This window comes from Natrix helvetica (assembly GCF_964273705.1).
Source record: "Natrix helvetica genome assembly, chromosome: 3".
NCBI lineage: Eukaryota > Metazoa > Chordata > Lepidosauria > Squamata > Natricidae > Natrix > Natrix helvetica.
The window spans coordinates 176863120-176924067 of NC_138549.1; the positions used below are offsets into that span (position 1 = coordinate 176863120).

At 44.1% G+C, this 60948-nt stretch overlaps 2 protein-coding genes across 2 annotated transcripts; both read left to right on the top strand.

The window, feature by feature from the left end:
* Positions 1-3585: 3585 nt before the first annotated feature.
* Positions 3586-23240, top strand: LOC309390114 (BPI fold-containing family B member 6-like). Its single transcript, XM_081949194.1, has 16 exons — positions 3586-3689; positions 4794-4983; positions 6356-6443; positions 10030-10134; positions 10319-10465; positions 12306-12369; positions 13438-13498; positions 13753-13844; positions 16118-16291; positions 16595-16639; positions 17684-17839; positions 18806-18879; positions 19563-19593; positions 21214-21274; positions 22337-22422; positions 23047-23240. Exons 2-16 carry the CDS (start codon positions 4857-4859, stop codon positions 23140-23142), a joined length of 1407 nt encoding a protein of 468 aa, XP_081805320.1. The 5' UTR covers positions 3586-3689; positions 4794-4856; the 3' UTR covers positions 23143-23240.
* Positions 23241-32200: 8960 nt separating this feature from the next.
* Positions 32201-57625, top strand: LOC309389569 (BPI fold-containing family B member 3-like; the record flags this gene model as incomplete). The annotated part of the gene is given in 16 exon segments (XM_081948108.1): positions 32201-32312; positions 34696-35109; positions 36556-36557; positions 36560-36657; positions 39117-39257; positions 40551-40614; positions 42843-42903; positions 44212-44303; positions 46876-47058; positions 48519-48572; positions 51460-51627; positions 52744-52811; positions 54395-54431; positions 55471-55534; positions 56119-56195; positions 57416-57625. Coding segments are annotated over 16 exon segments (1665 nt in total). The 3' UTR covers positions 57446-57625.
* Positions 57626-60948: the final 3323 nt, after the last annotated feature.

Genomic DNA, 60948 nt, shown 5'->3' on the forward strand with positions numbered 1-60948 from the left:
CAGGAAGAGGGAAGAGGCAGAGGGGCTGGAAGTGTGTGTTCCTATAGTATCTTCCAGCCCCTCTGCCTCTTCCCTCTTCCTGCATTCACTCAGACGTTTTTTAAAACCCACAGCCTGTGCACATGCAGACGCTCTTCCAGCAGCCCCTCTGCCTCTTCCCTCTTCCCCAACATCCTCCTCCCCCACCCCAGCTACTCACCAATTCTTTCTTCTTCTGGTTCTTCTTCTGAGAACTTTTCAGCAGCGTGGTGTGGATAGGCGGGGCGAATGAAAGAGCGAACGAGGGGAGGGTGCATTCCGGTACGGAAAGCCATGCTAAATTTCACCATCTGGTATGGTCATACCAGTCCGTACCGGTTGAAACCCACCCCTGCTACCTACCTACCTACCTATATCTATATCTATATCTATATCTATATCTATATCTATATCTATATCTATATCTATATCTATATCTATATCTATATCTATATCTATTCCTATACCTATACCTATACCTCTATCTATCTATCATCTATCTATCTATCTATCTATCTATCTATCTATCTATCATCTATCTATCTATCTATCTATCTATCTATCTATCTATCTATCTATCATCTATCTATCAATCATATATCTATCTATCTATCTACCTATCTACCTATCTACCTATCTACCTATCTACCTATCTACCTATCTACCTATCTACCTATCTACCTATCTACCTATCTACCTATCTACCTATCTACCTATCTACCTATCATCTATCTATCTATCTATCTATCTATCTATCTATCTATCTATCTATCTATCTATCTATCTACAAATTTGGGTACAACAAATTTTAAGAAATAATAATCATAATAGTAACGATAATATTAATAACATTTTAATGATCACATAATAAAATATTTTTGCTCATCCATTTTAGTGCTAAGAAACTAAACAGGAATGCAGGTTTTGTACCCATTCAGAAAGGCTGGGCTGATTGATTCATAAACAAAATGCCTTTGCCACAGCTCCCACCGAAGGCTGGAGCTGATGGGATTAAGAATTTACACCCCACACCCAAATCCTAAAGGCAGGACGTGACCTTTAGGACATAAGAGGATTAACCCACCACCATTGAAGCAGTAGAAGATACAAGTATTTAAGTATGAAATAGTAAAAGACAAAGTATTCCAAGTGTGGTAAGGCCACACCTAGAATCTTGCATCCAGTTTTGGTCGCCGCAATGTAAAAAAAAATGTGGAGACTCTAGAAAGAGGGCAGAGAAGAGCAACAAAGAAGGTTAGGGGACCAAAACATATAAAAAACAGTTGCTGGAACTGGGTATGCCTATTTTGATGAAAAGAAGGACCAGGGGAGACATGACAGCAGTGTTCCGATATCTCAGAAGAGGGAGTCAGATCTATTGTACAAAGCACCAGAAGGCAAGAAGCAACAGAGGGAGACTAATCAAGGAGAGAAGCAACCTGGAAATAAGAAGAAACTTCCTAAGTTCCCAGAAGTTGTGGGTGCTCCATCACTGTAGGTTTTAAAGAAGAGATTGGACAACCATTTGTCTGAAATGGAATAGGGTTTGCTGCCTAAGCAGGGGGTTGGACTAGAAGACCTCTAAGGTCCCTTCCAATTCTGTTATTCTGTATTCTATTCTGGAGAGAGAGTATCTGGTAGAAGACCATTCAAGATCCTAGAGTTAACAAGAAATTCTATTCTATTCTATTCCATTCCATATTTTCTATTCTATTCTATTCTGTTCTGTTCTGTTCTGTCCTATCGTATCCTATCCTATCCTATCCTATCCTATCCTATCCTATGCTAGTCCTGGTCCTGGTCCTGGTCCCAGTCCCATCCCATCCCTTCCCTTGCCTTCCTTTCCCTTTCATTCCTATTATTTCTATTTCTATCACTTCTATTTCCATTATTACGCTATTCTTTGAAACTGGACATTTTTAAGAAGATGCTGGATAACCATTTGTCTGAAATGGAATAGGGTTTCTACCTGTGCAGGAGGTTGGACTAGAAGACCTCCAAGGTCTCTTCCAACTGTTATTCTATATTGCACAAGGCTCACTACATTGCACAACCCCCTGGAGCATTTCAATCTGAAGCCTATCAAGATCCATCCACTCACTCAGCTCTCACAATTGGCTGGGGAATTCTGGGAGTTGAAGTCCACACTTCTTCAAGATGCCAAGGTTCAGACACACTGGGGTAGCATGTTGAATAGCCTTCTCTTCCTCCTCGTCCTTTTCTCCCTCATTCTGGGTGGAAAGCCAACTTTCTCCAAGCCAAGATATTGGTTCAGTAGATCTTTGGAAGAGTCACATGAACTTGGCACTGAAGAGAGTCTCTAAGCTTCAAGATGTCTGTGAAAAATATTTATCTTGGAAGATCTCCTTGGGAGTTTGTATCACATCTCTGTGGTTATCAAAGCCCTGAATTGGTTCTTTCATTCACGGGCAACTATATAACTGGCAGCCCAAGAGAAGATTAGTGGGCAAAGATCTGAACACACTGAGGAAGCCCATCCATCCATCCATCCAGACATGTAAGTCAACTGTGTGATGGCCCAAAGTACCCCAGGTGGTGGGAGAGGCCCCTTCTGAGAAAGTTGATGGATACGTAAGATTGGGGTTGAGTCTCCCATCCAGCCATTCCTGCATCTGTAGCTCCAGAGTTTGGGGTGCAACTGTGAAGTTTTCCAGCAGGCTTAGAAGGGGCCACCCATATGTCTTCTTCTGCAGAGTTGTAAACTGAGGTTCTCACTCTATTTAAAATGGTTCGGTCAGTTTCCTCTAGTTGCCTTTTCAATGGACAGTCATCCGATACTTCTGGGCTCTGTCCCTTGAATTGGGCTGCCCATTAGGTCTTTGGCTCTGTCCTTCTTCTAGAAGATGAACAGTTGCAGGAATTGGACATGTCCAGTCTAGTGAAGAGAAGAGATGTTGAGACTCTAGAAAGAGTTCAGAGAAGAGCAACCAGGATGATGAGGGGACTGGAAGCTAAAACATATGAAGAACGGTTGCAGGAACTGGGTATGTCTAGTTTAATGAAAAGAAGGACCAGGGGAGACATGATAGCAGTCTTCCAATATTGGAGCGGCTGTTACGGAGAGGAGGGGGGGTCAAGCTATTTTCCAAAGCACCCGACGGCCAGGCAAGGAATAATGGATGGAAACTGACCAAGGAGAGATTCAACCTAGAAATAAGGAGGAATTTTGTCTGACAGTGAGGACAATCAACCGATGGAAGAGAAGTTGCCTTCGGAAGTTGTGGGAGCTTCATCCCTGGAAGCTTTCAAGAAGAGACTGGACTGCCGTCTGTCAGAAATGGTGTAGGGTCTCCTGTTGGGCAGGGGATTGGACTAGATGACCTACAAGGTCCCTTCCAACTCTGTTAATCTGTAGCCCACGATCTGTTTATTGGCATATTTAATAAAGCATGACAAAGGCAAACATTAGCGTAATATTTGAATCAGAGCTATATCTCAATACATGGTCAACATCCTAAAGATGAGGTGGTCAATATCGGCAGAAGATCAGAAGGGACTGGGTGGTATAAGGGGAATCCATTTTCTCCAGGGCTACCACAGCTCAGTGTCAGGCATTTTGAGCCTTTGAGACTCTGCCACAACGGGAAATGATTAGAGTAGAACAAAATTAGAGCTCTTCCTCCTCGCTCTCCCCAAAAGCAGGAAGTAAGGTGATTATTTATTTGAGGAAAGCTTTAGTTTGAGGCCAAATGGCTCCTTTTCCCTTGGATTCCTCCAGATGTTTTCATCTAGATCACTCTTTCCCACTTGAAGACATCCAGACTTCAACTCCCAGAATTCCCCAGCCAGCTGGCTGGAGAATTCTGGCAGATGAAGTCCAGACATCCTCAAGTGGCCAAGGTTGAGAAACAGCGATCTAGAGAGAAGGGGTGTGAGGTAGTCAAATAAAAAAAATGGCTGCAAAAGGTGATGGAGTTAGCAGAGATGTCTAAATTGACTACTTTGACAAGAGAAAGAAAACACAATGACTTTCATTTCTACTTGGAAACCAATTCTGGACTTTGTGCTTGAGGAGGGGAAAAACCCTGCAAAACTCTGCTTTTGGGCTTTACTGATTCGATAGATTTGTTGTTACAGAAATGCCTAGCTTATACTATTATGTAAAAGCAAAAGTAGGGGTTTAACATTACTATTTTGTTCTACTACACCAGAGAGGGTGGGAAGCCGATTCTCTCTCATTCTCTTCCCCTTCTTTTCTACACTTTTCTCTTCCCTCTTTTTCCTATTATTTGATTTTGCATTTTTGCATTTTATATTATAAAGACAGGGACACGGTGGCTCAGTGGCTAAAACACTGAGCTTGTCAATCAGAAAGATTGGCAGTTGGGTGGTCCAAATCCCTAGTGCCACGTAATGGACTGAGCTCCCGTTCCTTGTCCCAGCTTCTGCCAACCTAGGAGTTTGAAAGCACGTAAAAAATGCAAGTAGAAAAATAGGGACCACCTTTGGTGGGAAGGGAAGAGAGTTCTGTGTGCTTTTTGCGTTGAGTCATGCCGGCCACATGACCACGGAGACGTCTTCAGACAGCGCTGGCTCTGTGGCTTTGAAGCGGAGATGAGCACTGCCCCCTAGAGTCGGGAACGACTAGCACAGATGTGCAACTTTACCTTTATTATAAACTAATCAAAAACGTGAGAAATAATGTGATTGTTTATTTGAGGATAGCTTTAATCTGAGGCTCCCCTTCCCCTCTTCCCCTTAGTTCTAAATTCCTGAATCTAAAAATTGCTGCTCTTATTCCATTTTTTTCACAGCCAAGGATTCATTTCTGACGCTCTCTCTCTCTTAGCCTGTTGCTTAGAAGGAGCTAAGCCATCATGGATGTAGTCCTGAAGACGCCCTGGGTTGGGCTGCTGGTCGTCCTCTGGGTTGCGATGGTCCACTGTGAAACAGGAGAGACCTTCGGACCTCAGCTGAAAATTGACCCCAAAGCAATCACACACAGTAAGTAAAAGAGCAAACTTTTCCAGCACAAAGCTTGCAATAGATTGGCGGGAGGTTGGGCTGACTAGCTTATTCAGGGAGGTATTCCGAGACAGATCTAACTTGAGAGTAGCCTGCATGGAACCGTATAGATAGCCAGGAGGGGAGCTCAGGAAATGCTTGATGGTATTTTATTTGATGTCATGAACTGCTTGATTATAATATTTGTCATTCAATGTTGGATACAGTCTGCCAAATTTTAATTCTCCAAACTTGTAGGTCCCAGACTTTGGACACCTTAATTTTAAAAAAATGCCCTAGGGTCAATTATTTTGTCCACTTAAAGGTTACACATAGGCAAACAGAATCAGTTTATTAGTATATAGGTGCAGAAGAGTCTTCCTTCCTTCCTTCCTTCCTTCCTTCCTTCCTTCCTTCCTTCCTTCCTTCCCTCCCTCCCTCCCTCCTTCCTTCCTTCTCAGTATTTTCCTTCTTTCTACATTAAAACCTTCCTTCCTTCTTTTCATTCTCATTCCCTTTTCATTTCCTTCTTTCCTTCTTCTCATTCTCTTCTCATTCCCTTCTTATTTCCTCCCTTCCTCTCTCCCTTCTTCTCATTCCTTCCTTCTTTCCTTCGTTCATTCCTTCCTTCTTTTCCACCCACCCTCCCACCCATCTAGTTTCTTGAACATGTAATCTTGCTCATTTAATAGTTTTATTTACACCTCTGTTTTTTTCTTCTCTTCCCCCAAGTAGAAGATAGCAATAGCACTATACAGCAATACAGTATATAGCATCAATATACTGCTTCTTATTGCTTTCCAGCCCTCTCTAAGTGGCTTACAAAGGCAGCCTCTGGCCCCCAACAATCTGGGTCCTCATTTTGCCGACCTCGGAAAGAGGGGAGGCTGAGTTGACCTTGAGCCAGTTAGGATCAAACTCTTGGCAGTGGGCAGAGTTTGCCTGCAATACTGCATTCTAACAGGAAGGAAGGAAGGAAAATAGCAATATCACTCAGACTTATATACCACTTCACAGTGCTTTTACAGGCCTCCCTAAGCAGTTTCCAGAGTCAGCCTCTTGCCCCCAACAATCTGGGTCTCCATTGTACTGATCCTGAAAGGACAGAAGTCTGAGTCAACCTTGAGCCAGTCAGAATTAAACTGCTGGCAGTCGGCAAAGTCAGCCTGCCATGCCACATTCTAACCACTGCACCACCAGGGCTCTAAATTGTAGCGTCTTTGTTTTTAGCGTAAGTGGTGATGGAAAAGAAGTCCAGGAACTGTGATGGGAGATGGGGTGCCCCTCCCTCTCATGCTGGGGGGGGGTGTCCTCGTGGTACAAAGTCTTATGGCTTGGGTTGGGCATCAGTTCTTTGTGTCTTGTGTTGTAGTCCTCCAGATGGCCATGACAGACAATAAGATCTTGGATGGAATAGCAAAAATGGCAACCAAGAACAAGGCAATCAAAAGCCTCAAAGGGTGAGTTGATTCATTTACTCTGAGGTAGCACAGGAGGAATCCGGCTTTTGACCCCCCCCAGCAGGCTTCTAGAGATCTTGGGGTGTGGATCCCCAATTTTCCAGCCAACAGTTATGGACCCAACAGACCTGGACAGAGGGCAAGACCTCTGTTCCTGGTTGGTTGGACTGGGAGGAGCTCTCCTGCCTCCTGGACTGGAGGTTGGACTGGAAAACAAATATTTATTTATTTAACTCCATTTCATTTGAACTTTCCTGTGGCTGGTGATCGGAGCTGCTGGCTGGAAGGGGGGAAGCAGAGAGACAAAGAGGAGTAGGTAGAATCATATGTCCATAAACCAAAATAGTAATAATACATTCTGGATTAGTGCACTTGAAATTGTGATTTTATTTCAAAATCACCAGTTTAGTTCAATGTAATAGCAGTCTTGCACCTGTCTTTCGCAGTACTCTTTTCAAATTTGGATACTGTCCCCTTTGTAAACAAATTACTAGTCTACATAGACAGATTACCTATCTAGAATCTCTAATCTGTGCTCTCCAAGCAGAAATTAGGTGTCCAATTCAGCCATTCCACTCTATGAAGATGCCACGCTATCAGTCCCCCCCCCCCCACAAAGATTCTGCAGGAGAAGAGCTGTCTGGACAACTGTGGGATCTGGCAGAGTGAGAGCTGTGAACCATAAACACAAAGCTTTTGCTGTGACCCAGCATAACAGATATAGCGCCCTTGCTGACCCTAATGGGGACACTAAAGAGACAGGTCAAGGTAGTTGTGATAATGATGACTCAAATAAGCAGGGGATCATGGTCCAAAATGAAGAACTTACTTCAGAAAGGCGAAATGGGGAACCAGGTATCACACATCAGTCGCACAAGAAGAGCAAGGTATGCAAAAAGAGAAGTCACCTTCTGGTTAGTGATTCAATCATAAGGGATGTAAATTTAGGAAAGGATATGGAGGTTTTAAAAGAGGTCAGGTGTCTGCCAGGTGCTACTGCCAGCAGAGACAAGAGGCGTATTCTTAAGATAGTCAAGAATGCAAGTAAGGACTGTGACGTTGATGCTATTATACATCTTGGCACTAATGATCTATCCCAGAAAGATGTACTTTCTGCAAAGAATGATTTCCAGAGCTTGGGGTATGAACTTAGTAGTATAGGTTGTAGGCTTATCTTTTCAGAGGTTTTACCAGTATATAAGGAACAAAAAGGGAAGGGCCAGCGTGTAGCAGAGTTTAATGTTTGGCTAAAGGAGTGGTGTAAAAGGGAAGGCTTTGGTTTTATTAGTCATGATGTCTGCAGCTGGTCCAATGAAAAACTGTACAAAAGAGATGGGTTGCACCCATCCAAGAAAGGGACTGAGTTACTTGGCATTAAATTCACAGAATTTCTGGATAAACATTTAAACTGAACAGCGGGGACAGAGAATTAATAGATACAGAACATTTCTGTCCCCAGCAATCTAAAATTCATAGGGTTATCAGTGCATGTAACACAGATGTTTGTGCGGGTAAGATTATCACTCCTGCTGTCAAGCAAAACCAAGCATTTAATAGTGATTGCCATACCATGTGCATGACTCACACATGTGGCAAGAAAATCGGGGCAGTCAGGCATAACACAGGTTATGTAGACAGTAAACACAGAGTCAATCAAAATGGACTCAAATGTCTATACACCAATGCCCAGAGTATGAGGAATAAACAGGGCGAATTAGAAATTCAAGTAAAAGAGGGCAGATATGATATTGTTGCCATTACAGAAACTTGGTGGGATGAAACCGACAAATGGAACATACAGCTAGAAGGATTTAAATTATTTAAAAGAAATAGACCAAATAAAAGAGGAGGTGGAGTTGCAATATATATAAGAAATAACTACACCTCTACAGAAATAGAGCACAACAATGATGAGAACTATCTTGAATGCATTTGGGTCAATATTAAAGGTTGGGGGGGGGGGGAAATGACATTGCCATAGGTCTATACTACAGGCCACCCAACCAAGCAGAGGAAGAAGATGAACTTTTTGCTAGTCAGCTAACTAAGGTATGTGGGAAGCACACCACAATAGTAATGGGAGAATTAACTACCCTGACATCAACTGGGAAACAAACTCTGCACCAAGTGGAAGATCCAACAGGTTCCTAACAAACCTAGCAGACAACTTTGTTTCCCAAAAGGTAGAGAAGAGAACAATGGGATCAGCCATATTGGACTTAATTCTCACTAATAGAGAGGAAATGATAGAAGGTGTTGAAGCCATAGGAACCCTGGGGGCAAGTCACCATGCAATATTGGAATTCAATATTATGCAAACACAAGTAGTAGAACAAAGTGAAACTAGAGTCTTGGACTTTAAGAGAGCTAAATTCAATAAACTTAGAGAGAGCTTGGGAAAAATTCCATGAATGAGAATCCTCAAGGGGAAAACAACTCAAGAAGCTTGGGAAATTTTGAAAAATGAGATTACAAAAGCCCAGTCTAGCACAATACCAATGAAGAAGAAAAATAACAGCTCCCAAAAGAAACCAGCATGGCTTCATAAAGAACTATCTGACAAACTGAAAGACAAAAAAGATAAGTATAAAAAGTGGAAAGAGGGGGACATAACTAAGGCAGAATATCAGCAAATAGCCCGAGCATGTAAAGATGAAGTGAGGAAAGTTAAGGCTCACAATGAAGAAAGGCTTGCCACAAAAGTAAAAAATAACAAAAAAAGCTTCTTCCAACATGTTAAAAGCAAGAAAAAAGTTAAGGAAATAATTGGTCCATTGCTGGGAGAAAGTGGTGAGAAGGTGACAAGCAACAGGGAGAAAGCAGAACTATTTAACTTCCCAAGAACCTGTACACAACCCTTAATACTTAGTACTAGTAGGCCACTTCTAAGCATCTCACCAGGTCCTCACCACTCATTAAACATGCCTTCCTTTGTCCCAAAGGTTCTTTTTCAAGAGGCAACGGGACCTTCTAGATTTTCTTTGAAGACGTTTTGCTTCCTATCTAAGAAGCTTCTTCAGCTCTTACTGGATGTGGGGTGGGGGGGAGGATTTCGACTCCTTGCAGACAGCTGGTCATTTGCATCCTTTTGGAGGGCCGTTGAGGCCACTTGGAGGTTGATCTGTGTCTTCAGGGCCACCTGAGTGGTGCAAATGGGTGTGGAGCCTCATTGGAATTGCTGAAAGGACTGTGTTGTAGACTGGAGATAAATGATATCTTATCCCACCCCCTCTGTTGAGAGAGGGGCTGTTCAATTTGGACGTTTATGGGCTCTTTGACCCTTCTTCCAAACCAGCGGTCTTCTCTGTCCAAAATGTGGACTTTGCTATCTTCAAAAGGGTGGCACTTGTCTCTTACATGCAGATGGAATGTAAGTCCTCATGGTTTTGTTCTGCTGTGTTATGCCATGCCTTTGTGAAGTGGCTCTTTTGTTTCCCCAGTGCATAGATCTGCCTTCAAAGAAAAACCAGAAAGTCCAGTTGCCTCTTGAATAAGCACTTTTGGGACAACCATGAACTGGATGACTGAGAATCTCCATAGATGCCTTCCTTTGCTATTCTTCATGCTATCATTCTTTAATTCATAGGATGAAACTTAAAGAACTGAAACCCCCGGAAATTTGCACAAAGTTAATTCCACCCCAGCATATACAGACGTCCATAATTATTACCCTCACAGTTTCTGGGAGAAGGTAAGTGAGAAGCTCATTTTGTTCTTAGTCAAGGACCTGGAAGATAGAGGTGGTCCATGATGGCTTTGAGATGTTTGGGGGAAGAATCCTGCATAGAACATAAGGAAGTATGCTGTTCTAAGGATAAATATGAACACCTGGACATTGGACCTGTGTTAGACTGACTCTCTTGCCTTTTGTGCAGTGCTGTCGGAGGAAAGATGGAGATCACCCTGAAATCCAAAATGAACATCAGGATTAAGATGACAAAACACCCCACAAAGCACATCGGGATAGAGAAAATTGGATGTGAAGTGAAAATGTTGTCCTACAAAACCAACATTCCCAGCAAGTGAGAAGAGACAAGATGCGTCAAGAAGAGAGGGAGCCAAATCAGTTTGGGGGGAAGTTGGTTTGTGGGATGCAGCCAAGGAGTCAGAAATCTGAATCTGGTTATGAACAGGAGAGCTCAGCTGATATCGGTTCTTGGAAATCAGACTTTTCCATTAGGATCCAATGTCCAAATAGATCCAAAAGCAGGAATTTCATAATAGGCAGAATAGCCTTAAGGGAGGAAGTGGGATCCTCCTCCTCTCTTGATCTTCCTCCTCATCCTCTCTTCTTTCTTGTTCTTCCCCCTCATCCTTGTATCCTCCTCTTCTTCTTCCTCCTCCTCCTCCTCCTCCTCCTCCTCCTCCTCCTCCTCCTCCTCCTCCTCCTCCTCCTCCTCTTCCTCCATCATCATTCTGCAAACCCCACTCTTCTAGCACTGATGATGTTCCCTAGATGAGTCATGAAATGTCTCACAGAGCACCAAGGGATCCACAGTCCTCCTCTTCCTTCTCCTTCTCCCCCCCTCCTCCTCTAGCACTGATGATGTTACCTAGTTTGGGTCATGAAATGTCTGCAAGAAAACTGCCAAGCTCAGAGAGCACCAAGGGATCCACAGTCCTCCTCCTCCTCCTCCTCCTCCTCCTCCTCCTCCTCCTCCTCCTCCTCCTCCTCCTCCTCCTCCTCCTCCTCCGCTTGGAATGAATGAAGGAAGGAAGGAAGGAAGGAAGGAAGGAAGGAAGGAAAGAAGGAAGGAAGGAAGGGAGGGAGGGAGGGAAGAAGGGAGGGAGGTTTAATGTAGAAAGAAGGAAAATACTGGAAAGGAAGGAAGGATGGAAGGAAGGAAAGAAGGAAGGAAGGAAAGAAGGAAAGAAGGAAAGAAGGAAAAAAGGAAGGAAATGGGAAAGGCAGGAAGGTGGCAATAGCACTTAGACATATACTGCTTTACAGTGCTTCACAGCCCTCTCTAAGCAGTTTACAGAGTCAGCCTCTTGCCCCCAACAATCTGGGTCCTTATTTTACCCATCTTGGAAGGACGGAAGGCTGAGTCGACCTGGAGCCAGTCAGGATTGAACTCCTGGCAGGGAGTTATCGCACAATACTGCCTTCTAACCACTGTGCAGATGAGTGGGTAGGTGGGTAGGTATACAGACAGATAGAGCGATAGCACTTAGACTTATATACCACTTTACAGTGCTCTACAGCCCTCTCTAAGCAGTTTACAGAGTCAGCCTCTTGCCCCCAAGAATCTGGGTCCTTGTTTTACCCTCCTCGGAAGGATGGAAAGCTGAGTCAATCTTGAACCTGGTGAGATTCTGCAGGCAGCCGGCAGTCAGCAGAAGGAGCCTGCAGTACTGCCCTCTAACCACTGTGCTACTGTGGCTCATATTAGAAGATAAGGTACATCTTTTAAGTGGTATCTTAGATACAGGTACTCCTTGACATATATCTATCCATTGAGTGACTGTTCAAAGTTACAGCATCACTGAAATAGGTGACTGATGACGGTTTTTCGCACTTATGACCGTTGCAGAATCCCCATGATCAAAATCTAGACGCTTGGCAACTGACTCGTATTTATGACAATAAAGTTATCCTGTTATTCTCTCCATCCCTCCATTACATCCCTCCCTCCATCCCTTTATCCACCCGCCCATCCAACCCACCCACCCACCCACCCAGCCATCCACCCATCCGTCCGTCCGTCCGTCCGTCCACCCATCGTTATTGCCTCAACAGTCTTTGAGACAAATGAGACAAAACTAAAGCAGAGATTTTTGGCCTTGAAAAAAAATTGCCCTGCATTGTCCTCAAATAAATTCCGTTTCTAATTTCTTGGGTTTGCTTCTCTTCTCTTTCAGCATGCTTCCAAAGGTAGTGAATAAATTCTTGAATATTACACTTGGGAAACTCTTGCCTGGCATGGTAAGTTTTGGGGCGCTGAGTTTATAGAGTCATGAAGGATGCAGCTGGGGCCAAGATGCTTGATGGGTCCCTTTGCTTATGTCAGGGTTCCAAATAGCATCCAAAATTAAATCAGAGTCCGAGGCAAAGGACTCCTCAAAGTTCCCATTTATGAAGACGGCCATGTTGGCACATTTGGGAAAACCTGAATCTGAAAGCTTCCCGGTTTTCCCCACCCAGTTGAAAGTTCAAGATCTTGCCCCTCACACCCATCAGCCCATCCCATGGTTCAATCTCCCACTGCCACAAAGACAGATTCCACCCATCCAGTTCCTCTCAGGTGCAGAGACAAAGGATGACCTTGGCTTTCTAGAAAGAATGTTGTTATGGCTACATAGCATCTAACTCTGTACAATCCCCCCTCCCATTTTCCCACCGTAGAAAATGCATAGTAGAAGAATAGAAAGTGTGGCAGGCCTGATATCCAGGCCTGACAGCTTACCTGGATTCTACCTGCCCCATTAGGTTTGGGCAGAAGGGGCACCCTCCAGATCCCATCTAGCTGGGATTGTTAAGCTATGCATGGGGACCTGGAACTGTGCCTGCCCCATGGAAGACCCTCCTGCCTGAGATTCTGCTGATATGTTTTCTATTCCTTATTTTATTGATTAAAATTGTTTGCTGTCCACCTTGGCTCGAGGATTGGTTGCAGGAATTGGGTAAGTCTTGTTTAGTGAAAAGGAGGACTAGGAGAGACATGATAGCAGTCTCCCAATATCTCAGGGGTTGCCACAAAGAAGAGGGAGTCAAACTATTCTCCAAGGCACCTGAGGGTAGGACAAGAAACAATGGGTGGAAACTAATCAAGGAGAGAAGCAACTTAGAACTGAGGAGGAATTTCTTGACAGTGGAGCAACTTGCCTCCAGAAGTTGTGGGCGCTCCATCACGGGAGACTTTTAAGAAGAGACTGGACATCCATCTGTTGCATCCACTCCCCATCTCTTGCGGGTGTGTGTGTGTGTCCAACTGCAACCACACCTGCTCTTCCTGTCCAAGAATCTCCTCTTTCTCCCTCCCTTGCCTTCCAGATATGCCCAGCTTCAGACAACGTGATTGCATTTATGGAGACGAAACTAGAACCCATGTTTGGTGAGTGACTTTGTTGCAGGGCCTGGGCCTGGCTGGTCTAGGGAAGAGAAGGACCAGGGGAGACAGGAGAGCAGCCTTCCAATACTTGAGGGGCTGCCCCAAAGAGGAGGGGGGGGGAAATCACTTAGGAGCTTTTACAGGTCTCGTTTCGTGGCTCCCCAAGTTCAATTAGGGGCTCCTATGAGACCCATCAGTTGTACCTGGTTTGAGAAAGGCTGTCTGAATGCGGACTCAAGTCCTGTGTCTTTTCATAGAAAAGAAATATTTTGGGAACAGCAGCAGAGTGTGGTACGAAGTGGTCGAAGAACCAGGAGTCTTCCCGGATTACAACTTAATTCAGCTCAAGGTAAGAGTGGTTGGCTACACCCTCCATCGATTTCACCCCACATTGTCACCAACCCGCATCAATGTGGTTCTTCCTTAGCTTGGCATGGGGAGTGACCTCAGCTGGTAACTCTTGCCAGCTCTGTCCTGACTGAGGCTTCCCCAGCAGCACCAAGCCGAGTCCTCATCCCAATAAAACCCTTTTTATTTCATTGACAGTGAATTCCTCTCCAGCAAAGTCCCAGCCCACTTTCAAGAGAGTTCACCATTCCTTTATCAGGCTTGAAGAGCGGCCAGGCTGATATCTTTCAGACGCCCCAATACTTGGCAAGAATGCAGGAATGAACTAATGGTCTCCTGCAAACTCCACTCCCCTGTCGCTCCTCTTTTTATTTCCTTTGGGGGGGGCATTTACTGTCCACCTGTGGCCTTACTCCCAAGTCGACCCCTGTTCTTTAGCTGTTCCCTTCGTCTGGCAACTCTGCGCATGGGCATACTGGGAACAGGCTCCAGCTGTTCTTCTGCCTCACTGATGTCTGACTCTGAAGGCAGCTGATAACTGGCATACGGCCCTGGCCCCCTCTCTGCCTCCGACGCAGAGCCCTCATCCGAGCCTTCCCCAGACTCCAGGACTGGCCCATCTTCCTCCCCAACCTCCTCACTGTCCGAATCTGCTGCCAGCTTCTCTGGCCACTGGTGGGCCACAACAAGCTCTTCCTTTCCGTCGTTTGGGCATGGCCTTCTGTCCTTCTCAAAAGGTCAGGGTAAATGGAGTCAGCTGGGCCTCCTGTGCCTACAAAATCCAATTGCATAAGCCTCTTGAGCTTCCAACGGAAGTGAGGTTGGTTGGATGGAAAGAAAGGTTCCCTCAGATGATTTTGGAAATGTGAGAGCCAGATGATCAAAGGAACCCTGGTCAAATGTCCAGTACCAGGAGCTGAGATCCCAAGACTTGCTCCACAAACCGCAAACCTCACCCTGCATAGCAAGAGGTAGAGAAGCAACATGTAGAATTATGCAGGGATGAGATTCTGGCTTTTGATGTGTCCTTGGTGCTCTCTGAGCTTGATTATCCTCTTGCAGATGTCTCATTACCCATCTAGATAATATCATCAGTGCTGGAAGGGCATGGGGTTTGTGAGGAGGAGGAGGAGGAGGAGGAGGAGGAGGAGGAGGAGGAGGAGGAGGAGGAGGAGGGGGAGGAAGAGGACTGTTGGGTCCTTGCTGCTATCTGAGCTTGGTGATTCTCTTGTATTTGTAAAAATGAGAGCAAGCCCCACTCCCTTCTAACACTGATGATGTAACCTAGTTGAGTAATGAAACATCTGCAACAGTGGTAAAATGTAAAAAAAATTGCCACTGGTTCTCTGGGCGTGGTTTGGTGGGCATGGCTTGGTGGTGGTGGGTCATGTGACTGGGTGGGTGTGGCCAAATTTTCAATTTTTAAAGCATTTTTTACTACCCATTTTATTCCCGAAACGGTAGTAAAAATGTTTTAAGAAGTGTGGGGGGGGGGGGGAGGTTCAGCTGTGCTGTGCAATTGTGGGAACCATTTTTTAAAGCATTTTTTTTTTACTCCCAGTTTGGGTGAACAGGTAGTAAAAAAAAAAACTTTAAAAAGTGGGAAAAAAAAGGTTCCCACAATCGCACACCTGATTGTCATGGAACCTTCTTTTCACTCTTTAAAGCATTTTTTTCCTGCCTATTCGCCCAAACCGGCAGGAAAAAAATTCTTTTAAAAGCGTGTGTGTGTGTGTGGGGGGGGAGCTTCAGACGATTGCACGGCTCACAGCTTATCCGCTTTATCGTCGGAAGCTTCCCTGCCCCCCACTTTTCAAAGCATTTTTTTCCTGCCGGTTTCGGGTGAATAGGCAGGAAAAAAAATGCTTTAAAAAGCGGGGGAGGGGGGCATTGCGCAGCTCACAGGAAGCCTTTTTTTTTTTTTTTACTACTGGTTCGCGGAACCAATGACAACCGTCCCTACTGGTTTGCGCGAAACGGTGAGAACCGGTAGCATTTCAGCTGTGGTCTGCAAGAGAAGAGCCAAGCTCTGAGGGCAGCAGGGAGCCCTCATTTCAATCCTGAGCTGCATATATTCTCCTTTATTGGTATTCTGGCCCTTTCCAGCCATTGACGTAGGGTCTGAGGTGGAGGGAGCAGGAGTCCAGAATAAAATTAGAAATGGCGATCAGTTGGGGATGGCCAACTTCACCCCATCCAATCCAACGTATATCTTGGAGCAAGTTTCACTCGCTTTTGAAATAATGTCGCTGGTATTTATGCTTCCTTTTCTAGGTTAAATTCCAACCCATTAATGGAGAAGTCATAGAAGCCACACCTGATTCAGTCCCTGAAGACCTGCCACCGAAAGAGGAAGGAAAAAACGCTGTCTACATACCTGTGTCTACCATCAACGTTGCAATGACATTGATGGATGGCTCGTTCAACTCTGTTATTGCCGAAATTGAGGTGACTAAAGAATCGATTCCTTGGTTCTGGGTGAAAAAGCAACTTTGGATTCCTTGAGGGGCTTCCCAGATCTCTATAATTCCTTCACAAGGGCGTCTCCTTCACAAATCTAGATTTTAAACCAGGAAATGGGCATGTTGGAGATATTTATTTTCCCAGCTGACTTTCTTCCAGGTTGATTTCCATGGGAAATAAGCCTTGCCTACCTGGGGGTGGAAGGTCATTGCTTGCAATCTTTCACTAGGCTCTTTCAGTTTTGTTACTAACCTGTGTATTTCTCTCCCTCCCCTTTTTTTTGGTCAGGGTTCCACTCCTACGACTGACCAGCTAAAAGAAATATTGCCAGATGTAAGTTGTTTTTGTATTTTGGATGTACTGAGATGCTTTCAGAAGGATAAGACAGCATGAGAGATTGGTTTGGCTCTGAAGGATGATGGAGATAGTTAAATAAGAAAGAGAGAGAGAGAGAGAATGAGATGGAGAGATAGGTGATAGAGAGAAAGATAAATAGGTAGATGATAGATAAGAGAGAAAGAGAGATGATAGATAGGTGAGATAGATAGATAGATAGATAGATAGATAGATAGATGATAGATAGATAGATAGATAGATAGATAGATAGATAGATAGATAGATAGATAGATAGGATAAATACATAGAAGATAGATGGCTAGGCAGATAGATGAAAGAAGAGAGAGGGAGGGAGGAAGAGAGAGAGAAATGATAGATATATGATTGATAGTAGAGAAATTGGAGAGAGAGAGAGAGAGAAAGAGAGAGAGAGTGTGTATAATAAATAGATAGTTGATAGATGATAGATGATAAATCTTGTCTTATCTTGTGTCAGAAATGCAGGAACTAGGAAAGGGGAAATTATTATTTTAATATTTAAAACATTTAATAAAATATATCTATAATCTCTCTGTCTCTCTCTGTCATCTTTATTAGCCAGAATGCAGGAAAGATGATGCATAAGAGAGAGAGAGAGAGATGATAGATAGGTGACAGACAGACAGACAGACAGACAGTGTTAAGTTGCCAAGTAATACATCCCATTCAATAAGAACTCCGAGGCAGGAAAATTTCTCAAAGAACATTTTATTTGGGACATATCCAATTGGCACAAACTTAGTGGAAAACCGACTTTAAGTTTCTGCCAGTTTTACACCCAATTAAAAGTAAACCTTTGCCACTTCTCCCCTAGCCCTTTAGGGTCAGCTGCCAGGGAAGGAGGTCACCTGAAGCAGGCCATTAGAGAAAGAGAGTGTGTGTGTGTGTGTGTGTGTTTGTACCCACTCCTCAGCACCCAAACAGTGAACTTGGTGAAGGTAGTTCGAAAACTTGTTTGTAGTTTACAGCAGTTTGATTTTAAGGATGTTTCATTTTCTCCAGGCTGATTTACCTGCTGGAAAAGAAATGAAAATGGAAATATCTCAGAAAGCGAATGTCACGTTTACCGTGTCGGCTACCGGAAGCCACATGACAACCAGAATCAAAGCCTCGTTCTTGTCCATTGAAGATGGCGCTGAGCTCCTCTCCATTGACACGGTAGATCAACATTTCATACGAGTCCCTAATAGTCTTAACCGGTTTTGGCTCTCTCACCTTCCCAAAATAACCTATCCGATAACACTCTTGTTAAGGTAGAGGGGGAAGGATGAATTCAACCATACTTCTCACAGGTCATTCCATCAATGTTGTATTGCTGAGGCTCTCAAACACCTACAAAAACAATTAGGGAGCATCTACAGGAAGGAAAGAAGGGAGGGACGGAGGGATGGGAAGGAAGAGATAGGAAGGAGGGAGATAGGAGAAAGAATAGAGGTCTGTCCAACTATGAGCCAGTCATATGCATCAGCAGCCAAAAAAACTAACGCAATCCTTGGTTGTATAAACCGAGGCATAGAATCAAGATCACCTGATGTATCAGTACTGCTTTATAAAATCCTAGTAAGGCCACACCTGGAATACTGCAATCGATTTTGGTCACCGTACTACAAAAAAGATGTTGACATTTTGGAAAAAGTGCAGAGAAGAGCAACTAAGATGATCAAAGGCCTGGAGACAAAAACATATGAAGAATGGCTGCAGACTTTTTGGGCCTGGCTAATCTAAAGAAAAGAAGAATTAGGAGTGACATAATAGCAGTATTCCAATACTCGAGGGGCTGCCAGAAAGAAGAGGGGGTCAACTTATTCTCCAAAACACCAGAGGTCCCTTCCAGCTCCTCTTTTCTATTTCTATTTCTACTTATTTCTATTTCTATTCTTCTATTTCTGTTTTGTTTTGTTTTGTTTTGTTTTGTTCTGTTCTGTTCTGTTCTGTTCTGTTCTGTTCTGTTCTAGTCTAGTCTAGTCTAGTCTAATCTAGTCTAGTCTAGTCTAGTCTGTTTTTTCCCATGGAGCGATTCCATGCTGGCATGTCCCATAAACTCCTCCTCTCCATGAGCCAATGATTCCACCATAGTCTGAGGGCCATCTCCATCTCCATCTTCTTCCTGTGTTTGAACTGTAGGTGCAGGAATGCAGTGCCAGTTTTGACATAAAAGTGGAACAGCTGGCTATCTCCCTGGAATCAGGATCATGCAGGTACTAAACTGAGGAGGAGGGCCCTCTTGCTCTAAAGACCCCCCAACTAAAGAAGGTGGCCTTGAGGTCTCCTCAAAGGCCAATTTCAGTCACAATGTCAATGTCCCGACTGATGAGCCCAGCTAAGCAAGCACACTCAAAACCATCCATGTCTCAATGCAAAGCTTTGTTGAGTTCACCCTTTTGGCACCACTGAAGGCAAAACCAGCCTGACACAGCCCTACCCAATTCCTGTGCAAACCCACATAATTGCAATATAGAATCCCCCCTTCTCCCTATTAGTTCAAGTCACATTGTCCAATTGAGTGTCATTCTATTGTTATGAGAAAAAGTCACTAGTCTTTGGCGGACACCTGCAGATGTGTCCATGGCTCCCACGGCTCTCCTCCTTGAAGTCTGGAGCCTGTGTTCCTTCCCACCCTTCCCTGCCTCCTCTAGTCCTGTGGCAATTTGAGAAGTGACAATGGTTGCAACAGCATAAACACGCTTCGAACTTGACACACACTCTTGTGGTTGCCAAGGTCAAGCTCTTTTTCACTACGGAGACTCCGTTGCAGACCTCTCTAAAAGCAAATGCAAGGCTGGTGTGTCAGCCGACGGAGCAGATAAAGAGACGAAGAAGGACACGAAGAAATTGCAAAGTAGTTATGTTCTCTCCTTCCTCTTCCTCCTTCTTCTTACAGGTCAACGGAGATTTCTTCCCCTGCTGGAGACGTAAGCCTGAAGTTACTTTAGGATACTGGGCATCACACATTTAAGAGTACTCTTATCCACCGGACTGGTGATGGGTTTGGGCTAAGACTGGGAAACGAATTAATAACCTGAAGAGGTGATGGATTTAGTCTGAGTCGGTCACCGGGTCCAAAAATTTATTCTTCCAAGCTTTTGGGCTCATGCTGGAACCGAGCATCAAGGAACCCATCTCTCTCTCCAGTGGGTTGTTCTACATATAATTCCTGGCTGTGTGTAGCTTTTAGTTATTGATTAGGGTGTTGACAGCTGCTATTACTGTATTTTTCAGAGTATAAGACACACTTTTTCCCCGCTAAAAGATACACCGAATGTAGCCAAAAACGTGAGGCATGGAGGAGGCGATGGTCTGTGGCAATTCCTGCATCCTGGAACAGCTGATTAGGGGTATTCAGGGAGGCCGATCCACCTGCCAATCAGCTGTTCATGCTGATATCGGGCTGCACCAATGTGCTGAACCTGACCTGGCTGATCGCTATTTGCTGCAAGGACATGTCAGAGCATTGCAGCAGCAATCACATCCAGAAAGCACACACACAAGTCACTGGTCCAGCAGGATTCAATAACTTCTCTTTATATACAATATAACACATGAAGTAAGTATACAATCCCAAAAGAAGGTTTTCCAATGTGGTCGTTCAGCAGAGAAGTTTCAGGTATCAGCCCAACATGTAGGTTTAGTACAGAAGAAGCCACGCCCAGGCTCCTCGCTGTCTCCTTCCTTGCTGCTCACACAGCAAATACTGCTTGTTTCCAAACAGCCCTCAACTCTCTCACACACTGACAGGATGCTAGCCAGATGAATACCATGGATGCTAGTAGGCAGAGGCAGAATATTTTTTTTCTTATTTTCCTTCCCAAAAACTAAAGTACGTCTTCTACTCCGAAAAATACAGTAATTGTTGTTTCTTGTGCCACTCACATGCTCAGATCCGAAGTACCTGATAGGCTGGTGGTAAATCAGCGGTCCTGTTGACTGACAAAGAGCTTGTTTCCTGGGCTTCAATCATTTCCCTGGCTATTTTTGTCCCTGCTCGGCCAACAATCGCAGTAGCTATGACATTGAATGCATGGCCTCATTTGTTGCAATATGAGGCCCAAAGCTTGGAAGAATAAAACTTTGGTCCTGGCTACCAACTCAAATTGGACCCTGCAACATTATTCTGAGACACCTAAATTTACCATCATTTGTGAAGAGGTCATTTTGCTTCGCCTTGAAATATTAGACATTTGCAAAGGGCATTGGGGACAAGAGCAGGTCTTAGCTTGGAGTGAAATAACATCCAGTTTATTCCATGTGTATAAGCAGACTATTTATTCCCCTTTTATCCGTTGCCTTTTCTAGTGTAATATAAACAAGGGAACTTTTCATAGTCTTCATGAATAAGAGTAAAGGTCTCTTTTGAATGAAAGTCCCACTTTGGGTTCAACGTCACATGTTTATAACGTTCTTGCACAACTGGTAGAAGAGATTTCCTTTCCTTGTGTTCAGGGTCTCTACTTCCATTCAGGCCCCACCAGGGAGATGGGATTTCCTCATGTTCTCTTGCTCCAATTTTGACTTGTTCCTTCTCGCTGTTCTAGGTAGAACCAGCAAAGGGTTTTATGAAAACCATCATGGATGGCTGGATTCCACATGCCAATGGTAAGTGTTTGAGACCCTGGAAAGAGTGCAGAGAAGAGCAACAAAGAGGATTAGGGTACTGGAGGCTAAAACATAGGGAGAAGGTGTCAGAGTTTGCTGCAGAAAAATCAAATCCAGAAACACACTCAGATAACTGATTCAGCTGGATTCAATAACTTCTTTATATACATAATAACAGATGAATAAATGTACAATACCAGTAGCAGATTCTTTCAACGTGGCAGAAGTTACAAGCAGAACACAAGCAGGAGAGAACAGTCAGTTTCATTTCATTTCAGAGATGTCTTGTTTCAGTTTCAATTCTCAGCACAGACTCAATTCTGTCTAAGCTCCCATTGGCTGACTTAGTTGCTATGCCCATTCATTGGCTGACCTTGTTACCATGTCTCTCCCAGTCATGAATATTCTAACAGAAGGGTTGTAGGAATTGAGTATGTCTAGTTTAATGAAAAGAAGGACGAGGAGTGACATGATAGAAGTCTTGCAATATTTGAGGGGCTGCCACAGAGGGGAGGGGGGGTCAAGCTGTTCTCCAAAGCACTTGAAGATAGGACAAGAAGCAATGGGTGGAAACTAATCAAGGAGAAAAGCAACCTAGAACTAAGGAGAAATATCCTGTGAGAATTAATCAGTGGAACAACTTGCCTCCAGAAGTTGTGGGTGCTCCAACGGGAGGTTTTTAAGAAGATACTGGACAGCCACTTGTCTGGTATAGTATAGGCCCATGCCTTGAGCAGCGGGTTGGGCTAGAAGACCTCCAAGACCTCTTCCAGCTTTGTTATAGTGTTGATAGCAATAACTCACTTGAAAGAAATGGCAGAAACTCCTGGATGGGAATGTCAAAGGTGCTTTTCCAAAAGGAATCTGGACTTCTTGTTTTTTTTACCCCTTGAAAACATTTCGCTTCTTACCCATGAAGCTTCCTCACTCCTAGAAGAACTGAACTGAACCTAGAACTGAGAGAGAAAAAACTGAGGGAAAAAATCAAAGAAGTCCATTTGACATCCTGGGTGGGAAAGAAGAGACGGGTGCGTCCAACAGCTGCCTCCTTTCTTTTTGCAGATGTCCTGAGTAAGAATCGGATTCCTCTCCCAAGCCTGTTGGGGTTGATGTACAGCGAAGGCGAAACCACGCTCAGTTTGGGAGAGGTCAGTTGATGGAACCCCAATTGTTTGTCTTTGGGTTGAAGACCCCTGCTGCCCAGATAGTCCGGCTCCGTTGCCTTCCTGGACTCAAAGGATGCCTGTGGGGCAGGAGCCATGGCAGGGGCCTCACAAGGCAGTCATATCGTGCAATTGTATCTGCGCCCCCTTTTTAACTGACAATCCCCCAATTCCTGTAGAAAGGGCTGCACTGATGATCTTTCCTAGTTGGGTCATGAAATGTCTGCAAGAAAACAAGCAAGCTCAGAGATCACCAAGGACCCCACAGCCTTCCTTTCTCCTCCTCCTCCTCCTCCTCCTCCCCCCCTCCTCCTCTCCTTTCCTCTCTGCAAATCCCACTCCCTTCCACCACTGATTATATTCCCTAGGTAGGTCATGAAACATCTGCAAGAAAACAAGCAAGCTCAGAGAGCCCCAAGGACCCAGTTCAACCCTGTGCTTCGAAAAATTCCCTCCCATCAGTGCAAAGGTGTCGCTGCCTCCTTGGCCTGTCCATTCCTCATCTTGTGGTCCCAGTGTAGCCATTGTTTTGGGCAAGGAGGACAGCCAGCTGTTTGTAAGAAAGTGCAAGATAAGAAATAATGGCTGTAATTTTTCCAATCTTCACAGAATGTGCTGGCCTTCCATGTGATGATAGAGCTTTACGATGAAAATGAGATGGCGGAGCGAATAAACCATTTCCAAAAGAAGCCGAAGGGCACATAAAAAGAGAAAGCTGGGAGTCTTCCTGATCAACGTGTCCCCCGTCCCCCCCTTGGCTCATTCAGATGTTGAGTCTATCCCCTGGAACGCAACTGACTGAATTCACACGCCAGCTGAGAAGATAAAGGCAGCTTTCTTCAACGTCTCTTAACAATTCACATTTTTTAAATAAACCGTTTCGAGGTGCGGCTAATTGGGAAGAAGAACATAAATTTATACAATGAATAAATACCTAAGGAAACCTCCAAATTGGTACTTCCAGGAACCTGGATGGTTGAATGTATCTCTTTCCTTTCCTTCCCTGCCCTGCTGAAACTTCTACTCTGCTCTGCCCTACTCTCAGTAGTAGCAACTCACTAAGGAATTAGGGTGACTCTGTCCATGTTTATCAAATAAAACATTTCAATTTCTTCTTCTGCATTTCTTGGGTTTGCTTTGGGCTTGCATCTCTTGAGGTTCATCAGGACATTATGAGGTTCTGGAGGGACTCCTGTCCACGGTGCCAGGACGTGGATGGACCATAGATGATGGGCTGAAGTTTGATTGAATGATCCTAAAAGCAGGTCACAGTGCTTTGTGTCACAAAGTAGCACCTTGAGAACCAGGCATGAAGGTCTGCTAGATGAAGCCATGGGTCCTTCAGTCCAGAAATTAGCCCCCTGAGAACCAGGACTGCTAAGAAAGGAAAAGGGAGCTGTGATGTTGAAGAGAGCATGGTCCTCCTGGTTTCTTCTCCTCTTCATCAGAAGGGGGATACTCTGTTAAGTAAGTAAGCTCCCCGTTAGGAGAGCGAGTGTGCAGAGAAGCGTAATGAGAGTGGTATGGAAGAACACGCACAAACCAGCATACAGGGACACTGAATAGTATAAAATATAGTAGTTTACTATGTGGAAATATAGAGGTATTCAGAGTCCAAGTTACAGCCCAAGTCATACACAGTTCAGTCAGTCAGTTATCAATATTCTCAGTTTAACCCACAAAGTAGCTAACAGTAGCAAGACTCAGTAACTCACCATACAGTATCCGATCAGCGTCTAACAGAGAGCTAACAGTCATTCTGACTCCCTCTTATGGCTGCTTGAGGTAACAGCAACCCATTCACATTACAGCAGTACTTAAAGATACAGTACCACCATCCTGGTTTATATATTGCTAACCCAACTGTTAGCTTACATTCCTAACATACTCCATGATCCATAAAGAGACAATGTGTGTGTCAGATTTCCTAAAAATGCCCTAATTGATTCATGAGTATCCAGCCAAGTTTCAATACAAAACTAGTCATTTATTAGGAGCATCATAGGCAAAATCTTTTCACAGCCAGGTCTAAGCTTTGTTATATTTATAGCTGAACTTTACCCCTATTCCTTCCCTCCCCTCGGTCTGTGTCATAAATCACATTCCCCAATGAGGTGCACCCCTCCCAAGCCTGCTGCGGTCATCTGAGATCCAACGTTTGCTGAAAGTTTGTGTAGAATGTGCTCCCTCCCCCTTCTCCCACTATTAACAGTGTGGCCATTTCTGATCAGGGAGAGATGATACTGAAAGTTCTGGTGAGATGTTTTCAAAATGATGAAGCTAGAACAGTTTATGAGGCCATTCCTGAAATGGCATCAACATGGGCCTGTGGTGGGTTTTCACAAAATGCTTCACTAGGTTAGGTAACCCTGGTGGACGAATACACTAGATACATATGGCAGTTAGTAGAACATATCTCAAGAACTGAGATAATGGGTTAATTCAGAACCCAGGTTATCTCCAAGGCACTTTTTTTCAAGAGCCAACCGGACCTTCTTGCTTTTCTTTGAAGACGTTTCGCTTCTCATCTAAGAAGCTTCTTCAGCACTGACTGGATGGTGGGGAAGGGAAGGATTGATACTCCTTGCAGGCTTCCATTCTCATCATCCAGTCGGAGCTGAAGAAGCTTCTTGGATGAGAAGCGAAACGTCTTCAAAGAAAAAAACCAGGAAGTCCAGTTGCCCTTTGAAAAAAGCACCTTTGGGACAACGAGCACTTGGATGATGGAGAATCTCCACAGAAATATGGTGAAATTAGATTTCGGAGTGTTGAACCCTGAAGCTGACCTGGCTGAAGCCATTTTGAAGCTTCAATCTTGCCAGACGGGAGCCGAGGGATAGGGAGGGGGGAATAGAGGTAGCTGGGGTTTTATAGCCAAAACAAAATACTTTCTCTTGGGAACCAAGGTCATTCTGACACCTGGTCAGAGAGAGGAGGAGCGACGTTACCAGACAATCGGATGGCACTTGATTGGACTATGGGACTGATTGTTTGTGGGGAAAGGGAACTTTCACTTTTTAATCAGGTGAAAGCCGTGGGAACCTTTAGAGTCGGTTTTCACCAGCCTGTGCCAATAAGTTATCTCCAAATGAAACTGTTCTTTGAGTAATTTTACCTGCCTTGGAGTTCTGTTCGCTATAGATGCATTACTTGGAACCCTGACACTAAGCTTTGTCTGGATAGCATCTCCACTTGATGGGCTTCACCATCCAGGATGGAGAAGACCTGGACCTCCCTTGGCCAAAAAGCATTGGGAAGATCACAGCCCCCAAACATCTGCATGAGCCTCCCTTTTGCACAGAGGTCCTGCATGACTGAGAATCTCCATAGACATAAACCCAGCTTATATTTCGTGTGAATGGAATCCAAGTATTGCAAGCAACATCCATACCGTATCATTAACTATCAAGGGGCCCAAGGAAAGATGTTTTCTTCAGCTATCCATAATCATCTCCGGTTCCATGATGGAGAAAGCAGATTTTCAGGGTTCCAAGTAATAAATCCATAGCAAGCAAAACTCCAAGGCAGTTAGATTCCACAGAGGATACTGTCAGGCCTGCAGGCATCCTTTCCTCTGGATCTTTGTCCCGCCACACTTTCTATTATTCTACTATGCATTTTCTATTGTAGGAAAATGGGAGGGGGGATGGTAAGGAGTTGCATATTCTTTCTAGAAAGCCAAGGTCATCCTTTGTCTCTGCACCTGACCGGAACTGGATGGGTGGAATCTTCCAGCATGGCAGGGGAAGATTGGACCATGGGATGGACTTGTGGGTGTGGGGGCAAGATCTTGAACTTTCAACTGGGTGGGGGAAACCAGGAAGCTTTCAAATTTGGGTTTTCCCAGATGTGCCAACATGGCTCTCTCAATAAATTGGAACTTTGAGGAATCTTTTGCCTCTGACTCTGATCTACTTTTGGATGCTATTTGTAACCCTGACAAATACATTTATTGGAAATATCACCAGCCCATATCTGGTGAAACCTGACTCTGAAGTCTCCTGCGGTTTTCACCCAATTAAAAGCAAAAGTTTTTCTGCTTTCTCAAAACAATCAGTCACAAGGTCCAATCACAATGTGTACTGGCATCACTCCGCCTTCTTCCAACCAAGTGTGAGAAAGTCCTTGGTTCCCAAGAGAAAATATTTTGTTTTGGCTACCGAATTCCCTCTATCTCAAATCCCCCCCTCCCTGCCCCCCCCAGCTCCACTGTGGCAATACTGAAGTGGTTAAAAAATGGCTTTGGCCAGGTCATCTTCAGGGTTGACACAAGAGGGTGACCTTGATGGAGAAAGGGAAGCTCCATTAGCATAACAAAAAAGTGGAAATAAACTTTTCCCCCTGTTATATATTCTCTACAGAAGATCATTCTCAGAGCTGGGTTTGCTGACTTTGGTTTCCTTCTGGTTACGTGAACTTGGCTCAGTGCAGATCCCAGATCCTGATAACACAATATGACACTGTGTTCACTGTCCCCATTGTGTACCAGAAAGCACACTGTTTGCGCACTTGCTCCCTCTGGCACCCATGCCAGCCTCAGATTGTGTTGTGGCAGGTTGCCTTACGCAGCAGGGACGGAGGCCACGTGGAGGAGAAGGTTCCGGTCAGCTGGGCACCACCTGGAGGCTTCGGTGGGTTGTCTGCAGGGGGAAAGGAGGGGTCTTCTTCCCCACATCAGAGACCACACACCCTTGGGGGATCAGGCTGCTTTCAGTGCTGAGGGCATTGTGACACATAAGAAAAACTTGCTGGTGAGAAAGACAATGGAAATCAATGGAAATTAATCAAGAGAGAAGCAACCTGGAATTAAGGAGAAACTTCCTAACAGTGAGGACAATTAACCAGTGGAACAGCTTGCCACCAGAGGTTGTGGGTGCTCCATCATTGGAGGTGTCTAAGAAGAGACTGGATAGTCACTTGTCAGAAATGGTATAGGTCTCCTGCTTGAGCAGGGGGATGGACTAGAAGACCTCCAAGGACCCTTCCAGCTCTATTCTGATGAAAGAAAGTCGCTCCATCCAGATCTCTGCATCTCAACTCCTAAATTGACAAACAAAGGGACCAAGCATTTCCTGTTGTTGTCTTTTCATAATTTGAATTTTTATTGTGAAATCATCTTGAGTTGCGATTGCTGGGGAAGAAGAATAGAAATCTATTAATTCAATCAATATTTCAAGAAATGGCTGTTTCCCGTAACTTGGGTGGCTGGTACCAGATTTGTTTCCTTTCTCTGTCTGAGAAAACTCTGTGAACAATAGTTTTGGAAAAGAGGTTGATCCCCCCCCTTCTTTGTTGCAGATTGACAGATTAAAAGAGTTGGAAGGGACCTTGTAGGTCATCTAGTCCAACCTCTCACCCAAGCAGGAGACCCTATATCATTTCTGAAAGAAAACTTCTCTTCTTGAAAGCTTCCAGTGATGAAGCTCCCACAACTTCTGAAGGCAACTTCTGTTCCATTGGTTGATTGTTTTCACTGTCAGAAAATTCCTCCTTATTTCCAGGTTGAATCTCTCCTTGATCAGTTTCCATCCATTCTTCCTTCTCTGGCCTTCGGGGGCTTTGGGGAATCGCTTGACCCCCTCCACTCTGTGGCAGCCCCTTAAATATTGGAAGATGCTCTCCTGTCTCCCCTGGTCCTTCTCTTCCCTAGACTAGCCAGGCCCAGTTCCTGCAACCGTCCATCGTATGTTTGAGCCTCCAGTCCCCTCATCATCCCGGTTGCTCTTCTCTGCACTCTTTCTAGAGTCTCCACATCCTTTTTTTATAGAGTGGCGACCAAAACCACACTATGCCGTATTCCAAGTGTGGCCTTACCAAGGCCCTATAAAGCAGTACTAAAACTTCCCTTGATCTTGATTCTATTCCTCTATTAATGCAGCCTAGAATTGCATTGGCTTTTTTTTGGCTGCTGCCACACACAGTGGGCTCATGTTTAAGGGATTGTCCACTTTGACTCCAAGATCCCTCTCACAGTTACTGGCATTAAGCCAGCGTCACCTGGTCTGTGCAGTTGGCTCCATCCTGCTAGATTGGAACAATAGACTAGAATAGAATAGACTAGACTAGACAACAGAATAGAATAGAATAGAATAGAATAGAATAGAATAGAATAGAATAGAATAGAATAGAATAGAATAGAATAATCAGGAAGGGATCTTGGAGCTCAAGCAGGGGAACCTATACCATCTCAGATAAGTGACTGTCTAGTCTCTTCTTTAAAACCATTCTAACTAACTTGATTCAATGATGATAAAATCAGATTTTCTGGATAAAGTTATGGGTCTTTCATTCTAGAAAGTAGCATCTTGAGAACTTGGGGTGCTCCTCCTCTTCTTTCTTTCTTCCTTCCTTCCTTCCTTCCTTCCTTCCTTCCTTCCTTCCTTCCTTCCTTCCTTCCTTCCTTTCTGCAAACCCCAATACCTCTAGCACTGATAATGTTACCTTAGGTAATGAAATATCTGCAAGAAAATAACTAAGCCAGAGACCACCAGGTACCCCACCCTCCTCCTCCTCCTCTCCATCCCACTCCCTTCTAGCACTGATGATGTTCCCTAGCTTGCAGATGTAATGAAACATCTGCAAGAACACAACCAAATTCAGAGAGCACATACAGTACTTCTCCTTCCTTCTTTTTCTCCTTCTCCTTCTCCTGTCTCCATCTTCCTTCCGTCTCCTTCTCTGGCTTCTCCTTCTCCTCCCTTCTTCTTCCTTCTTCCTTCTCCTCCTGCACTATGCCAATTTCACTCCCTTCTAGCACTGATGATATTCCCTAGTTGGGTCATGAAGCATCTGCATGAAAACAAAATCCTGCTCCTTCTTCTCTCCCCACTCCCTTCCAGTACTGATAATGTTACCTAGTTGGGTAATGAAACATTAGCAAGAAAACAACCAAGCTCAGAGAGCAGCAAGGACCCCAGATTTTTTCCTCCTTCCCCCTACCTCCTCTCTGCAAACCCCACCACCTTCTACCACTGATGATGTTACCCAGTTGGGTAATGAAACGTCTGCAAGAAAATAACCAAGCCCAAAGACCACCAAGGACCTCATAATACAAGCATATTTCATATCCCTCCACGCTACAACCAGAGATTGGAACGAAATCTCCCTTCCATGAAGTTCCAGAGAGCAGAGTCACAATCTCACCCCGGATATCTGGAGGTCACTGGAGCGAAGATGGCTGTGAAACAGGATCTCGGCTTTCCTGGTTAGGTTTGGGGGGGGAATCGAAATTAGAAATCGGCATCCCCATTCAAGTTGGATCAAATGCATCTGCTGAGATGTTCCACACACATTGCTCAACTGACCCATTTTCAAGATTTCTAAAGGTATATTTGCCTTGGGAATAATCGCTTGCTATTTTACACCAAAGCAAATATCACAGCTTTTCCCCCAAGAGACTCTTTTCCTCATTCCTGACACAGATCTTTGGTATAAAAGGACCATCGGTTTTGGGTCCCTGACATCCTCCTTGGTGACGGACAGGAACTGGGGAACACCGTGCAAAGCCTCCAATTGACAAAGGTAAGGCTCTCTGTTCACCTCCACGGGGTCAGATATTTCAAAGCTTTCTTCTTCCTGAATTAAATCGAGAAGGTAAGGATGATTCTGAAGGCTCATCTTTGCTTCATCTTTGAAGAAATGGTCTAGGGTCTCCTGCTTGAGCAGGGGGTTGGACTAGAAGACCTCCAAGGTCCCTTCCAACTCTGTTATTCTGTAATTCCATAAGGGTGTCCTGCTTGAGCAGGGGGTTGGACTAGAAGACCTCCAAGGTCCCTTCCAACTCTGTTATTCTGTAATTCCATAAAGGTCTCCTGCTTGAGCAGGGGGCTGGACTAGAAGACCTCCAAGGTCCCTTCCAACTCTGTTATTCTGTAATTCCGTAAGGGTCTCCTGCTTGAGCAGGGGGCTGGACTAGAAGACCTCCAAGGTCCCTTCCAACTCTGTTATTCTGTAATTCCATAAGGGTCTCCTGCTTGAGCAGGGGGCTGGACTAGAAGACCTCCAAGGTCCCTTCCAATTCTGTGACTCTGTAATTCCGTAGGGGTCTCCTGCTTGAGCAGGGGGCTGGACTAGAAGACCTCCAAGGTCCCTTCCAACTCTTGTTATTCTGTAATTCCGTAAGGGTCTCCTGCTTGAGCAGGGGGCTGGACTAGAAGACCTCCAAGGTCCCTTCCAACTCTGTTATTCTGTAATTCCGTAAGGGTCCTCCTGCTTGAGCAGGGGGCTGGACTAGAAGACCTCCAAGGTCCCTTCCAATTCTGTGACTCTGTAATTCCGTAGGGGTCTCCTGCTTGAGCAGGGGGCTGGACTAGAAGACCTCCAAGGTCCCTTCCAACTCTTGTTATTCTGTAATTCCGTAAGGGTCTCCTGCTTGAGCAGGGGGCTGGACTAGAAGACCTCCAAGGTCCCTTCCAACTCTTGCTATTCTGTCATTCTGTAAGGGCCTCCTGCTTGAGCTGGTGGTTGGACTAGGAGACCCTACACCGTTTCTGACAGAGGGAAGTCCAGTCTCTTCTTGAAAGCCTCCAGGGATGAAACTCCCACAACTTCCGAAGGCAACTTCTGTTCCATCGCTTGATGGTTCTCACTGTCAGAAAATTCCTCCTTATTTCCAGGTTGAATTACAGAATAACAGAGTTGGAAGGGACCTCGGAGGTCTTCTAGTCTAACCCCCTGCTCAAGCAAGAGACCCTATACCATTCCAGACAAGTGGTTGTCCAGTCTCTTTCTAAAAAACCTCCAGTGAAGAAGCACCCACAACTTCTGGAGGAACCTGTTCCACTCGTTTATAGCCACAAAATATTTAAAAGTATTAGAAATTTTAAAAGAAATTTTCTTTTAAAATTTTCTGTAAAAGAAATTCGTGTCTCTTACTTATTTGTAATCCACAAAAGGAGATAGAATGATAATTGCAATTCAAAGCAATGAAAAAAACATTCCAGAACAATAAAAATGTGCAATGCAGGGTAAAACTTGACAATTGTTGTAAGCGGCTTTTCAAAATGTCCCTTCAGTTTTCTCAGGATTGTTCCATAATTTTTTTTTTAAAATTATATTCAATTCTTTCATGATTATTTAGATAATGAAGAGTGGCATCATTATAAATATGCAGAGAGAAAAGGCAAACATCTTTGCAAACAGAGCTGCACTTCATTCGCTCGAAAAAGAGAAAGGGAAAAATCTGGTCACCATGATGTAGAAAAGACGTGGAGACTCTGGAAAGAGTGCAGAGAAGAGCAACAAAGATGATTAGGGGACTGGAGACTAAAACATATGAAGAACGGTTGCAGGAACTGGGCATGGCTAGTTTAATAGAAAGAAGGACTAGGGGAGATATGATAGCAGTCTTCCAATATCTCAGGGGTTGCCACAAAGAAGAGGGAGTCAAGCTATTCTCCAAGGCACCTGAGGGTAGAACAAGAAGCAATGAGTGGAAACTAATCAAGGAGAGAAGCAACCTGGAACTGAGGAGAAATTTCCTAATGGTTAAAACAATTAATCAGTGGAACAGAAGTTGCCTCCAGAAGTTGTGAATGCCCCAACACTGGAAGTCTTTAAGAAGATGTTGGATAGCCATTTGTCTGGAACGGTATAGGGTTTCCTGCCTAGGCAGGGGGTTGGACTAGAAGACCTCCAAGGTCCCTTCCAACTCTGCTATTGTATTGTATTAAAAGAAGACTTCAGCGTTCTGCTCCCTGCAGACCTGTTGATGGATTTCCATTCCTATGTTATCCTATTTTTCCCCCCAGGCACCAGAATCAACATGCTGAAGGCTTTGGCCCTTCTTTTCCTGTGTGGCCTCCTGCCCGTCTGCCAAGGGGGAGTAGAAAGCTTATTATCTGTGGCCCAGGTGGACAAGGGTGTTTTGGAGAATTGTGAGTCTTATTTTCCTTCTCTTCTTGCAAACCAAAACTTTGGAAAGGAGATTCCATGGCTGCGTTCTGAAGCCTTTAACTCCTGGATTATTAATATGGAGTCCCAAAGGTGCTTTTTCCAAAAGGCAACTGGTCTTTCTTGATTTTATTTTATTTTTCTTTGAAAACGTTTCACTTCTCATCCAAGAAGCTTCTTCAGTTCAGAACTGAAGAAACTTCTTGGGTGTGAAGTGAGACATTTTCAAAGGAAAAAAAAAATCCAAGGTGTTTTTTTTTTGACCAGTTCCCTTTTGGAAAAAGTTCCTTTGGGACAATCTTGACCTGGATGGTTGAAATGTTCTGTGGGAGATTACAGAGAATGGAAGGATCTATTGGGTGGGGGAATCCAATTATAAGTTTGCCTCAGATTTTTATGACAAAGCCTTTTCCAGATTGAGTGTCTTCCAGTAATGTGGAATCTTCAGGCAAATATCCAAAAAAACAAGATGACAGCTTCCTTGGTTCTCCCTGAGCTTGGTGGTTTTCTTGCAGACATTTCATTACCCAACTAGGGAACATCATCAGTGCTAGAAAGGAGGAGGAGGAGGAAGAGGAGGAGGAGGAGGAAGACTGTGGGGTTTTTGGTGCCCCCTGAGCATTTCCATTCAAGGTTTTTATTTTTTAATACAAATCATACATATTATAGGAACAAATGGTCTTTTCTTTTACATCCTCTCGATTACATCGTCCTTTTTATATCATAGTTTTCGTTTTCACTTTCACCCAAATTATTCTCTTCTATTATTTTCATCTTTGTACTTATTTTTCTTACTACATAAACCATTTCTTCAATTGCCCTTTAAAGCAAACCAAATTTTCATTTCTCATTTTCTCCCTTGATATGTTTTGCTACAAATAACACACATCCTCTAATTCAATTTAAACGTAGAGAGCATTTCTTTCACATTTTTTTTCTACCATTAACAATATACTATCATTTCTTTATTTCTTAATTAGTTACATCACAATAATAATCTTACTACTATTCTCTTTAGCCTACTAATATAACTCTTTTTCCCTTTCTTCATCTTTTAACCATTTTCTTTTGGGCTCTTAAAAATCCCAGTTTTAATTCTTTTCCTTCTTCTTCCCCTTTCCCTAACTTCTTTTTCTTTTCTTTTCCCTGTTTTTGTAGTTATTATATCTTATCTTCAGCCTATTTACTTTTATTATTCTAGTAACTTTCCCCAGGGTTTTCCCCAGACATTTCATTACCCAACTAGGGAACATCATCAGTGCTAGAAGGTTGGGTGGAATCTAGTTGTGCAATGAAAGGTCTGTAAGAAATCAGCCAAGCTCAGAGAGCAACAAGGACTACTTAATTCATCCCTGAGCTACTAATATTTTCTTCTCTAAGTTAAGATAGTGCTTAAAACAGCAGGACTGAACCCTTACTCCTTTTTTTTATGTGCACTCAACTTTCATCCCAAAGGTGCTTTTTCAGGAGGCAACTGGACTTCCCTTGTTTTTCTTCGAAGACGTTTCGCTTTTCCTCCAAGAAGCTTCTTCAGTCCAGCTCCGTTCTCAGAACTGAAGAAGCTTCTTGGAGGAGAAGCGAAATGTCTTCAGGGAAAAACAAAGAAACTCCAGTTGCCTCCTGAAAAAGCAGCTTTGGGACAACCAAGACCTGGATGGCTGAGAATCTCTAAGGCTCAACTTTCATCTTGACTATCTTGCCCCTCCATCTTCTACAACATTCTAGTCTGTTCCAAAAAGGTCATAGGTGGTGTCCTTGGAGGCCTCTGCTGATCATTCAACGTCCTCCTAATGGAGGGGTCTGAGGAGGTCTACAGTGTCTCAGTGGTCAATCATGGAAATCTGGTCCTAAGACTAAGCTGTAGGTCCATCTCTGCCCAAATGCTGAACAGCAGAGCAATTGGGTGGCTTTCTTCTCCTGAACTTCTCCAGAACTTCTTTCTTCATCCAATTTGAGTTGGAAGGCGCTGCAGAAAATATTTTGCAGAAGACTGTGCTGGTATGGGCTACCCTCAACTCCATACTTGGGAAACATTATCTAAGAATTTAGGGGGGTTCAATGTGTTTTCCCAACACATGTTCAAACTTATCTCCTCATCCGTGAAGACTGATGCTTTTTTTAAAAAAAGTAAATGTTAACCTTTTGGGAATTGTAGCAACATACGTCAAATGTTCTGGTTTTACTACATGAATAAAGGTGAGTTTGGCCAAAGAGAAGAGACAGGCATGTGGGATGGAAGACTAAGAACAATCAAGAATAACTTTAGTAACTCAGCTAAACTATGCTTCAGCTGCTAAAAACAACAGCTCAGTGACTGAGTTTAACTTTAATTTATCTCCTGTAATAATTGCTCTCAACCCTCTACAGTACTCTCAAATGTCCTGGCCAAAGATGACCTGCTTCAAGGACTTACTGGAGGAGGGTTGAGTGGAGGCCAAAATGGAGGACCACTTGATGGTGTTCTTGGAGGGCAAGATGGAGGACTTCTTGGCAGTGTCCTTGGAGGCCAAGGTGGAGGACCTCTTGATGGTGTCCTTGGAGGCCAAAGTGGAGGTCTACTTGGTGGTGTTCTTGGAGGGCAAGATGGAGGACTTCTTGGTGGTGTCCTTGGAGGCGAAGGTGGAGGTCCACTTGGTGGTGTTCTTGGAGGCCAAGATGGAGGACTTCTTGGTGGTGTCCTTGGAGGCCAAGATGGAGGACTTCTTGGTGGTGTCCTTGGAGGCCAGGATGGAGGACTTCTTGGTGATGTCCTTGGAGGCCAAGATGGAGGACTTCTTGGCAGTGTCCTTGGAGGCCGAGGTAGAGGTCCACTAGGTGGTGTCCTTGGGGGCCAAGGTGGAGGACTTCTTGGTGGTGTCCTCGGAGGTCCAAATGGAGGACCTCTTGGTGGTGTCCTTGGACGTGAACGTCTCCTGGGGTGAGTTACCTATTGTCAGATTTTATACCTAGGCTTGATGTTAAATAATAGATCTTCAGTTCTTTAGGTCTTGGCTTGAATCAACAGAAGACTCCAACAAGATAGAAACTTGCAGACATGTTGCAGACATGACTTAAACTTTTAAGGCAACATCTGGTTGTCTTCTGCAGAGCAAATACTTCAGATAATTAGATTTCTGAGTTCTTACAACTAAATTCTGACTTTCTTTCTTCTTCCTTCTGAATTGGTTAGCCTTGGAAAACTTCACCTGGTCACTTAAGGCTTGTTTTCATGCTTTTTTTGTACTGCCTGCCTGACTTTGAGTAGATAGAGATGAAGACTATTCTCCTGTCCTAGTTCTCTCTCTGTCCCACACTTTGTACACACACACACACACACACAGAGAGAGAGAGAGAGAGAGAGAGAGAGAGAGAGAGAGAGAGAGATGCACACAGTCCATTACATACATAGACCCCAAATGTTTTTTTTAATATTAAGTTTTTATTTTATTTTTTGTTACACATACATATTTATGAACAAAGTGTTGTCTGCTGTTTTTCCTTTTTACATCTTCCCATGTACATAATCTATTTTACATCATAATTCTGTTCAAATTTCAGCTCTATTGTTCTCTTTCCATATTTTCCATCTTATCCTTATTTCCTTTTTAATACACCTGCAGTGTCATTAATTGCCCCTTCAAAGTTAATCCAAGTTCTCATTCCCTGTTTCATCTATTAGTCTATTTTACTCCAATGAAAACCTCTAGCTGTTTTCCATTCCTCTTTCCTCCATATTCTTTTTAAAATATATTTTAGTGTTTTTACTTTAATTTACATTAATTCTCTGTATATCATTAACTGCTTTAATACAATTCCCTTTTCCCAATCAACTAATTTAAAATTTTCAAGACCCCAAATGTTGATCAGCAAAACCTAAGTTTCATAGAAAAGTTAGATTTAAGTTGTCTAGGGTTATGATGTCGAATCGTCATCTCCTTTTAACGACCCCATAATCCTTTGCGTGGTGGAGTCTAGGCAATTGAATGAAGCCAAGTGTTTACTGGCCGGATGCCCTTCCCTGTTGCCAATGCAGAGTTTTGTTCAGCATATATATTCACACTGTGCCCAGAGAGAGAAATATCTGACTCTACCTAGGATCGAACTCCTGATTCTGATCCTGATCACACCTCTGGATTATGAGGTGACAGCTTCCCCTCTAGGCCACCGCACCACTTGGAGTTATGACGCTGAATGTTCTTCATAATTTTAGTTTCTGATCCTAACCATGAAGCTCACTTTTATCTACAGGTTGAAGCTTGTGGATATCATCCTTCCTAAAGTTACCCTGAATCTTTTTCCAGTTGGAGTTGGATTGAACATTTACACCAAGGTAGCCCTCAGGGGCAACACGTGAGTTGGCTTCCTTGGTAAAATAGCAAATCTTGCTACCTTTCTTGGATGAAATTTCCACAGGTAGCATTTCCTAGTCTCTTCCTTCCTTCCAGCTTTAGTTTTGATGTAGTTGGAGATAGAATAGAATAGGAAAGAATGGAATAGAATAGAATAGAGAATGGAATAGAATAGAATAAGAGTAAGAGTAAGAGTAAGAATAATAAGAATAAGAATAAGAATAAGAATAGAATAAAATAAAATAGAAGATATGGAATGGAATGGAATAGAATAAGAATAAGAATAGAATAGAATAGAGAATAGAGAATGTAATGGAATAAAATAGAATAGAATAGAAGATATGGAATAGAATAGAATAGAATAGAAAAGAGAATGGGAATAGGATAGGATAGGATAGAAGATAAGAGAAATACAGAATGGAATGCAATAGGAATACAGAATAGAATAGAATGGAATGGAATGGAATGGAGTAGGGTAGGGTAGGGTAGAGTAGAGTAGAGTAGAGTAGAGTAGAGTCAGCCATTTTGTAGAGAAAGAGAAGCCATTGACCTCTGTGTTGTGGTTACTCAAAACAATTGAGGTGGCCATTGCAATCCAAGCCGTGCCCCCTTTTGTAAGTGCCTTTGCCACAAAAAGTGCCAAAACTTGGGTCACCACACGGCTCCCGCCATCTTGCCTGCTTTAATCCTGAGGAAGTAAGGCTATCATGAGAAGCTCCCTAACTTTCAACCATGGTTGATTCAAAAGTAAGATCTGTAGGACAGGAGATTTTCAGGAAAGGGAGGTCTTCTGATTATCTCTCCTCCACTAGAAAATTGTAGTACCTTCAAATAATAAATCAGGATTTGGTTTGGTAGGAATAATAGTTAGGGGAGATATGCCTTTAAGAAGCCATAAGACATCTGCCAAGATCAGGGAACCAAAGAAGGAAGATGGTTGGTGTCATATGGAAAGTGTTGGCCAGTGATCAGTGAATTCCACCTTCAAATCTACTCTTAATTTTGGATTTTGAGCTTGATGTACATTCTAAGAGTTGTTGTTCTGGAGCCAGAGTTGAAGAAGGAACTATTAGTTGACCTTTCTTGAGCTTCTAGCAAAAATGTTTGGGATATAAACCTAATAAATAAATATTTGTGATGGATGGAAAAAGCCAGCACTCTCTCTAAATTTGAAGATTCTTTGGGAAACTAGAGTTGATCTGTGGAAAGAAATTTCCACCCAGTTCAGTTCCAGGCTGGGAGAAAGACACTGGAAACATGGAAGCTGATTGGAAAGAAGGTTTAATGATGAAGCAGAACCACCAAACACATGGTCCTCTGGTGCAGGTGGCCACATGGAGTTTAGAGTGGGGTTTTTTTTTTATGCCTTCTCTTGGCCTTTGCACTTGAGCTTCCTGTTCCTGTGCAAGAGCATGTATTCTATTGGCTGTTTGCAGATTCCTATGGGGTCATGTAGGGGTCATGTAGGGGTTATGTAGGGGTCATAGAATAGAATATAGAATAGAATAGAATAGAATAGAATATGAATAAGGAATAAGGAATTAGGAATTAGGAATTAGGAATTGAGTAGAATAGAATATGAATTAGGAATGGAATAGAATAGAATAGAATAGAATTCTTTATTGGCCAAGTATGACTGGACACACAAGGAATTTGTCTTTGGTGCAGATGCTCTCAGTGTACATAAAAAGACAAGATACATTCATCATGAATCATAAGGTATAACACTTAATGATAGTCATAGGGTACAAATAAGCAATCAGAAAACAATCAATATCAATATAAATCGTAAGGATACAAGCAAAGAAGTTACAGTCCTGCAGTCATAAGTGGGAGGAGATGGGGGAGAGGAGCGATGAGAAGTCTAATAGTAATAGCAATGCAGCCTTAGTGAATGGTTTGACAGTGGTGAGGGAATTAGTTGTTTAGCAGCGTGGTGGCGTTGGGGTAAAAAACTGTCCTTGTGTTTAGTTGTCTTGGTGTCCAGTGCTCTATGGCATCGTTTTGAGTTGAAACAAGTGATGTCCAGGATGCGAGTGGTCTTGGCTCTATATAGCTCTATACAGCTGGCTCTATAAGCAAAAGAGGGAATGCAGGGCGAGGTCCTGGGCTGAGCTCCCCGGTTTGGTTGAAGTTTGGACTACTCTCAGATGACGCAATGTCTGAAATCCCCTCAGGAGATTGCGCAATGCAGCGAGCTCTGTGTCCTCTGCTAAACATTGGTGGGTTAATCCTATTCTGTCCTGTTCTTCTTCATCCCTTCATCCCCCTGGAGCTGGAGGTCTTTTGTTTTGTAGATAGGCTGGTCCCGTCCTTCTTAATGGGCAGAACATATCTGCTAAGGGGAGGGGGGCTATTAAGAGTGACTCCTTTTAATATTCCTCAAACTATTTCCTTCTTCTGGGAGGGGGGGGGTCTCCTCATAGATCCAATAAACAGCCTCGTCTTTATTTCTTTCAGGATTCTGGGGGGGCCATTGACTCTCCTGGTAGAAGTGAACATCACAGCCAACGCCCAACTGGTCCAGGGCAGGACAGGAGCTCCCAAGCTTCTCCTTCACAACTGCCGGACCAACCTTGGTGGCATTCGGATCTTGTCTGGGTGGGTCTTCGTACATCACAAATAGACACTTAACCTGTGTGTGTGTGTGTGTTTGGAGGACAGCTTTTGAATGGATGAGTCAAGGATGCTAAAACGTCCAGTAAGGTCAGTCTATGGAGCAAAAGGGGACACGGTGGCTCAGGAGGTAAGAGCTTGTCGATGAGAAAGGTCAGCAGTTCGGCGGTTCAAATCCCTAGCGCCACGTAACGGAGTGAGCTCCCGTTACTTGTCCCAGCTTCTGCCAACCTAGCAGTTCGAAAGGACATAAAAATGGAAGTAGAAAAACAGGAACCACCTTTGGTGGGAAGGTAACAGCGTTCTGAGTGCCTTCGGCCTTTAGTCATGCGGGCCACATGACCCCGGAGACGTCTTCGGACAGCTCTGGCTCTTCGGCTTTGAAATGGAGATGAGCACTGCCCCCTAGAGTCGGGAACGACCAGCACATCTGTGCGAGGGGAACCTTTACCTTTACCTTATGGAGCAGCATCGCCCTCCAGATGGGTAAGGAGACTACAAATCCTAGACTTCCCAGCCACCCTGAGATGGAAAAGCTGAATTTGGCGAATTTATAATTTCCTCCATTGAATCAAAACAAAAGGTTTTCTCACCAAGAAAACCATTGAGTCGGTCAAGGAAGGTCTTCAGAAAGAGGAAAAATCAACCAATCAATCAAGATGGCAGCCCCAGGGGTGTGACCCCAGCCTTGCCCCAATTTAACAGGCGCTGTCAAAAGTGATGGGACTTGGATCCCACAGATGTGGCTGTCATCCACCTTGAATGTCTCGGGGACATCCTAGATTGATCACCAAGTGGTTACAGATCATCCTGGACTTACAACCATTTAGTGACCTTGGAAATTAAATAGCACTGAAAAAAGTGAGCTTTTTTCACACTTATGTCCCATAGTTAAGTGATCAAAATTCACAGCTGGTTGATATTTATGTGTCCCAACATCCCGTGATTCTCCTTTTGCGACTTTCTGGCAAACAAAGCAATGGGGAAAGCCAGATTCACTTAACAACTGTGCTACTGACTTAACCACTGCAGCGATTCACTTAACGACGGTGGCAAGAATGTTTGTAAAATGAGGAAAAAACTCACTTAACGACCAACAACAATTTTGGCCTAATTGTGGTTGAGGACGTCCTGCAACAGGAAGCTATAGGATTGGTCCCAGTGTTGCCCTAGGAAGAAGCTTGATTTTTCGCTTGTGGGACAACAAAAGCTTTTATGTGGCAAAGAATGATAGAGCAGACTTTTTAATAAGGTTTAATAATCCCACTCCTTTTTCAGGCTCCTTCCATTGTCCTTGGACAACGTCCTGAGTGTTCTTTTGAATAAACTCCTCCCTGGTTTGGTGAGTCTTTCTACTGAACTCTACCCCATCCCCCGTCAATGAACACAAATGCACCCTCTGGGCCATCAGTCAGAGAGGACAATGCCAGAATAGGCTTGCAGGGTCAAGAAGTGCATTAGATTCTGCTGGACTAAGAGAAGACCACCAGATCAATTGACTGGAGTGAGATGAGATGATTCAGGGGCCTGACTGGATAGAAAAAAATAACAAGAAGATAGGAAGTAGGAGAGGAACAGACAAGGGACACAAATGATCAAGAAGCAAACAAGGTAGAAAACGAAACAATACAATACAATAGTAGAGTTGGAAGGGACCTTGGAGGTCTTCTAGTCCAACCCCCTGCCTAGGCAGGAAACCCTATACCGTTCCAGACAAATGGCTATCCAACATCTTCTTAAAGACTTCCAGTGTTGGGGCATTCACAACTTCTGGAGGCAAGCTGTTCCACTGATTAATTGTTGTAACTGTCAGGAAGTTTCTCCTCAGTTCTAAGTTGCTTCTCTCCTTGATTAGTTTCCACCCATTGCTTCTTGGTCCTGCCTTCAGGTGCCTTGGAGAATAGTTTGACTCCCTCTTCTTTGTGGCAACCCCTGAGATATTGGAAGACTGCTATCATGTCTCCCCTAGTCCTTCTTTCTCTTAAGCTGAACATACCCAGTTCCTGCAACCGTTCTTCATATGTTTCAGCCTCCAGTCCCCTAATCATCTTTGTTGCTCTTCTCTGCACTCTTTCTAGAGTCTCCACATCTTTTCTACATCGTGGCGACCAGATTTTTCCCTTTCTCTTTCTCGAGCGAATGAAGTGCAGCTCTGTTTGCAAAGATGTTTGCCTTTTCTCTCTGCATATTTATAATGATGCCACTCTTCATTATCTAAATAATCATGAAAGAATTGAATATAATTGCTTCTTGTTCTGTCCACAGGTGCCTTGGAGAATAGCTTGACTCCCTCTTCTTTGGGGCAACCCCTGAGATATTGGAACACTGCTATCATGTCTCCCCTCAAACAAAACTCAGTGAGACCATTCTATTGAGATTTATAGAAAGAGTAGAGAGGAAAAAAAGGAAAATGGAATCCAGAAAAGAAATTAGCCAAAAATAAAGAGAGAAACGACGGGAAGTGGAAAAGGAAAACTACGGGGACAGTTATCCAGGCAATCTATTGAAAAGTGATAGAAAAGATTCAGAAGGGAAGATATCAGACATATAGAAAGAAGAAAAAGAGAAAAGAAAAACTTAGGAATAGGGGATTAGTCAAATGAAATGAAATACCTTAAACATGGCAATAGTATATTCCTAATCAAGATGTGTGGGAACTATATCAACATTTTTAAGTGTGCAAATTAATTGTGTTAAATGCTTACTTTATAAAGAACTGAATGTGGAGACACATGTTATTTATAGAATGGAAAGGAAATGATAAATTTGGTTTAATCTCTAAAGGGAAGGGAATAATGACATTGTTTATGCATATAATAAAAATTAAACGTTGGAGAAAAAAGAAGTACGGCTAAAAGTGAAATGGAATTGGAAATACAATGTAAAATGAATTATGTATATGCGGAAATATTGAAGGGGAAAACTGGACAAGAGAATTTTAATTATGTAACAAATAATAATAATAATAAAACCTTGATTAAAAAAAATAACAAGAATAATGAATAACTAGGTTGGAAGGGACCTTGGAGGTCTTCTAGTCCAACCCCATGCTCAAGCAGGAGCACCTATACCATTCCAGACAATTGGCTGTCCAATTTCTTCTTGAAAGCCTCCAGTGAGGAAGAACCCATGATTTCTGGAGGCCAGCTGTTCCACTGGTTAATTGTCCTCACTGTAGGAAGTTTCTTCTTAATTCCTCTCCTTGATTAGTGTCCATCCTTTGTTTTTGCCCTGCCTTCAGATGTTTTGGAGAATAGGTTGACCCCCTCCTCTTTAGGGCAGCCCCTCAAATACTGGAATCCTGCTATCATGTCACCCCCAGCCCTTCTTTTCTCTAGACTGGCCAAACCCAAATCCTGCAGCCATTCTTCACATGTTTTAGTCTCCAGGCCTTTAATCCTCTTAGTTGCTCTTCTCTGCACTTTCTCCAAAGTCTCAACATCTTTTTTGCAATGTGGTGACCAAAACTAGATGCAGGATTCCAGGTGTGGCCTTACTAGGGCTTTACAAAGTGGTGCTAATACTTCACGTGATTTTGATTCTATGCCTGTGTTTTCTTCTCTGCTACAGCTGTGTCCAGTTGTCGATGTTGTCCTAAACCTTCTCAACACTGTTCTTGACACAGTCAACAGTAAGGATTGTATTCTTATGGTCGGGATGTACTTCTGCCTTGGTTACTTATTTATTTTTAATTTTTCAGAAGCCACTTACCCAATGTTTGACCACCAGGGAAGTAACTTAGATGCCTCCATTAAATTTCTCATCATTTTGGTGTGCAAAGCAGAATTACTCTGGCATGTACAGTCCTGTAATTGTAATGCCTTACATGTACACAGAAAAAATATCTCTTGAACACAGAATATCATAGAACATCAACCAAGTTGGAAGGGACCGTTGAGGTCTTCTAGTCCCTCCTCAAGCAGAAGACCCTGAACAAATGCTACAGGGTCTACAAAGTTGAGGTGCACCAATACCAGGGAAAGAACATACTTACAGATACTGACAGCAGTCCTCAACTTACGACCACAATTGGGCCCAAAATTTCCATCGCTAAGCAAAACGGTTGTTATAGAAGTAAAACAATATAAATTGTAAAGATACAAGCAACATGGTTATAGTCATAAGTGGGAAGAGATAGGCACTAAGAATGATGAGAAGACGAATAGGAATAGCAATGCAGCCTTAGTGAAGAATGGATCTGACAGTGTTGAGGGAATTCTTTGTTTAGCAGAGTGACGGCGTTCAGGGAAAACTGTCCTTGTGTCTAGTTCAGGGCAGAGCTGGCTGGGGAATTCTGAGAGTTGAAGTCCACAAGTCTTAAAGTTGCCAAGTTTGGACACCCCTGGTCTACTTGTTCTGGTGTGCAGTACTCTATCTATAGCGTCGTTTTGAGGGTGGGAGTTGAAACAATTTATGTCCAGGATGCGAGGGGTCTGTAGATATTTTCACGGGCCTCTTTCTGACTCGTGCAGGTCCTCAGCGGAAGGCAGGTTGGGAGCCATTGTCTTTTCTGCCGTTCTGATTACCCTCTGAAGTCTCCGTCTGCCTTGTTGGGTTGCAGAGGCAAACCAGACGGTTATGGAGGTGCAGAGGACGGACTCAATAATGAAATATATTTGAATATAATTCCACAGACTCAATCCTTCCTCTGTAGAACAGAATCAGCAGCTCTTTGGGCACTCTGAGCTTCCAGAGTTGGCACAGAAAGAACATTCTTTATTGTGCTCTTTTGATGACGTTTTTGATGTTAGGTGTTCCATTTTAGGTCTTGAGATGTGATAGAACCTAGAAACGTAAAGGTTGGTCCTATGTTGAGGACTAGCCGTATCCTCACAGCTGGTGCATGTGCAGCACTGGCCCTTCTAAGAGAATTCCCCAAAGGTGCTGGGCAGTTGTGTTTTTCCTCCCTCTCAGTCCCTTTTTGCTTCACCCCTGACAGCTGTGTGTCCCTTTGGCATTCTTGGAAATCTGCATTACACCCTGGCTGGTTTGCCTCTGTTCAAGGGACAACAGATTGTTCTGAATCTAAACGTAAGTCCCGTTTTCCCCTTGTCTCCAATGCCTGAGCGGTTCCTCCTCCCCTCCCCTCCCCCTCCTCTTCTTCTTCTTCTTCTTCTCCTCCTCTTCTTCTTCCTCCTCTCCTTCTCCTCCTCTTCCTCCCCTTCTCCTTCTCCTCCTCTTCCTCCTCTTCTCCTTCTCCTCCTCTTCCCCTTCTCCTCCTCCTCTTCTTCTCCTCCTCCTCTCCTCCTCCTCCTCCTCCTCCTCTCCTCCTCCTCCTCCTCCTCCTCTCCTCCTCCTCCTCCTCTTCTTCTTCCTCCTCCTCCCTTCCTCCTCCTCCTCTTCCTCCTCTTCTTCTCCTTCTCCTCCTCCTCTCCTCTTCCTCTTCCTCCTTTCCCCCTCCCGCTCCTCCTCTTCTTCTTCTTCCTCCTCCCCCTCCTTCTCCTCTTCTTCCTCCTCTTTTACTCCTTCTCCTTCTCTCCTCCTCCTCCCCTCCCGCGCTTTCTTCATCTTCCTCCTCCCCCCTCCTCCTTTTCTCTTTCTTCTCTTTGCCTCCTTCCCCTTCCCCTTCTTCCATTCTTCTCCTTCTCCTGCCCTTTCCTTGTCCTCTTCTTCCTCCTCCTGTTCTCCTTCTCCTCTTCCTCTCCTTCCTTCTCCTCCTCCTCCTTCTTTTATTTTTTTAATATATTAATTCCATCTTCAATTAAACAGTGTGTCATCCGGGTATAAATATACAACAATTTTTATTACGTTCATATTAATTCTATAATATTAAAATAGTAATATTAAACATAATAATCATAATATTTGCTTCTCTCTCCCCCTCCTCCCCCCCCTCCTTATTTTGCAAATAAATAACTTCAAATTAACTTATTTATTTGCAAAATTGTCTATGCCCAGGAATCTTCTCAATGAACGATTGGCCTTTGCTCGGAATTAGAGAAGGGTCCATGGGAACCAAGGAGGGTTGGCTTTAGATTGCTTGTGACTACGGAGGGATTCTAGGCTGGTGCCTCTTTTGACGCCGCCTGCAGTTTCTGCCACTCTTTCTCTGAAAGTTTTCCTGAAAATAAAAATTCCTCAAGCTAGCGAGCTTTGCTTTTCGGTGGGCATGTTTAAGATTGCACTGTTGAGCGTGCCTTAACCCACGTAATTAAGCCCAGATGGTCAATCCATTTGGGGTTAATTAATCCAACAGCCCTGGAATTAATGGAACAAATCTAACTTCCCCAGTCAATCATGTTTTGTGAACTGCTTGCAAGTAGGATTATCTGTCACTTCCCAGAGATGGAGGCCAATTCCTAGAGTGAATAAACATGTCAAAAATGGGTCTGTGTCCTTTCCCACTTTTGCCTCTGGGGTACAGAAGGAACCTTTCAGGTGGACCAGACAGGAAACACAACCAGATACAGGTAGTCCTTGACATACAATCATAATTGACCTTGCCCATTATGGCCATATGTTGTGACATATAATTTGAGTTGGTCACATAATTGCCCTGATTTTACAATATTTCTAGCAGGTCATTATGTGAATGAGGTAGTTTCAAACAAAAGTGACAGTCATTAAATGAATACCACAGTTGCTAAGTGAATCCATTGGTCGTTAAGATGCGGTTTTACAGAAAACCAGAAGTAACTTCAAGTTTGGGGCTAAACTATCGTAAAAATGCAGTCACATGACCTGGGGACACTGCAAACAGCTGTAAATGCATCTGTGTTGCAGATGTTGGAAGTGCAGTCACACGACCAGGGAGTGACCATTGGAATTGGGTCACAACTCCCTTTTCCCAGTAGGTCGTAACTTTGAATAGTTGCTACGCAACGGGGACTAGCTACAAATGAATTATCCTTGATTGTCAAGCTACATTAATGGAAATCTGAAAGTGTAAATCTCTCACCGTCTCCTTTACAGACTGAGAGACTCGGAGGGTCCCTTCTGAGAATCCCCCCCCATTGTGCAACTATGGACTATGACCTTTCCTTTTCTGTTTCCTAAAGCTAATGTCAGGACTCCAAATCGCATCCAAAAGTAAATCAGAGTCCAAGGCAAAGTGTTGCTCAAAGTTCCAATTGATGAAGAGAGCCATGTTGGCACATCTGGAGAAACCTGAATCTGAAAGCTTCCAGGTTTTCCCCACCCAGCTGAAAGTTAAAGATCTTGCCCCCACACCCACAAGCCCATCCCATGGTCCAATCTCCCACTGCCACGCTGGCAGCGTCCACCCATCCAGTTCTGGCAGAGGTTCCAAGGATGACCTTGGCTTTCTAGAAAGAATTTTGTTATGGCTACATATCATCTAACTCCATACAATCCCTCCTCCCATTTTCCCACAATAGAAAACGCCTAGCAAAATAATAGAAAGTGTGGCAGGCCAAAGACCCAAAAGGAAAGAGGGCTGCAGGCCTGACAGCTACATTAAGGGAATATTGCATGTCGGAAACTACTAATCTTCCACGGTCGCCTTTACAGCCTGAGAAATTAGGGAGGGTTTCTCCAGAGACTCCTCCCCCCCCACCCCCATTGTGCATCTTTGACCTATGTGGTCTTTTATCTGATGGTTGGTTTTTTGCTCTTCAATAAATTCTCTCTTGACCTTTTCCAGCTTATGATGACCGACCTCAATGGCCAACCTGTGGATCTTCCTGGAGCCCCAAACAGCTCTTTGCCTCTACCTCCCGCGATGGACCGTACTTCGCAGCTGATGCTTCCCCTCAGCCTGCTTTCTTCGGTGTTCCAGATGCTCGTATCGAAAGGAGGGTTAAACGTAGACCTCACTGAACTGGCGGTGAGCCATCTCGACAAGCGACAAAAGCTATTTGTGAACCATAGATATGAGAGGAGTGGCGGCTAGTAGGGAAGACTCTCGCCTCCCATTTGGAAGTTGGGAGTCCAATTGTAGGTAGCGGTAGATGTTTCTCTATCAGGGTACAAAGAGAACATATGGGCTACGAACTCTGTGTAGGCATCAGGAAGGGAATCCAGCCAGTAAATGCCCAGCTGCATCCAGTTGCCCTGACTCTACCCTGTAATCCCAAATTGAGGGATTATGGGTTTATGACCCTCCAATCCCAAATCAATGGATTATGGGTTTATGACCATGTAATCCCAAATTAGTGGATTATGGGTTTATGACCCTGTAATCCCAAATTAAGGGATTATGTGATTATGACCATGTAATCCCAAATTAAGGGATTATGTGATTATGACCTGTAATCCCAAATTATAAAAAGGGAATTTGTTCCTGGGGCTTAAATCTCTGAATTATTCTACTTTGTCAGCTCCTTTGCTTTCACCAAGAAAAAAAAATCCTTGGAAACTTCTTAATGTTATCATTGGCCTTTTCATCTACTCTAGTTAGGCAACTTCCTTTTTTAATTATTCCTTTTTCTAATGGCAACTCTTGGTGATCACGAATGGAAGAGAAAGTATCTTCAACTGAGTGTCCAGATGGGTAATTCCTAGTTCTACCTATCAAATGACATTGTGTAGCTTTTCCAACTTTTAGAATAGAATAGACCTGGAAGGGACCTTGGAAGTCTTCTAGTCCAGCCTTAGCAGGAGACCTTATACCATTTTAGATAAGTGTCTGTCTAGTCTCTTCTTAAAAACCTCCAGTGATGAAGCACCTACAACTTCTGGAGGCAACTTCCGTTCCACTGATTGATTGTCCTGACTGTTAGGAAGTTTCTCCTTAGTTCTAGGTTGCTTCTCTCTTTGATTAGTTTCCATCCGTTGCTTCTTGTTCTGCCTTCTGGTGGTTTGGAGAATAATTTGACCCCCCCCTTCTTTGTGGCAGCCCCTCAAGTACTGGAATCCTGCTATCATGTCCCTCCTAGTCCTTCTTTTCTCTAGGTCTAGCCAAACCCAAATCCTGCAACTGTTCTTTGTATATATTTTTTTCTTCAGGCCTTTAATCGGTTGCTCTTCTCTGCACTTTTTCCAAATCTCAACACCTTTTTTGTAATGTGGTGACCAAAATCAGTTGCAGTATTCCAGGTGTGGCCTTATTAAGGCTTTACAAAATGGCATTAATACTTCACCTGATCTTGTTTCTACGCCTCTGTTGTCTTGCTCAAGATGTAATTATTTTCTGGGGAAAGGAGTGAATATGATTTGTCTTTTGTGGTGGCAGTCTGAAGCGAAAGAAACCACCATATCAGATAGAAAAAAGGTGGGGCAACTGCAAATGAGACGTTTAAGGAGTTGTGTTGTCTGACCATGCTGTGTTGTTGTGGTTTCTTCTAGCTTGGTGGATCTGTTCCAATGACAACGTCGGCTCTTCAGTCTGTGCTTCCTGAGGTAAAATCTCCCTACAAAAGATCTCATGATCATAATTGGCCTTTTCCCTCTAAGGCTCCAGGGGTGTCCAAACTTGGGAACTTTAAGACTTGTGGGCTGGGGAATTCTGGGAGTTGAAGTCTACAAGTCTTAAAGTTCCCAAGTTTGGACACCCCTGCTAAGCTCTGGGATAAGATCAGGTGACTGGCATCCAAAGTTTGACTCAGTGCCAGTTTTTTCGCTGCTTTCACAGTGCGTGCTCGACTTACGACTACAAGAGAGCCCAAACTTTCTCTCGCTAAGCGAGACAGCTGTTAAATGAATTTAAGCACCGGCTTTGAAGTGAATCACTGCAACTGTTAAGTCCGTAAGACAGTCTTTAAGTGAATCTGGCTTCCCCGTTGACTTTGCTCATGGTTATAAAAAAGGCATCGCAGGACTCCCCAGATACTGCGACCGTCATAAATATGAATCAGTTCCCAAGTGTCTGAATTTTGATCATGTGATCATGGAGATGTTGCAATAAGGTGGAGCACCAGGTTGTAAGTGTGGAAAATGGTCCAAAGCCCTTTTTTTTCAGTGCTGTTGAAACTTCAAACCGTCACTAAATGAATGGTTGTAAGTTGATGTCTATCTGCAGGGGTGGATTTCATTTTTTTTACTACTGGTTCTGTGGGCGTGGCTAGATGGGGCGGCATGTGACTGAGTGGGCATGGCCAACTTGACATCACTCATGCACACTCAGTCACATGCCCCCCCCCGCCTAGCCACGCCCACAGAACTGCAAAAATTTCTCTTTTGCCAGCTGGGAGGCTGGCAAAGAAGTCTCGTTTTCCCCGCTGCCACGGATCTTGGAGGAAGGAGACAGGGATGCTGGCCCAGGGCTCGCCCGCTCGCTCTCCACTTTCTCAGCTGGCTGTCCAGCTGATGGGGAGGGGGGTGCAACACACGGGAGACTCCCTGAAGTTCCTTGGCTCGTATGGGCTGCAGCTGAGCTCACTGCCCTCTCCTCCTGCCACCACCCTCCCCAGCACGCGAAGCTTGCCAGGCTGCAACGGTGGCAGGTTTGGGAGACGCTGGCCGGTGGGGAGGGGGGGTGCTAGGCTAGTGCAACTTCTGCTTACCTGTGTGTAGGCAGGAGGAGGCAGTTGTGTGGATGCATGTGGCTAAGGCGAGGCAGGGCAAGCGTCCAAGGGAGCCAGTTCAGGGGCATGGCCAGCCAGCTGTCACTACCGGTTTGGTGACCCACGCCCAATTACCACTACCGGTTCGTCCAAACTGGGAACAATCCACCTATGGCTACCTGCAATGTTTTTCAAGTGTTTTGATTTACAGGTGTGGCTTTAATGCTTTTTTAAGTTGGGAGCTGCCCAGAGTGGGTTAGAAAATGGGCATCTATATAAATGTTTTAAATACGTCAATAAATAATGACCAAGGAATGTCGATGGAGATTCTCCATCATCCAGGTCTCAAACTGTCAGGCCTGGAAGACATCTTTGGCATTGGGACTTCAGGCCTGCCCCATGTAATGCTGTGGGAAATTGGGAGGGGAGACCATAAGTAGTGGAATAGATATAGTCAAAATAACATTCCTTCCTCAGAGAGTCAAGGACATCTTGCCCTGCAGCTGCGATGGTGTGACTGGGAGGCATCTCCAGTTGGGACGGTCCTTGATTGGGCCATGTCCCTGAGCAGGGACCTGGTCTTTCATTTGGGTGGGGGAAACCTAATGTCAGGGTTCCAAATAGCATCCAAAATTAAATCAGAGTCCGAGGCAAAGAATTGGTCAAAGTTCCAATTGATTAAGAGAGCCACGTTGGCCCACCTGGGAAAACCCGAATCTGAAAGCTTCTCCGTTTTCCCCACCCCGTTGAAAGTTCAAGATCTTGCCCCTACACACCCACCAGTCCATCACATGGTCCAATCCTCCATTGCCATGCTGACAGTTCCACCCATCCAGTTCTAGTCAGGTGCAGAGGTGCAAAGACAAAGGATGACCTTAGCTTTCTAGAAAGAATCTTGTTATGGCTACATATCATCTAACTCCTTACAATCCCCCCTCTCATTTCCCCACCATAGAAAATGCATAGTAGAAGAATAGAAAGTGTGGCAGGCCAAAGACCCAAAAGAAAAGATGTCTGCAGGCCTGACAGGCGGCCTCTCTTCAGAAGAAAAGCGTATCCAGAAAAGAGAATAATGTGGGGGTTAACATGAGCATAACTAACCATCTGTTCCCCCCACGATGGAGGGCGAGCTTTGGCTTATCAGGAAATTTATCATGGAATTGTTTCACGAATGTATCAGCTTTTACATCCCAACTTTTCATCCAAGTAGCTTCAGACAAAGGGGACCCCTTCCAATGCACTAAATACTGTAACTGACCTCTGTATGATCTAGTCTAAAATTCTCTTCACTTCATAGTGAGTTTCTCCATCTATCACTCCTGGAGGAGGGGGAGGCTGGGTCAACGGTCTTAGGTTGGGCCCAATCACAGGTTTCAGCAAGCTGCAATGGAAGACGGGGTGAATTTTCCCTAGAATTCTTGGCAGACTGAGCTGAAACATAACTGGGTTAATTATTTTCAGTATTGGAAGCTTTCAGATTTGGGTTTTCCCAGATGTGCCAATAGGACATATCTAATAAAATGGAACTTTGAGGAGCCTCAGGCCTTGGAGTCTTCTTGCGTTGGGGGTGTTACTTGGGACCCTGGCAGCAAATGAATTTTCTTAGTTTTTATTTTGAAAACGTTTCGCTTCTCATCCAAGAATCTTCTCATCCAAGAACTGAAGAAGCTTCTTGGTTGAGGAAATACATGTTTGGGGGTGGGGGATAGTCCAGTTGCCCTTTGGGGAAATGTTCTGCCCCTCCTGCTGTGTCCTAACCATTCCTTCTGTCTGATTGTCCACAGTTGCCTCAGCTTAGGACAGAAGAGCTGCCCTTGGTGGTCAAGATTAGAATCCGTGGCCTTCCACTGGTGTCTTTGCAAAATGGGAAGGCCAAGATCCGTCTGGGTGCTGCCCTCCAAGTTCTCTCCCATTCCAACTCTACACTCACCCCACTCTTCACCGTGAACGCGGTGAGTAAGAAGAGAAGTACCAGGTTCCTGATGCTAGTTGGGGGATCCTTGACTTGGAAAGGGCCACCAGACGAATGTGTGAATCTCAGCCTCTGATCCCTTGGGGCCTCCTCTTTCTAATCTCTCAACTTCCTTGTCCCTAATTACTACCTGCTTTAATTCTGTCTATCCCCGATAAGAGTAGTTGTTGCAGCCAGTGGGTCTTTGCGGCTTCTAAACCCGGCCACCTTATCAGAGGTAGGTCTCCTGCTCCTTGGCAAGCTCTCTCCAAGCACAATGGGGCATTCACAGAGTGCCAGCATGTTGTAGGGGCCCTCCTCAGGTTTTCTGTCTACAAGAGAGAGCCGTTCATTGGGCCAGAAAAGATGCCGTTTTTCTCTGTTACTCAGATGGCTTCCTTCCTGTTGTGGAAGGCAGAGTAATGAGGCTTCCTAGTCTCTGAGTATTTGACGTTGGGGAATTAGTGGGCTGGGTAGGCACTAATTGAGTAGATATTGGATCACCAAATACAAAGGGGTAACCCAAGGTCTCTGAGTAAGGCCATGGGGGCTACAAAAGGCAGACAGTGTCAGGGGTAAGTTGTAGGGACAAGGGAGTTGTAAGAGAGTTTGGTCTACTGGTGAAGGCAGCTGGCTAGAAAGAAGGAGACTGTGAATTCTAGTCCTGCCTTAGGCACAAAGCCCAGCTAGGTGTCTTTGGGCCAATCACCAGGAGACGGTGAGTTCTAGTCCCACTTTAGACACAAAAGTCAGCTGGGTTTTTATTCTTGGCGTGATCTTATCAATGACAATTTAAATTTTCAGGAGGTGTGGCGTTTACATTATAACGAGTTTACAGTTCATTAAACTTCAACGTCCTTGTCTCTAGCAAGTCTCATCTGGGTCTCCTCAGATTTTCACATTCTTCAATGTTGCTTCAAAGAAACTGGAAACATTAATCTAAAGTGCGTCTTCTTACTGAAAACATTACCCAGAGAGGCCCTTTTCTCTCCTCTAATCAAAACTAAACTGAAGCTAATAGATAGCCCTCTGGAGTAAGAGCTACTATCCGCCTTGTCCTCTATGATGTTAGTTACTACTAGGGATCAAAGTCATGCAGTCAATGTTATGATTACAGAATATCAGCCTGAGTGGAAGCTTCAATGTTACACGAACCAAGCTGGGCATCTCATTGGCCTTAGAAAGGTAAGCAAACACCAAATCACGCAGGGGATCATAATCTTTGGATCAGTGGTGGGATTCAATTTTTACTACCGCTTCTATGGGCGTGGCTTGGTGGGTGTGGCTTGGTGGGCATGGCAGGGGAAGCTTACCGCAAAATCCCTCTTCCCTCCCGATCAGCTGGGACTCGGGAGGCAGAGAATAGATGGGGGTGGGGCCAGCCAGAGGTGGTATTTACCGGTTCTCCGAACTACTCAAAATTCCCATTGCCAGTTCTCCAGAACTGGTCAGAACGTGGTGAATTTCACCTCTACTTTGGACTAACAGGACTTATTTATAGATGTGTGTCAGTCATTTGAGCCCTTCAACCCGATTCAGAGCAACAGAAGTTGGAAGGGATCTTGGAGGTCTTCTAGTCCAACCCCCAGCTCAGGCAGGAAACCTTATACCATTTCAGACAAATGGTTGTCCAATCTCTTCTTAAAAACCTCCAGTGTTGGACACCCACAACTTATTTAGCTTGCACAGGAGAATTTCCAACCCATAGTGTCCTGCTCTTAGCGTAACCATCCTGGAAAGATGCCTGGTCTTGCTTCTTAGACCTCCTATGAGTAAATTGGGAAGATACACAAGCTAGTTAGGGAAACAGAGGGTAAAACATATGAAGAACCATTGCAGGAATCGGGTCTATAAGGTCTATAAGGAAAATAAGAACTAGGGATGACATGATAGCATCTTCCAATATTTGAGGGGCTGCATCCAATTTTGGTCCCCACACTATAACAAAAGATGTGGAGACTCTGGAAAGAGTGCAGAGAAGAGCAACCAGGATGATGAGGGGACTGGAGGCCAAAACATATGATGAACAGTTGCAGGAACTGGACCTGGCTAGTCTAGTGAAGAGAAGGACCAGGGGAGACAGGAGAGCATCTTCCAATATTGGAGGGGCTGCCACAGAGAGGAGGGGGTCAAGATATTTTCCAAGGCCAAACAAGAAAGAATGGATGGAAATTGATCCAAGAGATTCAACCTAGAAATAAGGAGAAATTTTCTGGCAGTGAGAACCTTCAACCGATGGAAGAGAAGTTGCCTTCAGAAGTTGTGGGAGCTTCATCCCTGGAAGCTTTCAAGAAGAGACTGGACTGCCATCTGTCAGAAATGGTGCAGGGTCTCCTGCTTGAGCGTGGGGTTGGACTAGATGACCTACAAGGTACCCTCCAACCAATGGAACAGAAGTTGCCTTCAGAAGTCGTGGGAGCTTCATCCCTGGAAGCTTTCAAGAAGAGACTGGACTGCCATCTGTCGGAAATGGTGTAGGGTCTCTTTCTTAGGTGGGGGGGTTGGACTAGATGACCTACAAGGTCCCTTCCAACTCTTTTAATCTGCCACAAAGAAGTGGGGGATCCACCTATTTTCCAAAGAAGTCCTGGAGTCCACAAAGTCTTAAAGTGGCCAGGTTTGGAGACCCCTGACCCGGATATAGCAGACAGCAGGGGCCTGATATGCGCTGGTCAGATGCTGCTGACCCCCATGATGGACCTCTGTGGTCTGTTCAGACATATCAGATGCTTCTACACGTGTCTTCATTTTCATATTTCTTCCCACAGTGTCGCACTCAATGTCTCCAACGTGGGCTCCTTTGATGTAAGTCTATGTCCTGTCATGCATTTGCAACACATGTAGAAGATATAATGTCATTGATTTCATTGAATTAGAAATAGCTGGGTGAATGCTTCAGGCTCTTATTAGAGGGAGGGAGTTCTAGTCCCTCCTTAACCATGGAAGCCAGCTGGGTGCCTTTGGGCCAATCACCAGGAGATAAAGAGTTCTAGTCCCACCTTAGGCATGGAAGCCGACTGGGTGACTTTGAGCCAGTCCCTTCCTCTCATCCCAACCCACCTCACAGGGTTGTTGTTTTGGAGAAAATAGGATGAGGAAAGTGTGTTTGTGCCTTGAGTTATTTATAAAGTAATAAAGACAGAATAGAAAATAAGTCACTTTTTTCAGTGCTGCTGTGACTTCAAACAGCCACTAATTGAATGGTCGTAAGTTGAGGACTCCCTCTATATGAATAAATAAGTTTCCCTCTGCAGGATCTGCAGAGATGGGGTAGCTCTCTATGGGGGTTTATTATTATTTTATTTTTTGTTTATTTTATTTTATTTTATCTTATCTTATTTTATCTTACTTTACTTTACTTTATTATTTTACTTTATTTTTTATTTTATTTTTCTATTCTGTTTTCTATTTTATTTTATTTTATATATATATTATTCTATTCTATTCTGCAATATTCTATTCTGTTTATTTTATTATTTTATGTTATTTTTTATTTTTGTTTTACTTATTTTATTATTCTATTCATTTATTTTATTTATGTATTTATTTATTTCATTTCATTTTACTTTATTTTATGTATATATGTATTACACATATTGGCCGTCTTAGCACAGGATAACTCTGGGCTGCTTACAATATTAAAAAGATAAAACTATGCAAATAAAAAACCCCATAAAATCACAATGCTTCACCCTAGCTAAGAGATGGGGAGGGAGGGATTGTGCTGGGTCTGGGTGTGTGTCAGCAACTGAAAACGTGAAATGCAGCCTATGTGCTACTAACTGCAGAATCCTTTTGCAAAGGATTGCAGTAATTCTTTTTCACTTTTTGTTTTGTTTTGCAGGAAAACGCCCTTAAGATCTGGGTCACAAACATCCTTCAGATCGGATACCTGCCTCTGATTAATGGTGGGGTTTCTGGTGCTGTAGAGAATTGCATTGCGACAAACTTTGTGTCGTGAGCAGGGTCGCTGTCAGGGAAGGGGGCCAGATATATGATGCACTTATACAGCAGTGTCATTATGCAAATGACACACATTAAGTAGGGATGCAGTGGCTCAGTGGCTAAGACGCTCAGCTTGTCAATCAGAAAGGTCGGCGGTTCGAATCCCTAGTGCTGCGTAACGGAGGGAGCTCCCGTTACTTGTTCCAGCTTCTGCCAACCTAGCTGTTCAAAAACACATACTAACAAATGCAAGTAGAAAAATAGGAACCACCTTTGGTGGGAAGGTAACGGCGCTCCATGCGCCTTCGGCATTGAGTCATGCAGGCCACCTGACCACGGAGACGTCTTCGGACAGCGCTGGCTCTTCGGCTTTGAAACGGAGATGAGCACCGCCCCCTAGAGTCAGGAACGACTAGCACATATGTGCGAGGGGAACCTTTTACACATTACATAATTTGCAAAAAGTACAGTAAGTGACATCATGTTGGCTCTGAACAAATGCCTACGATTTGGGACCTAATTCTGTGGTTTCCTTGCTTATGTTTAGTTGGCCTGAACATCGGAATCCCACTCCCGAATATTTTCAACCTGAACTTTGCCGATGGTGTGGTTAAAACCCTGGATGTAAGAGCCTGGCTGTTTATTTCCTGAACAAAAGATTCCTTCAAGGCTGCTGGCCGTTGTCTTCAAGAAATTAGTCATAGGTTGCTGAGAATTCCTAAGGAGGAAATGCCATGTTTTTATCTCCACATTCAAGAGGAAACTTACCTTCACTTTACAAAGTCCAGGATTTAGATGTTGCAAGGGAGGGAGGGAGGGAGGAGGATGGAGAAAGGAAAGGAAGGAAGGAAGATGGATGGTAGGAGGGAGGGAGGGAAGGAAGGAAGGAAAGAAAGAAGGAAAGGAAGAAGGGAAGTAGGAAAGGAAAGAAGGAAGGAAAGAAGGGAAGATGGATGGTGGAAGGGAGGGAGGGAGGGAGATAGGGAGGGAAGGAAGGAAGGAAGGAAGATGGATGGTGGAAGGAAGGAAGGAGGGAGGGAGGGAAAATGGATGGAGAAAAGAGAAGGAAGGGAAGGAGGAAGAAAGGAAAGGAGGAAAGGAAGAAGGGAGGTAGGAAAGGAAAGAAGGAAGGAAAGAAGGGAAGATGGATGGTGGAAGGAAGGGAGGGAGAGAGGGAGGGAAGGAAGGAAGATGGATGATGGAAGGAAGGAAGATGGATGGTGGAAGGAAGGAAGGAGGGAAGAAGGGAAGATGGATGGAGAAAAGAAAGAAGGAAGGATTGGATTTGGGTTTGGATTTGGATTTATTAGATTTATATGCCGCCCTTCTCCCAAGGACTCAGGGCGGCGTACAGCATTAAAAAATACACAGTACAAAAGTTAAAAGGAAATTAGAAACAGTCCAAAAAACAAACCCAATTTATATAATAAGGGAAGGAGGAAGAAAGGAAGGAAAGGAAGAAGGAAGGTCAGAAAGGAAAGAAGAAAGGAAAGAAGGGAAGATGGATGGTGAAAGGAAAGAAGGAAGTTAGGGAGGAAGGGGGGAAGGGAGGAAAGAAGGAAGGGAGGAAGGGAGGGAAAGAGAGAGATAGAAGGAGAGAGGGAGAGAGAGGGGGGAAGTATTTATTTGACTCAGATCAAGTCCCATGCCAGCCAGATCTCTCTTCAACCTGTGCTCCATCCAATATTCTAGAATGAAGTCATGGGTGTGGACAATAAGATCCCCCTACTTGAAGTCCTGGAGACCATATTAATCCCATCACAGCTGGAAGCCCTTGCCCTCCCTGCATCTGTCCTTTAGATCTCTTTGGCTGCTTCTGAACACTCCTCTTTTCTGCTTTCCAGGAGATGGTGGTGATCAATAAGACCCCCTAAATAAGACCCCGAAGGAAGAAGACTCCAAGTCAGAAGAAGGAGCTCCTTTCCCTCCACCTCCTGCCAATTCCTGAAGCGAGTGAATCTCAGCCCATCCTAACTTCTCCCTCTGTTGTTTCAGCCCAATTCAGATTAGACTTTCATCTGTCCACCATGGACAACCTTATTATACCTGAAAATGTAGAGATCTACCTTCCTCTCTAAGAATTCATGATTTGCTTGCCTAATAAAGGTGTTTACAATGTCTATGCCTGCCTGTGGTTTCCTCTCTCATACCAGGTACATTAAATAGGGCATTGGAGGCTAAAATATACGATGAACAGCTGTGGGAACTGGGCCTGGCTAGTCTAGGGAAGAGAAGGACCAGGGGGACAGAATAGCATCTTCCAATATTTGAGGGGCTGCATCCAGTTTTGATCACCACACTATAAATAAGATGTGGAGACTCTAGAAAGAGTGCAGAGAAGAACAACAAAGAGAATTAGGGGACTAGAGACTAAAACAGATGAAGAACGGTTGCAGGAATTGGGTATGTCTAGTCTAGGGAAGAGAAGGACCAGGTGAGGCAGGAGAGCATCTTCTAATATTTGAGGGGCTGCCACAGAGAGGAGGGGGGTCAAGCTATTCTCCAAAGCACCTGAAGGCCAGACAAGGAAACTGATCAAGGAGACATTCAAGCTAGAAACAAGGAGGAATTTTCTGGCAGTGAGAGCCATCAACCCATGGAACAGAAGTTGCCTTCAGAATTGTGGGAGCTTCATCCCTGGAGACTTCCAAGAAGAGATTGGATTGCCATCTGTCAGAAATAATGTAGGGTCTCCTGCTTGGGCAGGGGTTGGACTAGATGATCCACAAGGTCCCTTCCAACTCTGTTAGTCTGTATTATTCTGTTATTCAGAAGTTGTGAGAGCATCATCACTGGAAGCTTTCAAGAAGAGACTGGACTGCCATCTGTCAGAAATGGTGGTCTCTGAGTATGGTTGATTTTCTTGCAGATGTTTTATGAATCAATTAATGTTGATCTTTGGTTCTAGAAGAAAGGGGGCTTTGTGGGCAGGGGGAGGAGGGGAGAAGAGGAAGAAAAATGTGGGGCACTTAGTGCTCTCTGAGCTGCGTTGTTTTCTTGCAGATATTATATTATCCAACTACCATATTTTTCAGAGTATAAGACGCACCTTAGTTTGGGGGGAGGGGAATAGGGAAAAAAATTTCTGCCCACCAGGTATTCATCTGGCTAGCGTCCTTAGTCTGGTCAGCTTCAGCACATAGGTTTGCTGGTTTTGAATGCACACGCACACACTTTTTATTCCCTGGTTGGGGATAAAACTCCCTTATATAATAATAATAATAATAATAAATTTGGATTTATTAGCCGCTCCCTTTCCAAGTAGGACTCGGGGCGGCGTACAATGGAGCATAAAACATAAAAAATATATAACAACACCAAACGTACATATATACACAACACACATACATACACGGAGGAGGAAACAAATTACATCAATAGACAGTTAAAAATCAGCTTTAAAATACCCCAATATATACAACTTCTTAAAGTGGCAGTAACCCTGCTGAATCAGCCTCATGTCACCATCTCGGTTTACAACCTTACAGCAGCTATTAAATCATCATTACTCTGACAAAAGTCAACAGGGAAGCTGGATTCACTTAACAACCGCATGACTAACTGAACCATTCAGTGATTCACTTAACAACTGGGGCTAGAAAGGTTGTAAAAGGGGGCAAAACTCACTCAACAGCTGCCTAGCTTAGAGACAGAAATTGTTGGGGTCAGTTGTGGTTGTGAGTAGAGGACCACCTCAACCGAATGTGATTTTACGGGAAAGAGATTACATGTTTTTCTGGGTTTAATCTGGAAAGTGAGCTGATGAGATTGCTTTCATTGGACAGCTAATCCCCCTTCTTATGCAAAGACGGAAGCGTTCACAAGTTTTATCTTGCCCAAGGTCTTAACTGTTCAGTTTAGAAGAATAAAGGTGCCTTTTGTGGCCCAGAGAGAGATGACTGAGAAGCTGACATGAATCCCAACAGTCGAGCATCTCTTGGAGAAACCCAAGGTGTCAAAAATCAGCCCTCCATTAGCTCAGTATCAAGTGGGAGGGCCACCACGCATTTCTCAAAATAATGCTCACATTAAGCGACAAGAAATCTGGGCTAAAACAGACTTCATGGTGCTTACAATGGACCACCCCCTCTAGAGAAAGCGTTGACTGATTTCAGATGGAGACCATATTTTGAAATCTCCCAAGTGACCTCAGCCGATCAGTGGAACAGCTGGTCTATAGAAGTTGTGGGTGCTCCATCTCAGGAGACTTTTAAGAAGGTCCTGGATAGCTATTTGTCTGAAAAGTTATAGGGTCTCCTGCTTGAGCAGGGGGGTTGGACTAGAAGACCTCCCAAGTCCCCTCCAGTTCTGTTATTCTCTTATTCGGTGGAATGACTTGCCTCCAGAAGTTGTGGTTCTCCATCACTGGAGGTTTTTAAGAAGAGACTGGGCAGCCGTTTGTCCATAATGGTATAGGATCTTCTGCTTGAGCAGGGGGCTGGACGACCTCTGGTTTCTGGTTATTCTGTGATAACCAGAAATGGACACAGTATTATTCATATGAAGAACGGTTACAGGAATTGGGTATGTCTGGTCTAATAAAAAGAACGAGGGGAAACATGATAGCAGTGTTCCAATATTTGAGGGGCTCCTACAAAGATGAGGAGATTAAACTATTTCCCAAAGTACCAAAAGGTAAGCAGCGAAACAATGGATGGAAGGTAACAAAGGACAGATGCAACCTAGAATGAAGAAGAAGAAGAAGAAGAAGAAGAAGAAGAAGAAGAGGAGGAGGAGGAGGAGGAGGAGGAGGAGGAGGAGGAGGAGGAGGAGGAGGAGGAGGAGGAAGTAGTAGAAAAAGAAGAGCAATCAACCAATGGAATAGCTTGCCTTCAGATATTGTGAGTGCTCCATCACTGGAGGCTTTCAAAAAGAGATGCGTCTCCTGCTCCAGCAGGTGTTTGGACTAGAAGACCTCTAAGGTCCCTTCCTGTTCTACCATTCTATGTCCCAAGTGTGGTCTCACCAAAATAGTATAAAGCAGTACTAGAACTTCATATGATCTTGATTCCATTCCTCTCTTGATGCAGCCTAGGATTGCATTGGCTTTTTTGGCAGCTGCAACACACCGCTGGCTCATGTTTAAGGGATTGTCCACTAGGACTCCTGCCTAGCTAGGTAGCTACATGGCATGGGTGGCTGGTGAATTCCAGGAGTTGAAGTCCACATGCCATAAATTTGCATATTTGAGAAAAACTCAACTAGACTGGAGTCACATAATATTCCCAGTAGTTTAAATTCACTAAAAATTAATGAGCTATGCAAATTCATCCAGAATCAGGATAGAGCTGGAAGGGACCTTGGAGGTCTTCTAGTTCAACCCCTGCTCAAGCTGGAGACCTTATATCATCCCAGACTAATGGTTATCCAATCTCTT

Excerpts from the sequence above, each read along its gene's own strand:
- LOC309390114 (XM_081949194.1), top strand. The coding sequence starts at position 4,857 with ATGGATGTAGTCCTGAAGACGCCCTGGGTTGGGCTGCTGGTCGTCCTC. Across the intron at positions 12,370-13,437 it reads GGAAACTCTTGCCTGGCATG|ATATGCCCAGCTTCAGACAA; the intron begins GTAAGTTTTGGG and ends CTTGCCTTCCAG. Across the intron at positions 22,423-23,046 it reads CCACGCTCAGTTTGGGAGAG|AATGTGCTGGCCTTCCATGT; the intron begins GTCAGTTGATGG and ends CAATCTTCACAG.